General features: G+C 46.3%; 2 protein-coding genes across 2 annotated transcripts; both read left to right on the top strand.

Moving 5' to 3' along the window:
- The first annotated feature begins 52,527 nt into the window (after window positions 1-52,527).
- Window positions 52,528-53,505, top strand: LOC101912885 (olfactory receptor 14A16-like). Its single transcript, XM_005243522.3, has one exon. It carries the CDS (start codon window positions 52,540-52,542, stop codon window positions 53,503-53,505), a length of 966 nt encoding a protein of 321 aa, XP_005243579.1. The 5' UTR covers window positions 52,528-52,539.
- A 9,903-nt stretch (window positions 53,506-63,408) lies between these two features.
- Window positions 63,409-64,690, top strand: LOC101916353 (olfactory receptor 14A16-like). Its single transcript, XM_005234450.3, has one exon. It carries the CDS (start codon window positions 63,409-63,411, stop codon window positions 64,393-64,395), a length of 987 nt encoding a protein of 328 aa, XP_005234507.1. The 3' UTR covers window positions 64,396-64,690.
- The last annotated feature ends 6,833 nt before the right edge of the window (window positions 64,691-71,523 follow it).

The raw sequence follows: 71,523 nt of genomic DNA, 5'->3' as shown, positions 1-71,523 counted from the left end.
TACAGCCACCTCCTGCAGAGCTGGGATAACTGGTAGCAACCGGCACCCAAGCCAAGCGTTTGGGTTAGGCATGAGCAAATCCTCTGTTTGCAAATGCTCCTTCTTATCTTGCACTAGAAGTCTAGATGTTTACCTGAGCTGGCACTTCATAGAAGAAACCAAGCATTTCTTGGCAACTCGAAGTACAGTGGCAAGCCATGATCTTAATTTGCTAATACTGTTCTGGTTTAGGGAGTTGCCCTAATGAAACTGTCATCTGAAGAGAAGAAGCAGGAGTCAGCCCCCAATGTCCTGTAATTTCTGTGTTTATGGGCTCTGATTGCATTTTGTCCTCAATTCCCCAACACGACTGCTGTACAGCACAGTCAAACCAGCTGTTTTTTGGAGAGCCAGGCAAATACTAATGCCCAATTTAACATGCAGCTCACGTGCCTTTAAATAGCTGTGAGAGCTGAGCCAAGCCATCCACTGCAGCAATTTCTGGACATATGTGCAGAGCCCCCCGCCTCCCCTGAGCCCTCCCAGCCCAGAGCTGCAAGTGCACATGAGCTGTGCAGAGGAGCCGGGGATTGGTGCGGCTGCCTGTCATTTCACAGTCACCCCACTGACGTCTCCTCCACACTGTTGACTTGATCCTGTTTGTAGCCAATATAATTATAACATGGAGAATCAACAACTGTTAACAATTTAGGTTAAATGTAATTTAATGCCCCAAGATTACCACACTTAGATGAGATTTCACTTCATGTGGACCATGCAAAGAACGTGAAGAGCCTGCATACTTCTGTTAAATTAATTCTGGACAAAGGAAAGATTGACACTGGCTTCCTCAGACTCTATTAAATGCTTCAATGACTTTGGCACGAGTTTCTAATCTGTCACTGCTCTTGGAATTCCACATGTGAGAACAGAATCTGTCTATGAGCCGAGGTTCAAAATCCATTCTTCTTTGGGGGAGGGTGTCCATATATCTTAAAGAAAGAGAGCTCAAAATCCCTGATCATCTCTAATGGTTTGCTTAGCCCCTTGAAAAGACTATGCCTAATATTTCACTTGAAGTGCCATTGTAACCATAAACTGTGGAAGACAGCATGAAATATTGCTGTTATAAGCTCTAAGAAGTAGTCACACAAGCCCAGAAACTCAAAGAGTCCATCATAGAGCGCTCTTGTTGCTTCTGGGACAGCTGCTGAGCAAGGCATGCAGATTGCTGTTGCTGAGCTTTTGAATGATGAGAAAATAACCGAGACTGCTCAACACAGCAGACACTCCCTGGAGCACCCAGAGAGGTCCCCTAGCCAGTTTCTAGGTGGACTGTGGTAGATCCTTGTTCCAGAAGTCAGAGCCAGATCCCAAACACGCATTTTAATAGAGGTTTCCAGCTCCATACATCCATCCAAAAGAAGGTTTCCTAAAAAGGGATTACGGCTTTTAGAGCTCATTTGCCTTCTCCCCAGATGTAAAATAGCTATCGCTTTTCCAGGCTTCCACACTTCCACTGCCTGACTAGGAATGCAAATATTTCTAAATTATATCGCCAGCTATTCTCTAATTCCTAAGGAACTCAGCAAAAAATAGCCTCAAGTCCAGCAGCTTTTGTGATTTGGTGACAATGAGCCCTATATTAATCTTTAGTACTGAGAGAAAAAGGTTATCTGACACACGATGTATTTTGATGCAGCTATTTATGAGCTTGACTTTGATAGGATTGATAAACCCACACCTCTCTGCTCCTGAGAAGCTGCTTCGATGACAGCATTTGGATTTACTGGCAGCAGCTTGTTGACCTGCTGGATCACAGCACATAACAAATGGAGGAGCTTCCACATTCTGGGTGTTAGTGTTGAAAAGTCAATGCTTACTATGGTCTTACTGACTTCTGCAGCTATCCAAGGGGTTAGGAGTAGGTGCATACTGTTTGTAAAGCACTTTGCTCAGGTGGCATGGGGTAACTTTTCCAGGAGCCTGTTGCAAGTACACTGCTCTCCACCATGCTCTCCAAGAGGCTTTCAAGTCAACTTTGATTTGCAGTAGCTGGAATCAGTATGGTGATTTTCTTGATGGTGTCCTGACAAGAATCTCAGTCCTTGCATGGAGGATTTTCAGTGAAGGACAGATGCCAGCCTAAGAACCAGCATCTGCAGCTGACAAATAATGACAGAAAAGGTTCTGTCTATAAGTAAAAAAGTCATGAACTAATGACACAAAGAAGAAAGCCATCATTCTCCTGTGACGTGAGGCAAAGATCAGTTATGCAGAGTGCTTTCTAGCCTACCCAAGCTTTTTCAGTTGTTTGGAAGTATCCACAGAAACAGTTGTTCTCCAGCATTATCAACAGTTTTCATAGCTCATACAGTTTAATACCTATTAAAACTGCTGAGATAGTTTGTAGTGTTTTGATGTTAGTAAAACCAGAGGTGAACATTCCACACTTCGTGATTTACAAATGTCCATCACATTAACATCACTTGTTTTATTCAAAAATATATAAAACTGCATAAACTATGTTGCCTGAGCAGAGTCTCTGTTCATATTTTACATGTAAAACAGGTCACTACTTCTAATGGTAGTTCACAGAAGCAAGGAAAAAAATAATGATATTTGACCAAAGGTCTTCCATGTGGCTCTCTGGAAGAACAAGAATAGCAGTATTTTATATATTTCAAGTATTTCACATTTAGAGCAAGATTAACCGCCTCACTATTAACAGCAGGATTTGTAGTATAGTGACGGATTTAATGATACAGTCACATAGGCTATTGAAATGATTGCTTTTCTGAGTGACTCACCCAGAGTCAATCATTCAGTCATGTAATAGGAAGCATCATGGGATGGTTGCCAACTTCTTCCCCTTCAGATGAGTCTTCTACCTGGAAGGACTTGGAATCCATTTCCAACACGTAGACTAGACGTGGAGACCCATCAAAAGGACAGTCGCTGATACAGCTGAGAATGTATCAGGACTTTCCAGAGGAAGGAAGGAGCAGTGAATCACTGCAAGCACATACAAACACACAAAAAAAAACCAACCCCAAAGGGAAAGACATATTATGTCAATGTGGATAATGGACTGCTTCCATTGTGCACTAAATAGACCCCCAACTGAAACAAGGCTAAACCTGATAATGTAAGATAAAAGATCTGGATGTATACACGGATTACCTAAGGGGAACGTAAAGCTTCAAACAGTAAACTACAGAGATATGAAGACTGTTTGCAGGGAAAGTAAGTGCACATCCACTCAAAGCATGTGATATGAAGAACAAAACTACAGCACGGAACAGGGTCTAAAATGCATCTCAAAGGAAGGAGGAAATGCACCATGACAGAATTGCCTAAGAAAAATTTAAGTGATTGAGACAACTGGAGATATGTAATGCTCCTGTCCAAAAAGGGGCTTTGTACAATTATTTTGAAGAGAAGCCACAGTACCACTACCTAGAGCTAGCTGGTTTCCTTCCTAGTTCTTCATTCAGTGACAATACCTTCACACTACATAATATTAATGAACAGAGAAATTAATGGCATCTAGTACTCTTACACTTCAGTGATTGTAGAAGAGCATTTGCCAACGATGCTGTTATAGCAAGATACTGAAAATACACAGATTTCTTTGGAAAACCATTTCTATTTCCCAAAATCTTTCTCAGTACACCAGTAATTAATTGATTGCTTTGACATCAGTGCCGGCATAGGCAAAGGTACATCATCTCCGTGCAATGTCTCATACTGCTGTCTAACAAATATCTGGCATGGAGTCCCAGGAGTGTTTGGCAGTCTCGGTTTGCAGGGGATATCTATTCATCAGCAGATGAGATACAACAAAAGACAAACAGCTTAGTCAGAACAGCAAAACAATAAGGTCTTATAATCAACAGGTCAAAAAAGCAAAGGCAATGAAAATAAATATGACCTTACGTGGCACTGCTGTTCTAGAAGGAGTAACTGCAAGCATTGTTGTCACATTTATTTACCCAGGCAGTATATCTCACAGCCCCCATGACTATCTGTGGTGCAGGGCTCAGATGGACAGGGGAAGGACTGCTGGTGAGAATACAGTCTAACATAAATAATGTCTTCACTAAACTGTGGATCGTGGAGAAGCGACAGGTGTATCAAGCACCATATAAACAACTTGCGGTTGGAGATCTGTATCAGATATTCATCATAAAATTATGAGATGAAGAACAAGGACAGTTTGAGGTGTATACCATTACCAATAGCTAGCCAAAAGTAGAGATAAAGAAGATAGAATATGTTAGCTATATTCTGAACAATAATACTGAACAACAGACTTAATGACCTGAGGGCCAGAGGATAAGATGTTGACTTGAGGAATGACTTTGCAGGATGTGAAGGACTGAATAAGTGACCTTGCAGGTTAGCAGATGTATCAAATAAAAGGTATTGCTCAATGACAGAATTAGTTAGGGGCAAATGACTTCTGCCTTACGTCCCAGCACATGTGAGGGGTGGATTGCTTTAAAGCATCCTTGTATGGTGAAGTTTTGTCTAGAAACCAGGCATCCAGTCTCCCACATTGTCAAGACAATAGCTATATTCACGCTGTCTACTGTAGGCAGCCTGGAGTTTGCTCTCATGACCAGTTTTCCCTAGTACACACATGACAGGCCCGTACACCTGCCGGTGGTTGCTTTGGGCATCTCACTGCCAGCGTGACCAGGTGTGGTGGGTTGACCCTGGCTGGATGGCAGGTGCCCCCCCAGCCGCTCTGTGCCGTGCCCCCCAGGCGGGCAGGGGAGCCACCCCCAGCCAGGCCCGCGGGGGTCCGGGCAGGGAGATCGCTCTGGGGGCCGGGGCCGGGGCTGCGGCCGGTCCCTCCCCCGCCGCCTCCGCCGCCCCGGCCCCCTCCGGGGGAGGCTCCTCACACGCCGCCCGGCTCCAGCCCGGGCCCTCCCGCGGGAGACGCTCCTCCAGGCCCTTCTCCAGCGGGAGCCCTTCCCGCGGGGGGGCTGCAGCTCTGCCCGGGCCGCTCCTGCATGGGCTCCCCGCTCCCGGGCTGCGGGGGCGGATCTGCTCGCCCGCGGCCCCCCCAGGCTGAGGGCACAGCCCGCCCCGCCGGGGCTGCACCGGGGGCTGCCGGGGAGCCTCTGCCCCGGCGCCTGGAGCCCCCCCGGCCTCCTACTGCCCAGCCCGGGAGGCTGCAGGGCCGCTGCTCCTGCACAGCCGCGCTGCTCTCTCCCGCCCCGGCAGCCCCCCCGCTACCAAAACCTCGCCACGCAAACCCGATACACCACACACTCGCTATAAAAGATTTTCAGGTACAACCTATTCAGCCAGTTGTTTTTGCTTTCCATTGAACGCACTAAGAAATTCACCACACATCACCAACTGAGACGGTACCTTTTGTGATCTCCCCTCACAGAAACAGGATTTCAAATACTTGTCTATTGCCGGCTATGCACTGATTTGGACTGCATTTAAAAGAAGGGGGAGACTTACATATGGTTACCCGAACCATCTTTATAGATGAGGTTTAGCAGCATAAAAAATTTATTCCTCAAACATATCAGGGAACTGAGGTCTCTTAGTACTGTAATGCAACAGAATCAATTTCCAGCAAACGAGATCTTTTTCTTAACTCATCAAGTATTTGCATTGAACTACGTTAAAAGAATGTTTATCATACAAGGATACAGTCATAGGGCAGTAATAATTACACCAAGAAGTGTTGCAGGTTCCAACATAGCTGTTTACATGTCTATTTTCGAAAATAAGTACCTGCTAAAGGTGTGTGCATGCTAAGGTATTTGTCCCTTCACCTCCTAAAGCTGTATGTATGGTTTTCCACAGCTACATTGAAGATCATAGGCAATTATTGGAGAACACATCAGTCAAACCTCTTTCACAACTCAATAAATACATATGTAAAGATAAGACAAAAGGAAGGAAAGGAAGAAATGGTGGCAGGAAGATAGAAGAGAGGAATTTTCTCTTGTTTTATCTTGAATCCAAAAGTACATCCTTTGCTGAAGGTTTTCAACAACAGTGGAGAAAAAAGTGTATCTCAGGCAAAGAACAAAGACAACTTAATTGCCTTAGTACAGAGGTTTGGACTAGCTGTTTTTTTTTAAATCCCTCCCATAAAACTTAGATTGTTTTGGGACAGTTTTCTCTTCCTGACCACTTTTGACCCTGAGGAGCTAAAATCCCTCATAGGAGAGACAGTGAGAGCAGGCTGCACCCACCTCACGCTGGTGGCTCACCCCAAAGGCAGTCCTGCAGGGGTTTGGGGACGATCCTTTCTGGGGGACAGCAGGCTTGTTTAAGCCAGATGAGTTCCCAGAGCCAGTTTATTGCCCGGACACACGAACGTGTGTGTTGGCAGAAGGGAAGGATCAGAGAGGTGGCACGTGTCCAAGAGCCAGGGGGAGCAAGACTTGATCTGCACCAGGATTTGAGCTGGCTTAATGTGACCGTGGAACAGGAGTATAAGTTGTTGTTAAGGCATTGGAGCCATTGTAATTAAAGGTTTCTATTTTCGTTATAGATCTGGTTTCTCACTGAACTTCAGCACATAGAAGCCATTATTTAGATGTCCGATTCCATTCAGCTTCAAAGTTAAATGATGGGTCTGGACTGGGTCAACGTGCCAAATTTTGTCAGCCTGAGTTCAGTGTGTACTTGCACTTCACCTTTCAGGTATCTGTTTCTTTCATTAACATCATAGCTAGTCCATGCAATACTGTGGCCTTCCCAAGAGGAAACATCAACATTTATACCCCTGCTGCAGCTTCTTGGGTCTCTTCTTTGCACTTTGAGACATGAAACAGCCAAACTTTATCACGGCAGGACTTGCCCAGAAGGGACATGCTGGGCAGGAGGCTCTCTGATGGATGTGACCCATTAGGTTACTACCTCCCTTTCCTCTTCACCATGCACTGGCATGGGGTGGCTTGTGACAGAGTACCTATTCTGTTCCTTCAGCTCCAGCTGGTCCCTTTTTCATACTTGGGCAGGAACTCAGCAATAGCTTTGTACACTTGTTTTTGGACTGTAGCCTCATCTTCATTTACTTTTAGAGACTTCTGCATTGCAATTTACATGTATAATGCACAGTTCATTACAGTTTAAATTAAACACACAATAATCAAGATATGATGATCTGTTTTATCAAATCAGGCTGTGTAAGATTAACAGCTATTATAAAATAGATGGAATATGTAGATAACTCTTACTGTTTCAGTGGCTCATTTACAGCATCATTAATTCTCTGGGATGCAGTGAACATACCAATGGAGACCACATTGCTCATACTAAAAATTCAGTCCTGTCCTTTGTCTTCTTTTCCATTAGACTGCTGCCCAAGCACACCAGAAGCTGAAATTTCCTACGGTTCTATGACAATCTGATATTTTATACTTAAACTTTATATCTTTTCTCTTGCTTACCTAAGTACAAGCTTTTAGTAACAGTCTTTGCTAGGAAAAAAGAGAGCACACAAAAATTTGAATTTTATTAACAATGCATATCTTGCTATAGTGTCTGGGTCTGTCTTTTCTATTCCTTGAGCAGAAGAACAGCAAAATTAGTAGAGGATGTTCCAATATCCTATTCCGAGCAGGACTTCAGAAGAACTTTGTGGTCAGCCCTTTTCCATGAATGCTCCTCAGGCTGCTGCTCAGAGCACTCTCTGGGGAAGCAGCATTCAGGTCGCACATGCAGAAATGGGGATTACATGTGAGCCTTCTACTGCGTGGATATCACTGACCACAGTGTGTTGCATAAATTGTGGAAAACTTCTCTCTGATAGGCTTCAGGATCCAGCATCTAGCCAAAACTACTGGGTGCATTTTTCCCCAGATATACAAATAGTCTGGGAATAACTGAAAAAAACATTTGGGGAGAAATTTGCTATTTGCCGTAAAAATTAAAACTAGCAATTTACCCAGCTGCAGTTGTGTCTTACGTTTTGCATGCCATGCTTAGAGATGTATCTGTGGGGAAGCAAGAATGTTTCCTAGGAACAAAGTTAATTATTCAGTAGCAGTTCTTAAAGTACTCAAAAAGAAGGGTGTAAGCTACCTTTTTTTTTTTTTTGATACAAAAGAGCTGTTCTTTGAGGTACTGATCAAACTAAACAGAAAATCACATGAATTAAGGATCGGCTTCAATACTATGCACAGGCTTCCGCTGAGACAGAAATGGATTATTTTCCTAAACAGCAGCAGTGCCCACCAAGATAAATTATTTCTTTAAAAACAACCTCCATGTTTCTTGATTTGGTATGTATTTTTAACTTTGGACTAAGTAGTGAACATTCTCTAGGAAGATAAAAACCAAACTGTGTTTGAGTAGTTCTTTTATTTAAATGAAATAAGCATAGTTATAACAGTGAGGATAAAGGAAACAAAGAAAAGAAAGACAAAAGAAAGGCTCTTCTTAGCATTAACATTATTTATTTGCTTTGTCTGTCCCTAGCAGCAGAAGTCATGAAGAAATACCCCATTATATTAGGCACTGTGAAATCACAAAAGGAAAGGACAGACTGTGCTCCAAGTAGTTCACCATTTAAATATAGCACTGCAAACAACAGGCAAGTATTGACTAATGGAAGAGTACAAGGACAAGCAGACCTGCACACCTAATGCCTGATGTGGCTGTTACCAAAGGATGGCTTCCAGAGGGACACATGGAGGTGGCTTTGGGGAGTCCCCCTCAGCAGTGCCAGCCATGGGCTGATACTCAAAAGTGTTTGCCAGAAGATGTGACAACAGGATGGTGGTGGATGGTGGATGGTGCGTGGTGGATGGTGGAATGTGGATAGTGGACATCTTCCAGGCCAGATGGGAGAGGATAAGAAGCACTGGTCTTGAGGAAGGGCTTGTGAATGAAGACATGCTTTATGAAACAGAAAAGAAGGGGGCAATGGAGAGGTGCTAGAAACACAGCTCAGAGAGCTGGAAAATTATTTCTTTGCTCCTGGGTGGTGATCAGAGGGCTCTCCCAGTTCAGACAGGACATGGAGCCCTTTCCTCAGATGAATGAACCCCCCACTTTCTTGGGGAGAATCAAACAACAAGCCTGACACAAAGCTGAGAGCTGAGTCAATGGGACTCCTGCTTCAAATCTTTGCGGTATCTAGTAGAAAATTGAAATTGTCCAGCCCCCTGAGCAGGGCAGGAAGGAGCACTCCAACCAACCCAGATCACCTGGAGGAAGAACTTACAGCTAAGGGTCAAACCAAGGAGAGGAGATAAGGATTTACAGGAAGCAGAGATGAGTCAAAGCACTGGTCCCCAGCATAGCTTAGCTAGGCCTTTATTTTCTGACAATTCCAGCTCAGCAAAAAGGCAGGATTTGCCCACAGCTTTACAAAGTTTTTATTTTCCTCAGATAACATGAATTTTTTAACAGGACAAAACCTGCAAAGGTTAAACATCAGCCCCAACTAAAAATTCTCAAAAGGTTCCTGGAGCATGTTACATCCCTGTGTAGTGCTGAAGAAACTTGGTTGCTGCAAACATTTTCCCACCATCCCAGGGCAATATTACTTACTGCAATTACCACTCTCCTTAAAAATTTGCTGTCCCCTTCCTTTAGCTCAGCAGGTTTGTTGGTTCCTGCTCCAGACAGTGCCTTCAGCAGCACCTAGGTGCCTCCTGCCTCCTGACCAGCTGGCTGAGGCCCCCAGCCAGAAGCCAAATCTCCTCTGAGTTCTGCTGTTGGCAACGGGAGCAGGGAACTCATTGAGTTTTAATTCTAATGGCCAATAATATTTCTGTTACAGCCTTTCTTCTTCTACCATAAATCTTTATACAGTGAACCATGTTTATGTGTTTAGTCCTCTTAAATACATAGAAGATTTTGAAATTAGATTTCTCACTAGTAATTTGTCCATAAAATATAACAGCAGTTATGTGATCAGGTCTTTTGAGGAGTTATTAGATCCTCCTTTTCCCCATGTCAAAATATGTGAATTCAGTGGTTTTTCTTATTCAGTTTATTGTATTTTTTTTGCCACTTGGAAATAGCATTGCACTAATGCTATTCTATGCGATAAAGTATGGCAGTGTGCAGTATCAGATCAATCCAGTGATTTTTTTCCTAATGGATAGCTCATTATTTTCAGATGTGCATTAATTGCTTATGTGCTACATTTGTGTCACCAGAACTCCAGTGTTAGTATTTCTCTGTAATTTCAAATCATACGCTTTATTTCTGTATTTCTTAGTGGTTATCCAAAAGCTTCATCAGCCTTCCTCAGATCTTATGATGTTACATTATGAATTAATTTTTTTGTCGTGTTTTTTAGTACTGTTAGGTTGGGTGGGATACTAATATGAGGAAGAAAATATAAAAAATGCTGGCTCAAAGGAATTGTCATATAAGCAGGTGTAATGTACCATACATTAGCTATCCTACTGGCTGTTGCATCTCTTCTTTTTTCATATCAGACACTAAGCAATTTGAACTAACATTCTTGGCTGCCTTGAGACTTAGTCAGATACCCACTTTGATCTAGTTTAGGATAATCATATGCATTTCCACTTTTGATCGAATCAGAAATGGTAGAATAAGAATGCTTTTATGAGCTGTCTTGAGCAAAGGTGAACTAACATGCCAGCTATGCAAATTGCTTCTTTCTTTTCAAATAATAAAACGAATGTTAAGGAACTAGACTGTTCCACAGGATTTTCAAAAACTGTCATTGATTTGTTTTTCTTCAAATAAAGTTTTCAATAGCTATTTTTGAATTCTATTAAATATGACTTTTAATAATATCAAGTGTTTGCTTGTTTAACAATACAGCTTCCTGCACTAGATCACAGCTTCTGTACGCTGTCAACCACTACCCATCTTCACCGCTTCTTAGAGGCTGCTTCACCTGTGTGTTAAAGCTCATAAACCAAAGTGATGCAGCAGTGGTTTCCATGGTCAGGCTGGTAAGCATGACGCTGCAGATCATTGAGTGGGACTTTTCTGACAAGGGGTCACCTCATTTTAAAAGCATACTGCTTGATTCAACATGAAGTTATAGGAAGACTTGCTGTTATCTTTGGCAGAAGTAGTATAAATAGTCTTATCTGATGAGCTCAGTTCAGGCCAGCCCATGGTGTTCATGGAGAACCTCAGGAACTGTACTGGTTCTGTGGACAGGAGCAAACCTTTCAGATACAGAGCCCATTGCTGTCCAGAGACTGAAGTGGCAGTAAAAGAGCTCCAGGAAAACTTTATGCTAAAGTATTTTATAAAAACTTAATTGATGTGCAGATTATTTTTTTTAGGTGAACTGCTATTTTAACTGTCATTTTTCATGCTTTAGAAGTTTGGCCCCCATGGCACTACTTTTCCCTAATTCTCCTCACAATTCTCTTGCCGTTCCTCCGGCCTGCCCTTGGAAGAGCTTCCTGGCCTGTTTCAGCTTTGAGGTCAGTATCTGCTCAGCCTTGCTCACTTCTTTTACCCTGACCTCTCAGTGATCTCGCCCATGAACTCGACAGCCCTCCTTGTGCTGTCTCACAGGTCTACCCTTTCCTTCAGAGCTTTTGTTGCCTGTGAAGATTGAAATAATTTTCAGTCTCACTTATGGATGAATAGCTACAAATGCAAACTCAGGGTGGATAAAAGGGACACTTGGGACTTGTTCAGCACAGATTTGTGAAGCTGAAATCATGTTTAGCCAACCTGATAGCTTTCCATGATATGGAGATTGGCTGCATGGATGAGAAGAAACACTGGATGTTTATGTAGACTTCAGTAAGGCTTTCTCTCATAAAATCCTCATAGATAAACTGATAAAGTATGAGCTAAATGTGTTGTCACTGAGGTGGACTGAAAACTGGCTGAACAGCTAGACTGGAAGGGTTATGATCAGCAGCACAAAGCCCAGCTGCAGAGCAGTCACTGGTGGCATACCTCAGGGGTCGATACATGCATGATGCTTTGCATGCTCTTACATGCACTTATAAAGCTGTATCACTGCTTTCCTGCTGCGCTGGGCTGACATCAGCCAGCAACTAAGCACCCACCAGCTGCTCACTTGCTTCTTACCCGCAGCAGGATGGGGGAGAGAATCAGGAGGGCAAAGAGAGAAAAACTCACGGATTGAGGTAAAGACCGTTTAATTAGGGAAGGGAAAAAAATGGCGGGGGGGGGGAGGGGGAGCGGGAAGGAAAAACAAGTGATACAAAGGCAATCACTGACCACCTCCCATCAGCAGGCAGATGCCCAGCCAGTCTTTGAGCAGCAGCTACCTTGGAAAGTACCTCCAGTTTTATTGCTGATCATGACATTCTATGGTATGAAACATCCCTTTGGTCAGTTTGGATCAACTGTCCAGCTGTGTCCTCTCCCAAGCTCTTGCTCACTTCCAGCCTACCTGCTAGGAGGGCAGCACGAGGAATAGAGATGGCCTTGATGGAACTAAAACATTGGTGTGTTATCTACACTACTTTGGTCACAAATCTGATACACAGCACCGTATGGGCTACTATGAAGAAAACAAACTCTATCCCAGCTGGATCAGTACACCTACAAACCCCTCCAGCAGCTCTGCTTTGCTGTGATTTTTCATGTGACGGTGTGTGCGGGCACCTGGCATCCATCTGGGGTCAACCCACCACACCGCAGTTGTAGATCAAGAACCCACAGAAGTAAAATTACTGCGTTTGTTAGCTTTGAAAAAAATCCCATTCTATAATTTCTTTTTCTCACCTAGAGCTCTCCCTGAAATCCTCCGGCCTTGTAGAAAATACACCTATTTCCAGATGGCAGCAGATGATAAAAGATACAGAATGATTCAGTCTTGTTTCTTGCTTTTTTTCCTCCCAGAGCTGCAGGTTTGTGGGTTTGTAGTTTTTGCCCAGTATAAGAAGATAATAAAGCAATAAAAATGCTTAATCTTATTGCCATGTTTCAGCTGTGTGCTCTTAACACATAACTTATGGGGGCATTCGTTTAATAGAAAAGCACTTCCCAAAGTGGAAGATGGCTTCATGTTTTTCTCTGTTTTCTAAAAACATTTTCCCTAATGCTCAAGACATGCTCCCGATGTCTGCCATTTGTTCTTCCTGCCTTTCAGCCTCCTTTCTCCCCATTATTAGCACATTAGGGACTAAGGAGTGGTAATCTTTAATGGCAACAAGAACTGCAGCAGGCTGTGACTGCTGAATGTGAAGAATATAAATTTCTAATAATATAAAATGGTGGATGCTGGTTGCAGGCTTTGCATGCTCTGCAAATTATCCTTTTCTTGTTTTCCCTTTGATTCCTTCCATCTGAGTTTACTCCATGTAGTTAGTGTGTTGCTGCAGTCCCGGTAAACACATTACAGTCCTCAGGGGTGACAGGACTGTGACCTTAGGGGAACAACTGAGGAGGAGATTATTCCTATAATGTCTAAATAATTGATGGAAGGACATGGGTTTCTGAAAAGGGTAAGTCAGAGCACCTAAATTATGTCCCGATTTATTTATTTATTGTGTTTCTGCTATAGAGGGAACCTAATGAGACTGATATCCTCGTGACAGTATCTTAAGGGTCATCAAGCTCTGTAAGTTCAGGGGAGAGATGAGCTATACCTGTAAGGAGAAGGAAGGGTTAGTTATGAACCACCAGTGCAGCCTTTGGCTTCTCCTGGGAGTGACCCAAGTCCCTGGCATGGTATGGAAAGCCCTGGGACTCTGTCAGAGGTAGAGCAGCCCCTGAGCAAGACGTGCTCGTGAGATGTGGAGCTGCTTTGTACAGTGACCACCTTTGTGGTAAGACTTTTTCCATGTGAAAAAAAAATATGCAGTCTAACACAGGCATGACTTCCAGGGTGGATTTTACCTCTGAGCATACTGTGACCAAGTACAGCTGTGCTTACCTGGGCAAGAGGAGTTAAACCCTAATGCATCAGAGTTTAAGCTAGCCTTGATTTGTGAGAGACTAGGAATAAATTTGACGTAATAAAAAGCATTGTGCAGCTAAATTTTCGTACCTTTGGAAGCATCCTCTGCTGGTTTCATGACTGGGCTGGATGTGTTTCTGCTGTTGTCTGCTATAATATCCTTCTAGTGCAAGGATCCCTGGATGGAATTGGCACTTATGTTCCTCTTCTGGACTTTGAAAGCCTTATAATAACTGGCTGTTGCAGTGGAGGAAGGATTATCTTTTGAATCTTCAGAAGAAGAAGTTACTGAATTAAGTTTCACAGGGGTGTGTTGGGGTCCTATTTGGAAAGCTAGAAAAGAGCTTTATTAAATTTGCAGGCAGCAATAGGCTGCGGGGACTTCCAGCACTGCAGAGAATTCAAGTTGACCTTGAGAAAATGCAGAAATGCTCTGGAAACATTAGTTCCACTTTAACAGAGATAAGAGCAAAGCTCTGTGCTCAGGAAAGACAGTTCTGAGCTGCACAGATGCAGAATGGGGAATGACTAACAAGGTAGAAATTCTGCTGAAGAAAGGCCGGGATGCGAACGGATCGTTCACTGAATGCAGGCCAAGCTATTGCATCTGACATTTATCAAGCCATTGCAAAAGAAGCAAATGTGCTGTGCTGTGTAAACAGGAGTGTTGTCTGATGGAGTGCCTTCTCCATCCAGTGTTGCTGCAGTCTCAGCTGGAGTAGCTGCTCCTGCGTGGGCACAGTACTCCACCCACAAGGGGCTCCAAATGGAAGTGGCAGCTGAAATCATCAGGGACCTCACAGGTGAGATGTATGAGGAAGGGGTTGAAGGAAGCAGTGGTTTAAGATACAGAAGAGACAGCAGAGGTTAATGTGATAACAGTTTATCGCAGAGGTTATTATGATAGTAGTAAAAGTAGTAAAGAGATTTAAATATCAGCAAGAAGCAGTAAGTGTAGGTATTAAGAAAAAGAGTCAAAGGATCTTGAACACTCAAGTTTCTGAAAATAGCTTGTAGGCTAACACAAAGGAAGCCTAAGGAATGAAATCCAACTATTGTAGCTGGGCAACTGAAAGGCTGCGAAGCCTGATAGTGGAGCTTTTAAACAGTTCGGTATAAATGAGCTATAAATGCCTGTACCACACTGGGAGACCAGCAAAGGCCAATATAAGACAGTGTGGGAGTTAATGGAGAAGCTGTTGTAAATCTCGCCTGGGGCATGGACACGATTTCTCAGTGTCTTGACACTCTTATATAAAGTCCAGAAACCTGTCATTGGCTCTGCTCCCATAAGGCCATAGCAAGTGCTTGAATAAACAGTAGCATAGCAGAATAGAATTTAGGATTATTTAGATGCAAAACTTGTTTTGTGTTTATATTCCTACTGGCAATTAACATGTAGTTTTTGTCTTATATTTTAGGTAGTTTGTTGCGTTTGGTGTCCTGTTTTATTTTCTTCATTTGCCTTCAATTTTAAGTCTTTTATGAAATCCATGTGGCTGATTCCTTCCAAGATGACTACAAGGACTGCTTTGTAGTTCTACCTTATAATATATTTTATGTAGTTTTATGCACTAGTGTCTGCCATAATCTCCCAGCTGATATATGAATAGATTAATAAATGTAGAAGTGTATCTTCTAGGCCAACACTTCTATTATCGTCATTGAGAATGCAATAAAACTGATTCACTGTTCATGAAAGCATGCAAGAAAAGGGAAACCCACTGAATTTATTACAAGGCTATTCAATATATTTTATTACTAGAAGAAATTCATATACAGTTACATTTTCAGATGGTTTAAAATGTTCAGGGAGGTAGATAACAGGAAGTTAATTTTGCAGTCTGATAGGAGGTACTTGGTACTGTGGTATCCATACTGAGTCACCTATCTGGAAATTTTAATTCAGTTTTGTCAATAATTGTTTAACTTCAAAATATTTTTATATTAAATATGAACAAAAAAGAGTGATAAATGTAAAATGGAACATCTTAAAACAACTTTGGCTGTCAATCAAAGTATTGTATTTTTGTTTGTTTGTTTGTTTGTTTGTTTCAGTATTGTTATTAGCTCTAAATAAAGCAAATTAGGAAGATGAGACATTTAGACTATAGATTAGTTCCCAGAAAGGTGGTTTTGATGCAGGCTACTGGATGAAACATAGAAGCAACCAGAGCTTGAGTTTAAGTGTAAGTATTGGTGTAAACATACTATCTTTTTCCTACACAAGCAGTCCTGAAGTGTGAGGCAGATGCATGTGTAAGTGGTGCAGAAGTGTTGACTCCTTTCTTTTTTTCTTACCTTTTAAATACATGTGACCACTTGCAGAGGAAGCGCAAGTTGGTGCTTGCTTTCAGACCTCAGCATCCCATTCCCTATGCTGTGGTAGCACGTGTCTGTCTGGCACTAGCAGGGTGTTCATGTCTTGAAACCAGCTGAGACCTTAGGCAGTGCTACGCAGGCAAGAGAGGATTTTAATATGTCTGGAGTAAAGAATAAGAAATTGTATCCCTAATAAAGAGGAATAAAATGATATAAAAAAGAGCCTCTCGATGTGATTCACAACAGCCGCCTACCAGGGAGACTCTATGAGTATCCTTGGGGATTCTTCTGGCTCACATTGATGGAAAGGGAGGACTGGGCTAAGGGATACTTTAGGTAAGTGGATAGACATTTCTTTATACATTTTTTAGAGATGAATGCTTATTAAAATGCTGGATCAAGGGGCTGGGATAGTAATATAAGCACATGTGGAAATAATGTACTGAAAAAGCTCTGTGGTTTCATATGGAGAAAAAAGATAGCAGCCAGCTCTAGCTTAGTGGGCAACTAATTAAGCCAGCGATCTCTCTGTACATTGTATTCTAAATTCAGTACAAAGGCATGTATCAGCAAGGTGCCATATGACTTTTCCTTTATAGTTTGCAGTCGATTTCAGGAATGAACTATGCACCATCACCATAGCGATCATTTAAAGATGAATGGGTTGCCTGGATGTTAGATGAGACTCAGTATGATTAATGTGTCTTGTTCCTGTGCGTGATCATTTTCCTTGGTCATTTGTTCACACACAGGTAAAGCTTGTTGTTTCTCCCTCCCTGATTTTAATTGGATCTTAGAATGATAAAAATATGAACATTTTTAATGTTTAACATTAAATTATATCGAGACAGTTGTAAGGAGTGAGTTTGCCATTGCTACATATTCTGCTCACTCTATTTAAAACGGGGTGCTGTGTTTCATGATTCCTTCCCCAACTCCATCCACTATTTCTCCAATACACAGAGACCAACCACAGTCTAGAAGACTTTTATTACAGGATACAGGAGAAGCAACCCGCCCCCCCCCAAAAAAAAGGTGTGAATTCTTCATGCGGAAGCACAGCGTGTGGTCTCAAAATGGCACCTCTCACCAAAGGAGTATGAGACATTTAACAGTGCATTATGTGGAAAACAAAACCTAAGTGTGACCTGCCTCAGCTGCTTCTCTAGTTTCATTCTTTTTCCACTTATTCATAATGACCTTATTCTTCTACATTTGCAACAAGTAGGACTGGGATAATGCTGCACAAAGTCAAATACAAGAACATCCTCAAACAAAAACCTAAACCCTGAGTCTCCCTAGATTAGCACATTTCATCTGGCAACTGGTGGGGCACATCTGGCTTGCAGGAGGTTCATATCTAGCCCTTTTCCCTGGAGGTGATTGAAAAGCAGTTATGTGAACCACAAGCAAAGCCAAGTGCCACCTTGTGCTCCCCAAGCCTGGGTGGCTGCAGGCACAGGGAGGCAATGAGAGGGGCAGTGAGCAAGGGGGGCTGCATGCAGCGTGAGCAGCCTGGCAGGCAGTGCTTGCTGTTCACACTGTCTTGCCCCAAGGCCCCGGTGTGAGCAGCTATCTCCCACCTAGAGCAGCGGCCAGCCTCTGTCCCTGCTCACTGGCCAAAAAATACTTTTGATGATGGGATGTGAGTCTGTCTGGGAGACACAGGGAAAGCTGGCTGCGTGGAAGAAGGAAAGCAAGGGAGAGAGAAGGAACAAAACTTTAATCAGGCTGATGTTGGACTATCGGTGCTAGATCAATGTATACATCAGTATTTATTCTGTGCTAGCAGCAGCAGAACTGACTCTTCAGGCTGACATTGCATGACTTGTTTTACAGGTCACAAAGCACATTCCTACATGTGTTCAAGATGCATTTTATTGGCCTGAACATGAATCTCTTGCTCTACAACACATGCAGTGTACCTATAATGTAGATCACTCCACAAAGGATTTCAAGGAACATGCTAGCATGTTATTGGCCTGAACATGAATCTCTTGCTCTACAACACATGCAGTGTACCTATAATGTAGATCACTCCACAAAGGATTTCAAGGAACATGCTAGCATGTTCATGCTAGCATGAACAAGCCCAGCAACAATGTCAAGCTGCAGTGGAAAAAGGCAAACAACAGGCTCCAGTGTATAAACAAGAGCACACTTGGGAGACACGTGATGCCCTTCCACTCCTCAGCTACTGAGATCACCACGGCTGTGTTTTGTTGAGGTCTGCAACAGGAAACCAGTGGTCTGACTGTGGAGCTCCCAGGGGCAGACAACAAGGGTTGTCTAGAAAGCACAGCCACCACGGGAAGGTTAAATGAATTAGGGTTGCTTGAAGCCCCTGGAGGTAAGGGGTGGGACAATATTTTTCTCTGTCAGCTATGCCTAGCTATATCAAAAACTCTTGAAGCTGAGGAGAATAATTTGTTTGCTGTAACCATAAAAGGTAAGACTAGAAGCAGGTCATTAAATTGCAGAAAGTGTCAGTTTAAACATCAGGGAGAACCTTCCTAAGAGGACAAACAAACTGTGGGACAGGCTGTTGTGGGAGGCAGCCTGCTTCTTCAGCAAGAAGAACAGGTTAGACAAACATCTGCTAATAATGACCTGGGTCTATATGAGTCTGTCTAGGTGGTGGAGATGGGTTAAGTACTCTTTTGATGTCCTTTCCTGTGTTGTTTTATTATGAGCTGATGTCTGCAAGCTCTGCTGCAGCGGTACAGCATTGGACCGCTTTTATAAGAGACCTACTGAGACATGCAAGGTGTAACTTTCTGCTGATGCTAAGGTATGTGCTGAAAAACTGCTTTGAATTCACTGGAGTTACAGTGGGGTTACATGGTATAAATGAAAATTTAGCCCATAATTCTCTCCATAAGTCAATGGTGATTCTTAAAAGCACAGTTGGGCTGCCAGCACATTGGACTTCTGATTTATAACAGGGTTCACAGTATTTTCAGAATGAAACATTCTTGAAAATGCCTCATTGGAAAATATAGGATCAGGCATCCTATAAGAAGAAGTATCAGATACGGTGATTTGAATTTCTGAGTCTTTCAGGGGAGTCTATGGCTAATAAACATGAGCAGGCAACCTAACTACAGATCTGAGTTGCATAAATGTACACCATGTAACTTTCTCCCAGGGTGTTCCTAAGGTGAAGCCGAATCATATCATAGGTTTTTGTAGCTTACAAAGCCCAGCTCCTGGTTATTATAAGGAGATTTAAATGATGTCTTTGTGACTGCTGGTTAAAGCTGTGTTGTTAGATTACAGCGTGCAGATTCAGCTCTACAGAATATAAGCAAGCTACCTGGGGAGTGTTTTCATTAGTAGCTACGATTCCATGCCAATCATATCATATTTCTCCTGAACTTTCCTACTTTTTCAGCATTTTCTTTCCCAAGGATAAAATCAAAATGTTAGAGGTTACAAAACCAGAAAAATGATTCTGACTGTACCTTGGGCACATAATAACACTCATAGAAAGCAAGATTGTGATAACCGAGATAACAAGAACACTTCTGATTTTTAGTTACGCTTTTCCATGAAACCAGAGCTCACGTTTGTCTATCCAAACAGATGTTAAACAAAGGAACTATTTAACACCAAATTAAGTGTGCTGAAGCCAGGTTGTTAGGCAGAAGCACAGCTCTACACCCACTACTTTAAAATATATGTATGGATGGGGCTGGCATGGTCCCAATGCTTCCTAGGATTGTATTTCTTGCTGTACTTACAGTTGTGCCACATTTTAAGTGCTGTGGCTGGGTGTGCAAGGGTCTTAGGAGTCCAGGACTACACAAGACCCCAAGAGTCAGAGCCCTTCTAGAGTAACATAGGTTTAGGAGTCCTCATGAACTTAGTCAAGTAAGTCGTGCTGTTGCTGTTCCCTGGCACTGAGGTGGTGGGGCAAAACGTCCCCTTATTTAAGTGACTAATTATCTATCACATGCAATACATTCACTGAGATGCTGGAAAGTGCAGTGTAACTGGTGGTTTCGTGTTTTATCACACACTGCTTCTCCAGGAAAGGCTGTGCTGAGATTGAACCTTGAAGGGGTCAGCCGTGCAGCAGAGTACTGTAGGGCATTACTCTAGGTAGGAGGCACTGCCTGCCAGACACGGCTGTGGGCAACGACAGCTGACAGCCACTGGCCTGATTATACAAAACAGAAACAACCCCTGTTTCCTTGGGAAGCTGATGCGATTGCAGGATGGAGGTTGAGGACACGGCTAATAAAACTGGGAATTTATCTTTTCCTGGTGAGAAAGAGCACTACGTCTGGAGAGAGAACAAGGAAGGATATAGAGATGTCCCGACATCTTTAAAGTTTTAGCTCTTGAAAAATTCTTTAGCACTGCTCTGCATCTTTTCAAATATCCCATTAACATTTACAGAAGGAAGTCTATCGTGGTTGTTCAGCCACACTGCTTGCTAGAGCTGCTAGTCACCATTTCAAGTGACCAAATGACAGAGAATGTAGCTGGTGTACTGCACACCCTTGTCAAAAAGAAATCAACCAAATCCAGCCTGCAGGATTACGTGGGAGCAGTGATAACTGTAGGGATTTTTGACCTCTGCAAGTTACTAGTTTTGCATATCCACATGTGTATGGCTTGAATAGAAGCACAGCAGTTTGTTATTTTCTGTTCTACAGCTTGCAGCTGTAGAACACTTTAAATCTGAATTTGTCCCAAATCTGTGAAATCCCCAGTGATGTAGGTCTTACATCCTGGCAGAAGTTCAACTCAGCATCCCCAAATGAGTGTTGATGAGGTATGCGCTCTCATCAGATACTTTCTATATTTCCATCCTTGTGGAGTGCAGCTGCCCATGAAAGAAGCCACAATACTGGGACAGAGCAAATACCAGAATTGCTGCCCTTGAGTAGCTGTAGTTTCACCATCTGAGAAACAACTGATTGCATCCATTTTAAATATTAACTGCTGTGTTATTAACTTTTTTTTAGTTATTATTTCTTGGTGAGAGCAGTAATCCAAACATTAGCACAAACTGGTGCACGCCTTGCAGCACTTAGAGCATAGGGAGAGGCATGGAATTTTCTTTGGAGGCCACCAATGAGTCTCAGCTGAGGCACCTTCTCAAAGTGGGGATGTAATGCTTAGCCACCAGCTGCACGTATTTTGATTTTTTTTAGGCCATCTTCAAGTACTTATGTTGAATATTCCAGAATCAGAAATGGAGGTGAATTTCAGTTCTTGGTTTCTGAAAATCCCAGAGTCCCAGCAAGCTGTAAGTGAACTGCTCCTTTGAAAATGAGCTCACTGCTGTCCAGTGACCTAACTACAATTCTAAAAGCTTACTGGTAGGTTCACACTGGAAAAACATTGCCAATAGTCAAAATTAAAAAATTTGCATGCACAGTATTGGCATAACTTGGGTATTGTCTAGTGAGAAAGCCTGGAAGGGTCTGAGAACCAGGTAACAAAAGTTTTTTTTCCTTTTTCTCCTAATGCCAACAGCCCAATGTAACTCTAGTTTTACTCCTCAGCGTGCTGTATTGGATTTTATCTGGTTTTATTAGAGTAGCCAGTTTTTGTGCAAGTCTTTCCATACATGAAGTTAAGCAGAGAAAATAAAAGAGGTAGAAAGATCAAATGACCATGTTGTTAGGGTTTTTTTCCTTTTATTACTTGCAGCAGAGCATACAAATCTTATGTACCATCATATTCTATGAAGGAGGCTGATGCACAAGCAGGAGAGGTTCACATGTAATTTGTCATTGAAAATTTCAGGTTTTTAGGTTACTTGGGAAGTGCCACTGGTTTAGAGAAAATGCACATTCAGCCACTCTCCGTTTTCACTGGACCCTATGCATAAACCATCCTATTACAGAGTCCTAAAGCCACAGGAACTTACCAACTTTCCTTTCAAGCTTCCAGATGATCTACAAGTATTTCAGTAAGTCTTGTGTAGACTCCTGATACAAAATTAGATCCCTTAATTACAGAAAGAATTTACAGTTTGAAGATTTTTTAAACGGGATTTTCTTTTAAACATAGTTATGGAGAGATAGCTGGCTTTATAAAAGCATATCAGATAAGTATTTCAGATACATTCACTAAAAGATTTTGCAAACAAAGCAATTTTTTAAAAGCTCTAGAGGCAGTGTAGACCCCAGCTGCCATGCGCAGCAAATTCCCATTTTGAAAAAGCTCCTGAGACTGATTGTAAATGATGCACTAATTTCCTAAAGAAAGGGATTTGCTGAAACCAGGTTCTACTTCAGGTCAACCTTCTAGACAGCCTTTCAGGTGCTAAACTAATGGAATATGGTGTCGAGGCTCAGCTGAGTTTAACTTAACTAAAAAACTTGTCAATCAAAAATATCGATTGACAAATTATCTGACAAGTCAGATTATGAAACAGCTGATTCATGTTCTTTTTCCTAGGGTGCGTGAAACTTCAGGCATGCACACATAGTATCCAATTTTAAAACAGGTCAGGACTTAGTGCACATGCACAGACACTGACTGTATCATTACTGTTAACTGGGACAACTAAGGAATCCTTCTTAGTGACCCCAACCCACCTATGTCAGACATCGTACAATCATAGAGCAAAAATATGGTCCCTACTCCAGCTGACTCACTGTCAACACATGAAACAGGGAGGACACAGAAGGATGCAAACAGATGAAGGGACATGAAGAAATAGCAAGAGAACTACAAAGCAGCAGGTAGATTGTGTAGTGAATGTCTGGTAGAGCTCAGGCATAGACAAAATTCCAGACAAGGTCCTTGCATTTTCTCTTTGAATCTCATTAAAGCATCAACAACTATAAACTTACTTTAACTGTGTAATTAACTGGGGCTTGTGCTGCTTTGCATAACTAGTACTTTAAAGGCATGTAAAGATAATTAATATTAGTTTGTTTAGAAGCCTTAGTGGTGTCATGATCAGTTTTAAGGGTCAGAGGAAGAACTGTGATGGGACTTGATTTCAGCTATAAACTTTTGAAGTGATTGCATGTTTGGGGGTGACGGATTGCTTCTTGTTTTAAATGTTAAAAAAATTTGCCTTTCATTGTTTTTATTAATCCCCCATGTAGCTAAATAGTTATTCTGGAAATACCATTAAAAAGGATTAAAAATAAATGTTTCCCATAAGAGACTTTTCATCATTGCATTCAGTCTTCTCCATGGAAAGCAGTAATTTTAAAATGCAGTTGAATGTCAAAGCTCTGCAGGTGTGATTTTTGTGATTTTTAAAAGAAAAAGTTAATTAAGTAGAAGTGACACCCACCTGATTAAATTTTCTCTCTTTTGGATGACTGCTGCTCCATCTCTGTGTGCAAAACTAGTGAGTGGAAAAATCACTCAAGAAACTGAGAAATGAAAGAAATTAAAAGAACCCTAAAAATGTTGTCTGTGTCCTGTTCAGCAAATACTATCTTCATAAAAAGAAAGGATGACCATGGTATTCTGGAACTGCCTTGCCATGCAGAAGGTGATTCAGAAATGGAGGAGGTCTAGAAGGACGGTGGGGGTGGTGAGGAGAAAGAGAGAATTCCAGATTTAATAACATTGGAAAATGTGAATCAAACCTGAACTCCATTAAAGTTTCCCGATTTCTGTCCTGAAATTTGGAAATATCAGAACTGTACAATTTCTCCAGTGGCTTAATACTTGACTTTTTGCAGCTTGGGAAGAGATGATAAAGCAACTCAATTCAGAGTTAGCTCCAGAGAGCTCCTGCATCTTAGACACAAATGCTGCTGAGTACTGTAATAAAGCCAACAGTTTTATGCCTCCAAGAGATTGACCTCATTGCAAGGGCTTAGGAAGGAAAGTATTTTAGGACTGGGAAAATCTTTATCAGCCAACTATACTGGGAAATGTTTGGGTCCAAGAGAAGGGTAACATTATTGTGTAGGTAAAAAAGACATATGCTCATCTGGCTGTACTTCAGAATGCTGTATATACTGCTCTTTATGTGGTATGTGATGTATATGAACATCTGGAACAAACAGTATTTTCGATAAACAGTTGGTGCTACAAGAATTTTGTACTCTATCACATACCCAGAGGTCTATTAGAAGGTTTACAAAAGCTGAGCACTTTATTGCAAGGGTTGAAATTTGAAACAACAGGAAAATAATCAAGAAGTGGATGAAGATCTCCAGACATACATGCTTTACCTGTCAAACTGAGCCACAAGCACAAGGGCCTCCTGAGTGTCCCATTTTGAGAGTTCAAGATGGCTCAGAGGGATGTTTTGGCCTGAGGTTTATTATTGCCTTGTGCACTGGGATAAAAGAAAGAATATTGGTCATGTTGATGTAATTCCAGGAGAAACCTGCAGAAATTTCTCTTTGCTTTTCTCTTTCTTTTTGATGCTGAATGTGAATTTTCCAAACCATAATATTGAGAGATTTCTATTTTGAGGGTGTTTCACAATGAGTACATTACATATCTTTGCAATGTCATCATTCACCATTTTATGTCAATGATTTCATTCTGTAAAAGTTGTAATTCACCATAAAGTTAGGGAAAAAGACTATAAAACTTTGCTGGAATTGTAGAAAAATTGTGAGGTTTAACTCACCTAACAGAAGCTTGGAAATTTTAGTAAGCTGATGTTCAGATTTGATTCAAACATTCCAGATTCACTGAGTTGTGATAGTTTTCCCAAAATGATCTTCCTTAAGGTCGAGATTAGGGTTAAATATTAGGGTTAGGTCTTTAGGTTAGGACTTTGGGTTAAGTCTCAAGGTTAAGTCTAGGGTTAAGTCTTAGGGTTAAGTCTAGTTTAATCTTAGGGTTAAGTCTTAAAGTTCAGTCTTAGGGTTAAGTCGTAGGGTTAAGTCTAAAGGTTGAGTCTCTGGGTTAAGTCTTACATTTAAGTCTTAATGTGTAAGTTTTAAAGTTGAGTATTAGGGTTAATTCTTAGGGTCGATTCTTTTGGTTGAGTCTTAGGGTCGAGTCTTTAGGTTGACTTTTAGGGTCACGTCTTTCTGTTGAGTCTTAGGGTCGAGTTTTTGGGTTAAGTCTTAGGGTTAAGCCTTAGGGTTGAGTGTTAAGATTGAGTCTTAGGGTTAAGTCATAGCGTTAAGTCTTAGGGTTAAGTCTTAGGGTCGAGTCTTTCAGTTGAGTCTCAGGGTCGAATCTTTGGGTCGAGTCTTAAGGTCAAGTCTTAGGGTTAAGTCTTAAAGGTTAAGTCTTAGGTTGAAATCTAAAGGTTAACTCTTAAGCTTGAGTCTTAGGGTTATGTCTTTGGGTTAAGTCTTAAGGTTGAGCCGTAGGGTAGAATCTTAGGGTAAAGTCTTAGGGTTGAGTCTTAGGGTCGAGTCTTAGGGTTAAGTCTTAGGGTTAAGTCTTAAGGTTGAGTCTTACGGTTAAGTCTTAGGGTAGAGACTTAGGGTTAAATATTAGGCTTAGGTCTTTAGGTTAAGACTCCGACTTAAGTCTCAAGGTTAAGTTTAGGGTAAAGTCTTCAGTTTATTCTTAGGGTTAAGTATTAGGGTTAAGTCTTTCAGTTGAGTCTTAGGGTCAAGTCTTTCGGTTAAGTCTTACGGTTAACAACCTTAAGGTTGAGTCTTTGGGTTAAGTCTTAGGGTTAAGTCTTAGTGTTAAGTCTTAGGGTTGGAACTTAGGGTTAAGTCTTAAGGTTGAGTCTTGAGGTTGAATCTTTGGGTTAAGTCTTACAGTTCAGTCTTAGGGTTAAGTCTTAAAGTCGAGTCTTTGGGTCGAGTCTTTGGTTGAGTCTCAGGGTTGAGTTATGGGTCGAGTCTTAGGGTTAAGTAGTGGGGTGGAGTTTTTAGGGTTAAGTCTTATGGTCGAGTCTTAGGGCCACATCTTAGGGTTATGTCTTAAAGGTTAAGTCTTAGGGTCGAGCCTTTGGGTTAAAGCTTACGGTCGAGTCTTTGGGTTAAGTCTTAAGGTTGAGTCTTTGGGTTTAGTCTTAAGGTCTAGTCATTGAGTTAAGTCTTAGGGTCGAGTCTTAGGGTTAAGTCTTAGGTTTGAGTCTTAAGGTTGAGTCTTAGGGTTGCGTCTTAGGGTTAAGTCTTAGGGTTAAATCTTTCTTTCGGTTAAGTCTTAAAGTTGAGTTTTAGGGTTGATTCTTAGGGTTAAGTCTTAGGGTTAAGTCTTTGGGTTAAGTCTTAGGATCGAGTCTTAGGGTTAAGTTTTAGGGTTAAGTCTTAGGGTTAAGTCTTTGGGTTAAGTCTTAAAGTTGAGTCTTAGTGTTGAATCTTAGGGTCCAGTTTTAAAGTTAAGTCTTAGTGTTGAGTCTTAGTGTTAAGCCTTAGAGTTAAGTCTTAAAAGTTAAGTCGAGACTTAGGGTTAAATATTAGGGTTAGGTCTTTAGGTTAAGACTGCGGGTTAAGTCTCAAGGTTAATTTAGGGTTAAGTCTTCAGTGTAATCTTAGGGTTAAATCTTAGGGTTAAGTCTTAAGATTGAGTCTTAGGGTTGAGACTTAGGGTTGAGTCTTAGGGTCAAGTCTGTCGGTTAAGTCTTAAGGTTAACTCTTAAGGTTGAGTCTTAGCATTAAGTCTTAGTGTTAAGTCTTTCGGTTTAGTCTTAAGGTTGAGTCTTAAGGTCAAGTCTTTGGGTTAAGTCTTACAGTTAAGTCTTAAAATGTTAAGTTTTAAGGTTGAGTATTAGGGTTAAATTTTAGGGTTAAATCTTAGGGTCGAGTCTTTTGCTTGAGTCTTTGGGTTTAGTCTTTCGGTTGAGTCTTAGGGTCGAGTCTTTCGGTTGAGTCTTAGGGTCGAGTCTTTGGGTCCAGTCTTAGGATCGAGTCTTAATGTTAAGTCTTAGGGTTAAGTTTTAATGTTAAGTCTTAAAGTTCAGTCTTAAAGGTTTTGTCTTAGGGTCGAGACTTAGGGTTAAGTCTTAGGGTCAAGTCTTCCGGTTAAGTATTAAGGTTAAGTCTTTCGGTTGAGTCCTACGGTCAAGTCTTTCGATTGAGTCTTAGGGTTGAGTCTTAAGGTTGAGTCTTAGGGTTGAGTCTTAGGGTTGAGTCTTAGGGTTAAGTCTTAAAGGTTAAGTCTTTAGGTCAAGTCTTTCGGTTAACTCTTAAGGTTAACGCTCTGAGACTGAGTCTTAAGGTTGAGTCTTTGGGTTAAGTCTTACAGTTAGGTCTTAATGTTAAGCTTTAAGGTTGAGTATTAGGTTTAAGTCTTAGGGTTAAATATTAGGGTTAGGTCTTTAGGTTAAGACTTCGATTTAAGTTTCAAGGTTAATTTAGGGTTACGACTGAGGGTTAAGTCTTAAAGTTCAGTCATAGGGTTAAGTCTTAAAGTTCTGTCTTAGGGTTGAATCTGAGGGTTGAGTCTGAGGGTTTTGTCTGAGGGTTGAGTCTCAGGGTTAAGTCTCAGGGTTATTTCATAAATTTCATAATACGCATACATATCCGAAAACCTCTCCCCTAGGCGTCAAGCGGATTCTTCGCATGTGCTGCCCTTAGTTTGGATGGGGCGCTGCTTCCGTCTAGCGAAAAAAATTGGTTACTGCAGCCAATCTATCTCACATAGGCTGCAAAGTTTATTACAGGAATGGAATCAATAAGGAAATTCTTCCCAAGGCCCATATAAGAAGTTGTCTGGCTTCACATCTCAGTGGATGAAGTTCTTAGAGTTAATGTATTCAATTCAACTCGTCTAGATAAAGAGGAAAAAAATCACTCAAGAGAGACTAGGCATACGCTTTTTTCCTCATAAAAACACTAACAACATTGTCTTAAAAATAAAAGAGGTAATGAAACTTTTTATTGTAAAATGTAAGGGCATTAAAGAGAAAATAATTCGATAGACAATACATAAACCTCTCCAGCTCTTTCCCCATGTCTATTTTACATCTGTTTCCAAAAGCTTTCTCGGGTGAATTTCTTTTGTCTTTGAGCAGTGCAACAGATGGTTTGCAAACAGTGCAAGTCTGGTTTTTAAAAATCAATTAAGACTTTGTAATCCCTTTAGATGGGGCACTTTGTATTTAAGAGAAACAAAACCAATCTTGAGTCTTTTCTTTAATGATATGGGCCTATTCACCTCTAAATTACAGAAACAACATATTTGGTTCTGATCTCTCAAGGAATTTTAATATTCGAACATACTGCACTGTCAAGATCAACAAAGCAGTTTCCTACCATTTGGTCAGCGAGTAATAGGACTGTCTCAAGACTAAATTTCCTTGAACAAATACTGAAGAGATCTTCAAGACTCGGTCCAAACAGCTCCATCACCATTAAATTGTAGTCCCCTTCAGCTCCACACCACTTAATTGTGGGAACGCCCACTAGAAAAAAAGAAACAGTTTATTCAGTATAACAATTTGATTTATATACAAATCTTCAAGGCTCCTAAGATGAATTCTAAGAGGGTCACGACTGTGAATGTCTGTACTCACAGTGAAGCTCAATATTTTATGCAACCTTCAGCCAAGGAAAAGGTGAAAAACTCACCATCACTGAACATTTCATCATCTGTAAGTTGCCCATCCTTAGCATAAAGGACTCCAAATTTAAAATTCACAGGTCCCTGAGAAATAAAACCAAATATTATAGGATAAACAGAAAACAAAAGACCTAAAATAATGTCTCCTCTAAGGACTTTTATATACATATTTTGTATATGTCCTACACATGGGATTATACACTTCATAACAGCTCCATTATATGCTCAAGTAGCAGATACCGAATAATTTACTTTTGATCATAGGTTATTAATTTTATGATATAAGCTGTTTGGCTCCGACAAAGTGCAAAAGTCAGTGATTCCCCATCTCACCCCAGAAAGCAGGTATCGCAACTTTTGTGGTGCGCTTCAAATGGCTACCGGGGCAATGTGAGAACTACCAACAGAAACCCTTCCTGGCACGTTCTCCAGTGGAGCTGTGCGTGGAGTGTGCCGTGGAGCATTTTGGCTCCGGCTGAGCTCAAAAGTCAGCAGTTCCCCATCTCACCCCAGAAAGCAGGTAGCACAACTTTTGTGGTGTGCTTCACATGGCTATCGGGGCAATGTGAGAACTACCAACAGAAACCCTTACTGGCACCTTCTCTGGTGGAGCTGTGCATGGGGTGTGCCGTGGAGCGTTTTGGCTCTGGCCGAGCTCAAAAGTCAGTGGTTCCCCACCTCATAAATAGGTTTGGCAATGATAGAAAAGTCCGGGATGTGTTTTCTCCAGAACACCAATAACCCTAAGACATGTTGCAGATCCTTTTTCGACTCAGGTATTTTGATCTGTTCTAAGGAAGCAAGGGTATCTGGTGGGATGCATGTCATTCCCCCTTTCCACCAGGTTCCTAGGAATTTCACTTCTTGCGAGGGCTTTTGGACCTTTTCTGGAGGGATCTGCAAACCCAAATTTTCCAAATGTGAAATTATGTTCTGTTGGGTTGTTCCCACATCCTCTATTTCATCTCCCCCTGTTAGAGATATACGCCACATGTACTCTGTTTCGGACTCTTTAGGAAGACGTCCATACTCCCTTTTCAGTTTGGCTAGCTCAGTGGCAGTATATGGTATCTCTTTGGTTGTAATGTGAGGATCATCATCATCCTCATTCAGAGAAGTATATTCTGATTTAATTAAGGGTCTCACTTAAGGGTTTTCTACAAAATGTTTTCTCACCTCCTCCAACTCCTTCTGAAGGTATATTGGGTTAATACTCTTTTCCTCTACTTCCAGCTCATTTCACTCAGAACTTTAGTGTCTTTAGAGCATGCTGCCTTCAGGGTGTTTTTTAACAAGTGGTTTTCTTCCCTTTCTTTCTCTTATTGTTGTTCTAAGTCATAATTAATTTTTTGCAGAACTTTCACAAATTTTCAAGGGATTCTATAATTTTGTTTTCATTGCTACGTTTTCTAAGGTGATCTTCGATTGCTGCGACCAGGCTGGCTCCTAAAATGGCACAGACTATAGATTTGCCCTTACCTGATCTAACTTTAGCTTCAGTCTGCAAAGATGTTGCTCGGTCCACTGCATTCTGCAAGTTTGCCCAATTATCTGAAGCCAAATCTTCTCCAGGTACAGAGGGTCGAGCCTCATACTTTTCCAGAAATGTGTAAAACATGTTCCAATCTTTCATTAACAAAGGATTTTGTTTATCAGCCTTTTCAGCCATTCTCACTACGAAGGGACCAAACCCACTTCAGGGAGGCTAGACTTAGTTTCAAACACACAGCCACTGCTCGTCGCCCTTCTCTTCCCCGAATGGTTGAAGGGACCAAAAATCTGCTTCAGGAAGGCAGCTTATAGTTACTATAAGGTTGTCCCTTCACTTTCCCGAGCAGAGCAGACAAATTCTGATTAACATGAGGGCAGCCCCCCTTTTTAGCACTTTCCCCCTTTTGCACTTCGAGTTCTTTTAGTTGTATCCCAACAGACAGAGCCCTCAATTGGAGTTTGGCATGCTAAGTCCTAGGCATGTGTGGTATGCAGGAAATTCGAGTCGCCCCCCTTGCTTTCTGGACACCTCTCACCCAGCTGGGTGTAGGGCCAAGTGTGGCTAGAACAAAACGTCCTTCCCCTGTTACAAACCACACACAACCTGCACCCCTCTGTCTCTCAGGATCCTGTCTGTGACGCCAGTTTAATGTCACGGTCCACTCAGTGGACTTGTGATGGTTTGTTAACTATGATCTCGAAGCACAAAAATCAAAGTGACCACGCCAAGGGGTTTTGTTCAATTAAACAGCACAATTTTATTGCTTGCCCGTAAAGTGGCGTGCGATAGGTAGAAAGACAGAAAGTGAATAAAAGGTAAAGTAAAAAGAAAAGGAAAGAGGTTTATAGCTACCACCATGGGTCCAAGGCGTCCCTATAGTCCCAGGTCCAGGCAGCGTCCCGCCGGTCCTTCCGATCGTCGTGATCCTTGGTGGGGAAGATCTCCAATGTTTGGTTGCTAAGAAGGCATCTTTTTATACCAAGCAACACACCTTTCTCCTCCTCTGGTCCATGGATTGTTGCCAGTCTCCGCCTTCTCGAGCCAGGTTATCATGCGTGTCCAAAGAGGAGTGCTTGAGGCGTGGTTTGCCTCAGAGGCGGGTAGCTTCAGACCAGGAGGTGTGTTTTTGTATTATAATGATATTATAATGAAGTATGTGGCCTTATTGTAGTTGTTCCTTTCAATCCCAGGTGGCAGGGAACGGCATAGTACTCCTCATACCGTGCAGTTCTCCTTCCCAGGGTGCAGTTGTTCCTTTCAGTCCCAGGTTGCAGGGAGCAGCATAGTACTCCTCATACCGTGCAGTTCTCTTTCCCAGGGTCTTTGTGTCTTGGTGTCCATAAGGACCACATTCCATCTCCAGGTCTCGGTTGGCAATGTTGAGACAATATTGTTCTCTTTAGACCAGCTCTTACACTCACCCAAAAGTGGCGATGCAGGAGCCGGTGGGCCAGGTGAGGATGACGGAGGGCCTACCCTCATGGCTGCCTTCCTCCTCCTCCTCCTGTTCATCCTGCTCGCAGACTCCTTCCTGCTGCTCAGCACCCACAGCTGGTCCAGCGCCAGGCGGAGCTGTGGGCGCAGGCTGGTGCCATGCCTGCAGAGAGCAGAGGCGGGCACTGAGCTGGAAGGGGCTCCTTGGGCTGGGTCCCCATGCGCAGAGCCCTGTCCCCCACCTGCCCTTGGGATGGACATTGGTGCCTCCAGCACCGAAGGGCCGGGGCCTGGGGCTGGTGCCAGGGTGTCCCTGCCCCGGTCCATGGGCCGGGGCTGGGGGGAAGGATCTGGGCTCTGAGGGTCTTACCGCAACTTGGCGACCACCAGTTTCTTGTGGAGGAGCAGAAGGCGCCTCTCGCTCCTCTTGCAGCCCTGGGTCAGCCGCACGTCTGTGCTCAGCACCAGCTCAGCGTCGCTGAGAGCCTCCCTGCAGGGCAGAGAGGGTCAGGCATGAGCAACGTCAGTGCTGCGTGGCCCAATTGTGCCCGCAGGTCCCCGAGCCTCAGGGGGAGCCCACCTGGAGCCGCAGCAGCAGCTGGCCTGGCCCATCCTGCCCGGGAGAGGAGGGCCCTGGCCGTGCACCGGGAGGGGGCCCAGCCGGCGACGGGGAGGCTGGGAAGCAGGGTGCTGGTGCTGTGGCAGTGCTGCTGGGCCAGAGGCTGCCTCCTGCCAGCACCGCTGCATGCCAGCACAGCTCTGCCCTGCTGCCTGTGGTGGCCGTGGGCTCCCGTGACCAACGTTCTGAGCCCAACAGAAAGTGGGCGGAGCCTAGGGGGGCGGGGCTGGGGCCCTTTCCAGTATGGCCACCCCTGCCTTGCCTGGGGGAGCCCCGAGCAGGACAGGGCAGGGGGCAAGGACCACCTCCCTGCACCTGCCGGCAGTGCCCCTTGCCCTGGGCTTCACCGCTGGGTCCTGCCCTCAGTTTCCCCTCACCGCATTTACATTTATACATTTCTTGGACTTTTTATCTGGAAATCAAATCACCCTCAACCTCCGTCTTCCTACTGGCAGCTCAGTACAATGTTTGTTTGGATTTTCTCCTAGGATAATGCAACACACTCGTGCCCCCTCAGCAAGATAAAAAAAAGATTAAAATTTTTTCTTAAATTCAGTTTAATACGAATTTAGCCAGGGAAAAAAAGTATAAAGAAAATACATGTCTTCCACTCAGATTTCATTTGTCTTCGTCTCTGAATTTTCTCCAGTGAATTTGATTTTCTCCATACTTACCACTTCCAGCTGCTTTTGTTTACTTTCTGCATGCACTGTGCATTGTTTAACTGTAGAACATTTAGGTCTCTTCAAATGCAGGGAGACTTAGCCACTATTTAGTGTGACTATTATTTTTCCAATGCCAGTCCCATTTGTGGAAAATACCACATCAGGTTACAATGAAAATATAAGAGAAATAATTTATAAAAAATGAAGTGTAGAAGAATGGCTGCAGAAGCATGGCTTTAGAATCTCTGAAGATATGCACAGTCCAGGCCTGGTATTAGAATAGGCCTGTAACCAGAATTGTACTGAAGTTGCTGTGCTGAAGTTAACAAGAAAGGTAGCCCTGAGCTATTCTTGAATCCTGAGACCAAGTAATTATTTGTGCCAACAGGCCGTGGCTGTAACAAGCTACAGCTGCTGGGAAAGCAGGTGCAGGGCCAAGAAAGATAGGGACCGGTATGGGAAAATAGGGAGTAACAAACTACAAGGCTGAAGCACAGCGACACAATTAGCTACATGGATAGAATGCTTATTTTAGTCATGATAATTAGGGGCGTGAGAACCATGCGCGTTTAGAGACTACTAACCAATTATATTTCTGCTTTATGAATATGCATGTGTATCGGTTCTATATAAGTAGTGTTAGAAACTGATAAAGTTGAGCAAGATGCATAACTCATATTGAGCGTCTTCTTGACTCCGGCGAACCCTTCTTCCAACAATGAAGGGAATTTGTTCAGTTCCATAATCTCACAAATCAGGCACAACCTTCAGATAAAAATTCTCCTATTTGCCTGCTAGGAGTCAATACACCCCATATAAGTGTGCTTTTTGACTCATCTTCATTTTCATCAATATTCAGAACATTCACTGGTCAACACCTTTTACTTGTCAAGAAAATGCAAATGATTTCAAATGTCGAAGCCCTGCTAAAACCATTTTGGCTGGAATATTGTTGGAGACTGCTGGACGGTCTTTGAGTGGAAAGCTCTGGCACCTGCCAGATCTTTCAAACGTGTTACACTTTCCATGTGCCAGCACTGCGAAAATTTGGGTGGCAATAACAGAACAGATCTCCACTGCACTGGGCTTTGGACAAGCTTTGCAATTACAGACTGGTATTTAGAAATATATGTGCTCTGTTCTGCCTGCAAAGACGAACTGCTGGTGTTGAGAGAAATCAGAGGTTCTGTCCAACAAACAGCCGTGGATGCCTCTAACTGATCCAATAAAAGCTATTAAAGTTATATTTTAATGAAATTAAACCACTTTTCAGATCAAGTAAGCCTATATCAAAACACATTGCTATCAAATCCAAATTCTTCCTTAGTAAGGAATGTAGGACCAGGCACCTGAGAAAGCCACAGGTGTATCTAGATTTTGGAACACCTTTGCAGCAGGGCGTGTTTATTGATATTCTGAGAAGGAATATCAATGTACTGCACTGCTTGTGGAGACGGGGCTTTTCCAGAGAGAATTGCTGACTAGCAAATCTCAAATATTCCCGCCTCACGTTAAGTGCCTGCTTTTGACAGTGGCACTTCAAGGAACGAGTCACAAGGCAGAAGCTTAGATCACCCAAACAATGTAATTACTGATGAAGGACACGGCAGGCAGAGAGCATTTGGACATCACCTTGTTTTATTTCTGGAGCTGATGAAAGCTGCAATTTGTTACTGAGTTAAACCTTGCAGATTATTGACCCAACAAACCAGATGCTGTACACTGCATCAAAGTCACAACCACCTTATTCAGATTCCTTACCTATTAAATCAAATCTATACCTGAGCAAACCACATCACTAGTAAAAAGCATTCCATCAACCACGCTGAGATGTCTTTAATCAGCATTTCCACCTCAGCCCTGGATTTCACTGCCCTGAATTCATGCAGGATGGCCATGACAACGCAATGTCTTACAGGTGGATGAGCTGCTTCGGTGCAAATATGTTCTCTCTACAAACGTGCTGCATAAATATGCCCCATTTGGTATAAAGACGCACCATTCCTAGGCTAATCTCTGGAAATATCTCTGAAATAATCTCTGAAACTCCCATCAGTGGCTGCTCAGAACATGAGAATATGGATGACAAACCCCAGGAAATCCTCATTTTGAAACCCAACTTCAGAATTAAATCATGACAAGGTGTCAGAGAAAGCTGTAAAATGCATTTCTACCAATCAATCTCTTCTGTGTAGCACACGTGTGGCTGAGTTTGATGCAGAAAGATTTTAAACCAGCTGGGTGGGGTAGAGATGAGTCTATGTACCTTTTACACATACAGGCAATGATCCTCATGGGAATGATGGGATCTCCCCCCCCAAGCTAGTTCAGGGAGTTCTTCGTGGATCAGGTGAATCTGAGCCTTGTCAGCACCCAGAACATTAATACCTGGAATAAAAGGAACAGTGGGAGCACAAAGATGGCAGAAAGAAGTCAGAAATAATGGAATTTCTGGCCAGTTAATGTACAAGAACAAGCAAAGCATTAGCTAATGTCTTCATGAGACCTTGCAGGGCTGTTACCTGCACTGCACCTGCCACTGGTGCCTATACTCAGAGGTGGAAGGGAATTGCAGTGCAAGAGAAATAGGAAAAGAATGGAACTCCCCAGCTGGACTGTCTGGAGGAACATGGGTAGATGCAAGTATTTTGCAGATGTTGGAGCAAAGAAACAGTACAGCCAGGTTTGTGATGCAAGAATAGGGTCTTGACCAAAGTTTTTCCCAAAGACTGAAATGCTTGAAAAGCATTCATGCTCTGGGTAACCTCACTATGTGTCTTTTGAGAATATAGCATGAAATTCTTTGCCTGGAGTTCCACTAAGCATTGTGTTTCTTCTGTGTAGACACTAATTCAGAATCCAGGCAGGAGGAGCAGTATCCCAAAAGCACCGAGCGTTTCTGTGAGTCAGTGATTCTACTTGTCACTGAGGCTAATTGACCAGAAATTAGTCCCCCTTCATTCCTCTTCCCTATATCTTGGGGAAATAGCCTACAATGAAACTCATTTCCAGAACACACAAACTCTCTTTATATATAAACAAATGGTGCTTTTCTGCCTACAAGCTCTGGACAGCTTTTGGATAGCAGGGCTGGGGCTGTGCACAACTTCTATGTTGCGGTGGCAGGGCAGTACAGACCCGGACCCGGACCCAGAACCGGACCCGGACCCTGACCCTGACCCTGACCCTTATCCTGACCCTGACCCTGACCTGAGTACGCAGTCAGCTTGTGTGGCCAGTGCCGGTGCAGTTCTGGCACAGAGGATCAAGCGCTTCATGCTTCAGAGCTGTCAGGCTGACACTCTTTAGCACTCAATGAAGCTCTAAATTACAGCTAAAGGAAGACAGAAATTTTGCTTCAGAGCTTGATAATGTCATTCTGATCCATCCTTTTGCTTGTTCAGTGGCTACAGAAGGGAACCACTGCCTTGGTAGGAGCATCCATTGAGTTCTTCATGCATGAGAACATTACAGTAGGTGTTTTGAAGATGTTCACGTGTGGTACATAAAACCTTTGCCAGTAAAATAGTAAATCCACGCAGTGGGGTCTAAAGCACACAGATCCAATGCAATCCTCCAAAGAGCTTTGAAAGTGTCTCCCCGAGGGTACAGACCTGGCTGTTGGTGATTCTGTTGAACTGCCTTTTATTGCAGGTTGCTTGGAGAAGTTGCTATGTCAGAAGTCGTCTTCTGGGGCCGAATGCTGCAAATGGTAGGATGTTTAAGGAAGAAAATTAATAACCTTCAGACTTGGTTTTACTCTTTTAACAGGTTGTACACAAATGGGAGGCCTGAGCAGGCTGCTTTTAGCGGGGGAACATGACTTGACTACATAGGAGGCAAGGAACTCTCTTCTCTCGCTGACCATGAGCCCTCAGTTTCAAGGCAGATCTGAAGAGGAATATTTGACCCGTGGGAAATGCAACTTCAGATACGTAACTCAGGTGGGACTGCCGTGTGAGCCCTGTGATAGGAGCCGTGTATCCCAACCGTGAATATAGAGGTTGGGCCCAGTTTATCTTGGTTCAATATGAACTCTGCTGACTGATTCTGTGATCAAGAGCAGGCAAGTCTGCCCCCTGAGAGGATGTTGTCATGGGTGGAAGAGTTGAAGTGCAGTGACTGTGTCAACAAACAGGTGGTTTGAAAAGTCTTTCGGGCAAGGATCCGGTGTGCTGGTGTAATGCCTTTTCCTTTTACAAAGGTGTCCAGTAAACACAAGTGTTCCTGCATGTGTCCAGTAGTGCAGAGACCTCTGTACTTTCTTTGGACTGATTGTTATGTAAGGTCCGGTTTTTTTGAGACAGCTCTGAAAATTGTTCAAAAGGTGTCTTGTATGTTGGGTGAAATGGGTCATCATTTCCAAAAACCTCTAGCCTGTAAAGAAGAGCCATGGAAGTAAGAAGAGTTTTATTTTTTTCTCTTTTTATTGTTACTGGGAGGAAAAGCAGTGATTAACTATTGACCTGTGTAACCCCCAGATGCAGACTGTGCAGTGCATTTGAGGTGGATCACTCCTGTACTGCCAAGACTGAGCCCAGACTCCTCAATGCTTTGCACACTGGCACTGGAAGTCCTTGTGCAGCTGTGGGTACTGGCTTTCTGTGCTGCAGTGTGAAAAATATAAAACACTGGGGTTAAGGTTTGCAGAGAAGTGGGAAAAAGTTGATTATTTTGTGCTAGGAAGAGAATGTCCTGTAGTTTTTGAATGTCTCCACTTGGAATTTAAAAGTGCTTTTAACTCTGCTGCTGTGTTTCAGTGGGAGGGAAGGTGTGTGGTAGTTACAGATGATCCGTTCCCTTAAGAAGGATCTTTGCCTTCTGAGTTGAGCTTTCTTGGCTTTACATAAAAGTGCCTTAAGCTGTACGATTTCAGATGGCAGTGAAGGAGTTACATCTAAGTGGGGATTTAGAGACAAGTCCACAAGTATGTTGCCTTATTGTTTCAGTATATGAACTTTTTCAAACAGGATTTGCTGGGTTTTGAGCAAGAGACCCACTTCCCATGTGCCTACATAAACCCCATTTTCTCAGACACATGCATTATGGTTTGTGATGCAATATTTACTTGATTCGTAAGCTGTACTGTGCTGTGCTCTTCTGGGCTTGTTGTAGTCCTTTGAAACGCAGCCCTGCACATCAAAGGGGCAAGCTGTGTCATCTGCTTTCCCCCACAACATAGAGCAATGTAACTGTCATAAGTGCAGGCTGAACAAAACTAGTTGAGGGATTTGTGGGCTGCTGTTCGAATCATGGTGGATCAGGAATCAGCCCATGCTTGTTAATAAGTTTAATTGTCCTACGCCACCTGAGGGGCAGGACAGTGTCAGGGCATTTTCCCAGGGGATAAACCTGGACATACCTGATTCTCTCCGAGGGTCCCCTATGTAAAAAAACATCCTTCAGCACAATCTGGATGCTTGGTGTTCTCAAAAGGACCCAAAGGGATGAAGTTCACTCCTCCGGCCTGTGTGACAACAGGAATTATGTCTGCAGCTGTGCTTCTGCACACTTAGAAACTGCCTCCGTTTCTTTGCTTGGCCAACCAGAAAAAAAACCCAAAAAACATGAGCTCAGTTGGCAACAGTGTCTTGCTGTCCTCTCTGAAGGAAGTAATTTACCATCATCTTGCAGCTTGTCAAACGTGCACTAAGTGTGAAGAAGAACATGACGTGCACTGTCCTAAGCTCTCAGCAGGCCAGGTTTTGCTGTCCTCTGGAAACTGTCTAGTTCTTCAGTTTTTCTCCATGAAGGACACACTGTTTGGAGTAGTGACGAGGTGGCCCCCCAAATGCCCCAGCTTTATTTCTAAGTGCTATTGAAGTATTTTGCCTCCTGAAGAGACTGTGTTCCTCATGAGGAACGGTTACTTCGAAATAAAGTGACCCCCTTTCCATCTAAAGGGATGGAGCTTGAGACTGTGGAGGTGCTTGGTGAGGGAGGCAGTCAGGCAGTGCCAGTCTGGGGGTGCCCAGCTGCGCAGGGCAGTGACGGCACCCGTGTGCCTGGCGAATGCTTCTCTCGCAGTGTCGCAGGGAGAAGGTGTGAGGGTGCTGGGAGAGAGCCGGTGCCCCTGGGAATGACAGCAGCTAAAGGTGAGGGCTGGCTGCGTGGGCAGCAAAGGGTGAGCCAGCCATTCCCTTTGCAAATGCAGTGGAGAGGGAGGGAGCCCCACCATCAGCACAGCAACGTCTGCTGGGGCAGGGCCAGAGGCACCGGTGCCCAGGGCAGGGCTGGCAGGGGGTCTGAGAGAGCCACTCCGCCACCGCCTTGCTTGCTGACCCTGTGGGGAAATTACTTTGGGGACAGCGACTAAAAAGTGCATGCAAAGTTTTTAGGTCCAATTGGAACACTGAGAAGGGGTTCGGGGCCTTTCTCAGAGCACCGCACGTTGCATAGTCATGTGTCATACACAGGTTTGGTTACTGGTTTCTCGCTTCTAATGCAAATGCGTATGCATCTGCAATAGCACTGCTGAAATGTTTTACAAACTACTTATGCTCCCCAAGCGGGATTTTGGCCTCTTTGGGGCAGAACTATTTCAGTTAGAGGTCGCCATCTCCCACTACCACAATTTTCTTTGTTCTATTTTAAACTCATTTTCTGTTGATGTCAGTGGATCCCAAGACCTGATCAGCTTGTGTTCTCTTGCAGCCAGAACTTTCCTCATTGGAAGTCTTCTTCCTGTGCAACTTAGATAATGGTGCTCTTTTCACTACCTGCTCTTTGTTTCTCACCCCTGCCAAGGCTGCCTCCCTTGATGAGAAGTCTCTTCATTTGTAAATACTTTATTTAGAGAGTGGGTCAGCTCGGTGGACCTCGACAGACGGGAGGGTGGAGGGTCAGATCTCTGCATGCAGCAGGGGCTGCATTAACTCCCATCTCCCGCTATATGAATGACTGCAGGCAGAGTCACTGTGCAAGGAACATCAAACTTTTAATGAATTAAGAAAGACAGATCTGGTAGAGGGCTGGGGCTGCAGTGGGCAGGTGCAGGTCACATGTCAGAGGGATCTGTGCTCCACACCTTCTCTATCAATATATCAATGGCGACTGGGGTGGCGTGGAACACTTTGTCTCCTGGTGTTCCTCAGGGTTCTGGCTCGCTTGGTGGGGATGTAGTCACTATTGGATGCCCTCTGCTTGCTGCTGCCCCCCTGCTCCCCACTACAGCCCACCGCCGTGGCATCCCTGTGTGGCTTCCCCTCCCAGAGGGTTTTGGAGCTTTTTGCCACCGGGCACACCACCATCTTCTTCTTCTTCTTCGGTGACATGCTGCCCCGTGGGGGACATCTCTGGCATCCTGAGGGTGTCAGCAAATGTGGGGTGCTTGGCCTGTTTGCCAGCAGCCTTGCCTGATCTGGGTGCCACCCGGCAGGAGGAGATGCCTGGTGGTGGTGGCAAGCAGGTCAAAATGACCTGGGGCTGCCTCTGCAGCACCTTCTCCACCAGTTGGGCCATGCGGGGTAGATGATGCTGGGGTGCAGTCAGGGGGCTGGCCAGGGGACTCTTCAGCAGGATCTGCTGAGGACTCTCTGGGAGACCCTTGTGGGCACCCTCTGAGCATCCCTTCAAGGGGCTCTCCTCTGAAGTGTCCGTAGGACCCTCCTGAGAGGGCTCCATGGGACTCTCTGGCAGCCGGGTGGGGAGGACCGCTACCAGCCCACCCTGCTTGCCTTTGGCATCCAGCAAGGGGGATGTTGCCACCCTCTGCCAGGAGGGGTTGGTGTCCTCCTGCATTGCGGCTGCCACTTGGTCCTTGGGACAGTCACCGTCCATCATGCACTCCAAGAGCATCAGCGACGCAGATGCCCACGTGACCAGAGACTTTTATCCAATCACCTGTGTGTAAAGTCGTGTGAGTGGTCGGTTTAAGTTATAAATATGACCTGTTTGTTTAATAAAGTGAGCACGGCATGTAGCCATATTGGTGGGATTGTCATGACTTGGCCGACTCTCCACCGGGGACCCTCTTCGCAGCCCCACTGGCTGGCGGGGCACAAGCGTCCCCATCACCACTTGCTGTCCCCAGCCATAGGCAGGGGGACAAGGAGCAGGCAGAGGGGGCAGCTGCACACCGCTGGGGAGCTGCAGCACGTGTGGGAGCTGCACGACCTGCCCCGAGTCCCCCAGGGGCCCCTGCATGTCCTGCCAGGTTGCCTGGGCGGGCTGGTGGGTAACACTGGGGAGCTGGGAAGGCTGAATGGTGATCAGCAGCCCCGGGACAGAGGGCAGCACACCAGCAGTGACTGGTGGCAGCATGGTCAGGGTGGTGAAGCTCATGCCGGGCACCTCTGATGCCATCAGCAGCTGGAGGGGGAACCTCTCTGTTGGCAGAAGCGAAGGGGGGTGATGGGGTGAGATGCTGGCCGGCAGAGCTGGTTGGGGGTTACCCGAAGGGCAGGAGCACCACGAGGAGTGTGCTGCTCTATGCCGCGGCAGTTGGCCAGTTTGGCATTTGTTGGGGCAAACAGTGTTCTGGAGTTCCATCCCCACGGCAATCATTCCGCCAGCACCTGGGTCAGCCGGCATTGTGACAGTTTGATTTTAATTCTGGAACAACTTCCCATCTCAATGGTTTCCCATACTGCTGATGCTTTCCTGTGCTCAGCACTGATTTCTCATCCCCACCATATTTTCCCACTGGAACTGTGTTTTGTTTTGGGAGTTGAATTTCATGTGAAAGGGGAAGGGACGGGGCCAGCACTGCTGACCCTGTGATGCTGACATCTGTGTGCTGGCCAGCCATTCTTGAGGGTGGAGGTGGGAAGGGGCCTTGGGGCACTTTTAGGTTGTTTTTGTCCTCCCCCCTCTCTGGTCTGGACCAGAGATCAGTCTTGGTCTTGCTGTTGGGGAAGCAAAGCTGTTTGCCGTTCACATGCCCCTTCCTGGGGAACACTGGTGGGGCCATGCCGGGGGTCTGTCCTGGGTGTGGGGAAGCATGACGGGATAGTGAGCGGGCACCCTTCCCTGTGGGGTCTGCCAGTGCAAGGGGTCTTCTGGCGGTTAACGAGAGCTGCAGGGAGCCCACCCCTGCGCTACAGCTTAGCTGGGCTCTGGGAGTGTTCATCACAGATGCTCAGGGCCCAGCAGGAGGCTGGGGAAGAGACGCTGGAGGCATCTGGAGCCCTGCATGGCTTGGGGAGGAGCTTGAGAGGAGCTCCTGGGGTGCAGGGCATGCCACCGCACCCAGCAGACCCTCAGCCTTGAGCTTGAGCACAGTGATGAGGAGATGCGCAAGGGACAGATCTCTGACCCTGCAGAGCTGCAGAGGGAGAAGAAGGAAACATCAGGAGGCAATGGGAGTGAAGAAAATAATGGGTGAAAACATCTCACCTGCCATGGGAAGCCCACCTGGCCCGTGCCCACCACAGACATGAGCTGGTGTGGATGTGGCAGCAGTACTTGGTTCCAGCCCAGAAGTGCTTGGTGCCAGCCCAGACAACTATATGATCCGGAGCAGGTGATACAAACTCTGTGAGGCATCTTCTGTGCGTATAACCCTCCATGGGCTGACATGCAGCAAGTGTTTGAGACTGTGTTTACTGCTGCTGTAAGAATGAAAATCTGAGAATGAAATGAAGGATCAGCCATGGAAGCACAGGGCAGAACCTTGTCATAGGCAGAGAGTGACCCAAATCAGTACCCCAAGCTGACCGGTCGATAGAAATATGCTGCAGAGTAAATTGGGCCAGGGTGCAAGGCTGTCAGCAAGGAAAGGCTCAACGTCCTTGTCCATGTTACACCCGACCGGCTAAACAAGTGAGCATGTTTGCAGAAGTCGGCCCTGAAAACAGGGAAAACCGAACTCTAATGGTGTCTGCCAGTGACCAGGGATAAGGAGGGGGGCTGCAGTGCAGGACAGCAGCCTGTGCCACCCCCACAAACGGCCGCTGAGAGGTGACTGCCGAGGCGGGGGTTAGTGCCAGGGGCCAGGGAACAGGCAGAGATGGGGTGAGAATCAGGATGTGTTGCCGGGGTGGGCTTCCTGCGGCAAGGGGTTGCTACTGCCAGTTGCTTTCTCTTCTCCCGCTGCAGGCCTGTAAAGCCAATGATGGGGAAAGGAGAAGGGGGACCCCTGGAAGAGGCCCAGCTGTGCTGCCCTCTCTCCATGCAGCTGGGACATCCCCAGGGAGGCTTCCTCAGGCCATCTGGCAAGGTCCTTGGCTCACATACTGTGGGGCTGGTGGGCAACTGGCATCTTTTTCCTCCCACAGGAGCCTTTGAACGAAGGTGGAGCTGGGGACAGGCGTTTTGAAGCCAGCTGCCAGCTCAGCCACTCAAGGGCCTGCAAAGCGGCGCAGCCAGGCTGCAGGGATTGCAGGTAAGGTCGGCACTGCTGCTTGCTGTCAAGTGCTCGAGGGTGAGCTCGGAGAGCTGCTCTGTGCCCGAGCTCCGCCCAGATGTCACTGGTGGCAGGAGACGAGCAGGCCGCCTTGCTCTTCGCCCCAGGGAGGCAGTGCGTGGGGTTCGGTGCCGCCTCCCAAACAGAGAGACAAAACCCATGTGGCTGGGCGTCCTCGAGAAGAGACCCCAAGAGAGAGGCCCAACTTTTCTCTGGTTTCTTTTCCTAGGAACAGTCTTCAGCCTTCCTGCCAGACGGCAGCTGCCCTTATCTCATTGTGGAGACATCTGCTGAGCCAGTGCATCTTCGCCATATACATACCACATCTTTCTGCTGCGGACAGGGGGAGAAAGGGGGTGTCTGAGGGCCAGTGCAAGCCAAGGGGAGAGCAGGGGCTGTTCCCCAGCCGGCTGCCCAGTGCTCTCACCCAGGCGCAGAAGCACGAGTGCTGCTTATGCTGTGGTCATTCTCAGGGAGGACCAAGAGCCAAACCCCTCACAGTTTCAATCCCATGCATTTGCCGGAGCCCCAAACTTTGGCCATGATAGGACAAACTGCTGCATAGCCAGACCCTCGGGTGCACAGCCAAGGCTGCGTCAGGGAAGGGGTTTCTCCCCAGCTCTGGCAAGAGACCACGCAGCTCTGGGAGGGCTCTGGGAGGAAAGCCAGACAAGGCTCCTGCATTTGCCAGCTGTGCGGAGAAGCACCCCTAAGAGAGATCTGTGTGACCACAAGTGAAAGCAAGGCTGCTTCCTCAGCCAAAGTGAGAACAAGGTTCACATCAGAAAGACTGCTGAAAAGCACTCTTCATCGGACCCACCTCTTCAGAGATGATTTCAGCTTCCTGGGATGATTTTCATTCCCTTGTGGAAGGTGCTCCTGGAGCTCTTCCTCTGGGGAAGAGCTGCCGGCAGTGTTGAATGGTGTGGACAGAAATCCTGTTGCTCCTGAGCGCTGCTCTGTCAGCTCTCCCTCAGCAGCAGACTTCCAAAATGGTGCATTTTGACCTGAAGAGGGAAGTCCACCTGTGGTGAAGGGTGTTGCTCAAGACTTGGCTCATTGACAGCCACAGGACTCCCTCTTTTTCAGGCAAAACATGGCCCTGCAGAGGAGGAGGTTCTTGAAAGTCATCTTTGTGTTGCTCCAAGTGGCTTATGGCGAATTTCCATGAGCAATCATCTGAGAGCGACATCCTGGCTGTGTTGGGTGCCAGCTTTCCTTGCTGGCCCATACATGTGGAAACTCCTGTGGCCCAAGTTATTCCTGAGTATGTCCATCCATGTCCTTGACTGGGACTTGCTTTTGGACTACCAGTAAGACTACTGGTCTCACAGCCTGTTGCATTAAAGGGGATGGAGTAATGTAGCAGGACATAACACACCTGCACCCCCACACCCCCACACCCCAGCGCGTGCGCACACACCCCCACCCCCCACCCACCCACCCCCTGTCCTTCCAGCTCTCCTCATTGAGGTGGGAGATTAGGTGCAGCTAGGTTTAAATTCTAAGTGATGTCCAATTTATCCTTATAAGTCCAGTCACATTTAATAAGTATATTAGACTACCACGGGCCTGGATACACTGATAGCAGTCTGCACTGCCAGTACAGTTGTGCTCATGAACTAGCACAGCCACACTCTAGGGTATGGTCATGTTCAATGAGAAACTGTGACAACCAGCTACTTAACAGTACAGTTTTATCAGCAACAGATCCACAGGTTCTTTGATTGCTGGTGATAGTGAGTGTTTGCAAAAAGGCACATGCAAGTAAAATGTTATAAAGTATAAAAAGCGTGGAAAAATTACAACAATTCAGCCTGGCTACAAATATTAAAGAGTAATTCTCTAGAGACATTTCTAAATCTCCTGAAGAAGCACTTAGTTTAAGTCTCATCCAAGGCATCCCAAGGGGGGGAGAAGCAAGGCTCAGCCTGTCAGCCGATCCCAGGAGTCAGTCTTGGTGGTGTCTTCCATTCACTTCCTCTCCGTGGTGTCTTCCCCATTCATCCCCTCATTTATTCACTTGTTATACTTCTCTTTATTCTCAGGTGTAGCTTGAGTGACCCTAGTCATACATTCTTCTATTGTGATTGGTGACTACGCATGCTTCCCGAGCGGGGGTTTCGCTCTTTTCAGTGGTGGGTGGGTGGGTGGGCATTTGAGTAGGAGGTGTCTAATTCCTCCCCCCCCCCCCCCCCCCCAGGTGATTTTTCCATTCCACAGATATGTTCTCTCTCTAGAATAGGTCCTGTCTTCTCTCCGCAGGTCCGCGACTGTGAGCACACCTCTGTCCTTGGATGTGCCATTACATCAATATCAACCCAGAGATCAGGTGTATCTGAGAATGTGGTTGGATGAATTGTTGAAAAAGAAGTGTAAAGGACCTTTCCAGATTTTGCTCACCACCTACACTGCTGCCAAGCCTGAAGGAGTCACTCCATGGACATATCATCACAGGGTTAAACCTGCCACAATGACAGAATATACTGTCAACCAAGAAGAACCTTTATGCTTGAAACTACCTCCAGAATCCTAAAGTTCTATTTTAGGTATCTTGCATTAATTACAGACAGCATAGAGATGAATGACTGAAATAAGACCCTAGATAAGATTGAGTTGTATACAGGGAAGTTGGAGTCTGTTAAATGTCTCTGTAGAAGTTTGTTGAAACATGTTTTACAGATGTGTAGAATTTGGCCTGTGATGTGGTGTGCTAAATCCTCAGCTTGGGTGGGATCAGGAGGACTCATGGACACGGAATACTCATTTTAAAATGGTGAGAGGATTGATGAATGTTGTTAATAAGAGGGGTTGTTGTGTATGTACCCATTTCCCTGAATATACTCATGCAGGAATTCCTCTAGCTGGTATCCCCATCCCATTTGGGACTAACGGGACTAACTTGTAGCTAAGACCAGGATACACTCATTGGAATGAGACTGACCTCCAGACTTGGACAACATTGAATCCACACTTGTCCACTGTGAGGTGTGTTACTACAAATGAAGCCAAGACACACCAAAATGGAACTCAGTTCTTTGTTGGGTGCTACCCACATTGTGATTCATCAACGCAATTAATGAACCTGTCAGAATTCACTGCGAGTAAGTACTGGAATGTTCCCCTGGGGACTGGGTGGTGTTGGGTAAGTGGCAGTGTAGCACAGATGGTCGGGTACTTGTACACGGGGAGTGATTTTTCCTGATATGACTATAACTGAGACATTGGATAATAATCTGTGGTTTAGAACTTCCCGCGGAGATAGAGATAGAGTCAAAATCCCTTATAGAAAGACCCACTGGGTTTCATTCTTTTGCTGTGTGGTTTATTCCTTGGTTAGGGGTTGCTGAATTGGAGAAGGCAGTGATTAAGTTCTCCACAGTAATGGAAGAGACACCCAGCAACATTTCAGGTGCAGTAAAGCCTTTGCAAGAAGTTTCCGAACTATCTCCTATAGCTGTGCAAAATAGAATGGCATTAGATATGAAGCTGGCATCTCAAGGTGGAGCCTGTAGAAGTGTTAATACCAGTTGTTGCATATATGTAGATCAAAGTTGGAGATTTTCTGCAGACTTGTTCACAAAATATTGGGAAACATCCTAATATTTGTTATGAGATCCAGAAATCTGACACCTCCTGTGGATTTCAAAAAGTTTTGAATAGGCTAACATCCTGGTTTTCTGATTTATATCTATGGATTAAGAAGTTAACCTCCAGATACCTTCTTGCTCTTACCCTTGGATCATTGCAATCTCTAATTTTTCTAGTTTCTGCTTTGAACTTCAGGAAGGTAAAGTTGGACTGTCTTGCCGTAGTCTCCCTAATGCTCACTATAGACAACTCTTCAGTTGTGGCGATGTACCTCATGGGGATCTGCTTGAATCAAACCATAACAGAGCTGAGAAGTGTATTTCATTACTCATTATATTGAATAGGGGGTTCATTTTTTTTTCTCCCGCAGTTAAAAAAAACCTATTCTATGCTTGTTTGCACCTAGTGCTCTAAAGGAAGCAGGTAGCAATTGCCGCAAAGAACTTGCAATATTCAGCCGTGGACTTCGCTGGAGAGGTCTGACGTCAAGTGGGGTAAGTGCTATGGGGCTGAGGAGAGAAATAGCAGGGCTGGAGAGGTGAGGAGCAAGGCTGTCCACACAAGTGTTCAGCTCCAGGGACTGATTTTCCCACCTGGCCACACCTACTAAGAAGAATCTGCATCAACAGTAATTGGTGAATCCTACTATCACTTCTTCAAAGTCCTCACTCCCTGCCTTGCTCTCTCCCTGTACTGCCAAAACTTATCTCATTAAGTGTGCAAGCTTTGAGGAGCAGACCTCCCTGATGGGAGAGACATGGCTTGTTAGGGCTTTCTGCCTCATAATGAGCCCAAGGTGTCTGTGGTGCTGTGCACTTCAGGTGGTGGGAGGAGACTGAAGAAACCTCTCAAGAACACCAAGTCAGGAGCAAACCCCATGGTCCCTGGAAGCGTTAATAGGCCCCGCTGAGGGCCATGGCTGAGAAAGCCTCCCCATGGCCTTGTTAGAGCCCATCCTTGGAGGCTGTGATTGCAGGTGGGCAAAGGTGCTGTGCAGGCAGCTCTGCTGCTGAGCAAAGCCTTGGCTTGCTTGATGAAGCAGAAAGGCCAAGCCATGACCTCCAGCCTGTGGGAAGGTCGATCTCCCAAGCATGTCAGTCTCCTGGACTGAAACCCCAACACATCAGCATTTCAGGTTGGTGGGCAAGTGCCTCAAACGAGATCAGAACATGGGCAATGAAGGAAAATACAGGCAATGAAAGAGAATGGTATGCTTCATGGAGTTGCTACCCAAGATGGAAAATTCCCACAGTAAGCACCTCTGAAATAATAAAAGAAGATATACAACAAGTAAAGTATAGCCAATGGGGAAAGAACTGACAGGCTAGGCTGTTCTTTTTGCAAGATATTAGGAGAGTACCACAGAAGAGCTTGTATCGGGGAAAGGGTGGCCTCAGGGCTGCTTGTGGGTACCTGTGAAGCAGCCCTGCACCTGGTGTGAGTTCCTTCAGTGCTCAGGGAGCATGCAAGTGCTTTCCCTAATTGCAAAACAGGAATGGGAAGGAAGGACGGCTGGCATGGGACTGTGCAGGGACCTGTGCAGGATTCTCGACCAACCTCCTGCACAGAGCAGGCTCAGACTAGATTACTCAGGGCTTCACCCAAACACGCTTTGGTCCCTTTCTGGGACAGAGCCAGCACAGAGTCTCTGGGAAACGGCTTCCAGCACTTGGCTATCGTCATACTGGAAAAGCTTCTCACTTTATGACCTCTGACCCTCTCTGGTTTCAGCCTATTGCCTCTTGTCCTTGTGCCTTATAGCATGCACATGAGCCTGACTGCGTCCTCCTGGGAACAGCACCATGCTGCTGCATGTAACCCCAAGACCTTCCTTTCGCAGGGCTGGACAAGCCCAGCTGTCTCAACTTCTCATGCTGCAAGTGTTCTACCTGTGACCACCACGGTGGGCCTCCACTGAAATGAGTCCAGTTTACAGATGTCTCTGGTATTCTGGATTCCATATATTCTGGATTTGTTATCTAAGACACCAAATGTGGGGCAGAATCACTACCACTGCCTCTGTCCCTTCTCACAGGGCTCAGGATGCTGTTGGCCACCTTTGCTGGTGGCTCATGCTTTGCCTGATGACACCTGAGGACCATCAGAGCCTTTCCCACAGAGCTGCTACCCAGCCACGCAGCCCCCTCTGTCATTGCAGGGCCTTAGTCCACTCTGGACACAGGACTTGGGATTTTTCTTTATTGGATACCATGAGGTTACTTTTGGCACATACTTGTGTTTGGTCTGTGTCCTTTAAGGGGGCAACGCTGCCTTCCAGTGCAGTGTCTGCTCTCTTGAGCGTGGTGACATCTACAAATGATATGAAAAAATCACTCTCTCCTTTCTTCCAGGTCATAAAAAAGAAGGCAGATGTCAGAACAGACCCCAGAAGAACACTGCTAGCTGGATGCCTCCAGGCAGAGAACCAGGCACTGATCGTGAATTTCAGAGGCTGACTGTCCAGCTGATTTTGTACCCATCTGCTTCTCTACCCATGTAGGCCATAATATCCATATGTAGGCACTAGAATATTGGGGCAATGGTTTTGAAAGCTCTGCTGCCTTCCAGTGAAAGACCACGACTGCTCTGTCTAAGTCCAGCAATCCTGTCCTTTCCTCACAGAAAGCAGAGAGGATGTCCAGGCACAATCTGCCCTGGGTGAATCCACTCACCTTCTCTTTCATACACCCAGAAATAGTATCTCAGTGGACGTGCTCTGGGGCTTTTACTTCCACTGCTCATCCTTTGGCCATCTCTTAAAAGTGCGTGCCATGGGTGGGTGCTGCCACCCCTGTGAGAGCTCTCCCAGTCTCCATAGCCTTTCCCAGACGGTGGAGAGTGGCCTCCCTGTGACAGCAGCCTGCTCTCTCAGCTCCCTGGGATACTGCCCCTCTGCTCCCACGGACTGCTCAAGATTGCCTGAGTTCAAGGCACTTGATCCCCTCCCACTGCTGCTTCTTCTCCTCCAGAGTCCTGCCTGCAGCCACAGAGGCCTGGGAGAACTGGCCAGGGAAGGCAGAGGAGAAGAGTATGCAGAGCATCTCAGAAGTATCTACACTTGCCCTTGCTCAATTCAGCAGCAGCCACACAGTATCTCTGTGTCTTCCGTAACTGTTCCTGAAGGAGGGAACACTCCTTAGGGTTCCCTGGAATTGTCCCACAGGTCTAAACTCCATTTTGGATCTCTGGGCTGTTGGAGGCTTCTGTCCTTGCAGAGCAGCTGTGCTGAGCTCTGCCACCTGCCTTGGCACTTGGTTCCCCCAGTGTCACAGCTCTGTCTGCAACAGGACAGGCTCCAGTTGCCTCTGCGTGGGCCCCTGGCTGAGGGCACTGCTGTACATCTGGGCTGAAGCCCCCCAGCTGTGGCACCAGCCCAGCTCTGCCTGGCCATAAGGCAACCTGGTACCAAGTGTCCCAGAGCCTGTGGGTGCAAAGGCTTTGCTTCAGAATGGTGATGTGGCATGGGAAAAGAGAGCTGATCTTTGTAGCCCTAGGACTACAAACCCAGAATTAAATGCTTACATTTAATTAAGTAACTGAAGACATTCCCCACCCCACCCCCTCCCCAGCTTGGAGAACTAAGATGCTTTGCTATAGACTTCCTTGTGTCCTGTCTAATATGGGTTAAGGAAAGCTGATTCTCATGCCCAAATCTTCTGATTGGAGAAATACCACTGCTAGAAAGAAAAGTCTCTGCAGAGGTGAGGTGATTGCATGAGCCTGTTCCCCAGCAGGTTCCCCCGGAGCCCCAGGGACCCCTGGAGGGAGCCCAGAGGGGCAGAGCAAGGGCTGCCTTGGGCTGCTCCCTGCTGCTGAGCTGGGCCGGGCTCCTGCCATGAAGGGAGCTCATGGCAAATGGGCAGCGCTGCAGAGAGACAGCTCTTCCTAGGAACAGGGCTGAGGCACTGCCTGCAGGCACCCAGGGGAGAGAAGCATGTCAGAGGGATGTTAAAGACAGTCTGGAGAGGGAGGGTGCCAAGATCTCACTGGGTCAGAAATCTTCACAGCCTTTTACACAGTAAGTCTCTGGCTGCAGGGCAATGCACGTGAGTATTCTGGCAGGGTCCCCTCAACCTGGCATATCCCTTGGTTGGTAGAATGGAGAGGGACACGCTCTGCAGCAGGGACTCTGTGCTGCACAGTCAGAGGCAGAAGGCATGCCATCTCCATTGCCTTAGGGATGGCTGCAGGGCTGTGAAGGTGGTTGTGCAGCCAGAGGTGCTCAGGGCTGTCCTTCTGAGCAAGGTCCCTGCTCCCAAGGGGTCTGTGTGCTGGTACTGTTACACTGCTGCCTGCCAGGGTCATCTTTTAGCCTGCTGAGGGAGCTCCCCACGGTTCTGTGAGGACAAGCTGTGGGTGGAAGGAGCAACCGCTGGCAGGGCGGGGTCCTGCTCTTGAGAGGGTGGGTGCTGCATGGCTCAGGGCTGCTCAGAGCCCCAGATCCCCCTGTCTTTGGAAGAAGGACATCGAGGCAGAATTGACCTGAAAGAGAAGGAGCCTGTTCTTTCAGTTTTCTTCTCTGGGGTGTCTGGGTGGGCAGTGGCAGATGGAAAGCTCTTTCTGCACTCTGCAGAACGCACGGAGACCTCTGTTCTCATCAGCACTTGTTTGAGCTGCTCCTTAGCCCCTGCAGGCACACAGAGCTGCCCTGGGCTGTGCCTGGCTGCCAGCAGGGGTCTGCAGGGCAGAGCTGAGCATGTAGTGGGTGGGATGGGCTGTGTGAGCACTGACAGGGTGGACAAGTGGTGACAGTGAACCAGGTCCAAATAGGCACAGCTCCAGGCATCAGGGACATGGGCAAAGGGTGGGGGGGAAACTGCAGATAAGCACTGCGGGAAGCTGTCTTCAGAAAGCTCTCATTTGGTCCTTCCCTGGAGGGATCTGCTAGTAATTGTCTGCTGAGCAATGATCTGATTCTACCTTTAAGACATGGCACCTTCAGGATCCCCGAGTGTCTGCTTTGCCTGTCCCCCTGGCCTTGCCACAGGCCCTCCAGAAAAGCACAGCTCTCCTGCAGCATCCAAGGGAATGCTGAGTTTTCCCTGGGCAGCCAGTGCTCCCCTCCAAGTCCTTTGCTTCTCTCTGTGAGCAATGATGTCCTTCTCCACCACAACTCTACCTTGGGGCTGGGAATGTTTTCAGATCTGCCCTTTGAAACAGCACTGCCCGCTGTCATCAGAGTGCAGTTGTTGATAAAGATATTTAGAAAGAGTAATTTGTGTGTGCAGTCCCCCTTGAGGCAGCACAAGTCTAAGCGCAGAGTGGCTGAGAACAAGACTGATGGACTCGGCAGCTCTCCTGACTATGCACTAAACCACACGTAGGTGAGCCCATTTACTTGTCCCCTCCTTAGCCTGTCCACACTTTCAGGCACAAAAATTAGAATTTCTGTCCCTGAAAATAGCACTTGCCAGGTGTGGCAGTAGGAAAACAAAACCAGACCTCAGAGAAGATCATTATAAAATCATGCTAAGCCTCTCTTCTGCTGCCCACACTCTTTAGAGTTGTCAGGGCAGATGGGAAACTTTTCTTACAACTGACATCCCTTGTGAATACTGGAGCTCTCATAAAGCAGCTTCCATGTCCCCACTACAGCAGGGCAGAGCTGACTGCTTCAGAGCCCACAGTCCTGCTTCTCTCTCACATTCTGCCAGCACAGACCAGAGGAAGGAAATGCATTTGCACAGGGAGATAAAAATATTGGGGAAAATTGACTGGCTTTACTGTAGAAAGTCTATTCTAAATTGTCACTGCCTTTCCTCCGTGACAGGTCTCCATGCCCAGAGGCAGCAGATGTCCAACGGCAGCTCCATCACCCAGTTCCTCCTCCTGGCATTTGCAGATTCTCAGGAGCTGCAGCTCTTGCATTTCTGGCTCTTCCTGGGCACCTACCTGGCTGCCCTCATGGCCAACAGTCTCATCATCACTGCTGTAGTATGTGACCACCACCTTCACAGCCCCATGTACTTCTTCCTCCTGAATCTCTCTCTCCTCGACCTGGGCTCCATCTCCACCACTCTCCCCAAAGCCATGGCAAACTCCCTCTGGGGCACCAGAGGCATCCTCTATGCAGGATGTGCTGCACAGCTATTTTTCTTCCTCTTTTTGATCACAGCAGAATATTGTCTCCTCACCATCATGGCCTATGACCGCTATGTGGCCATCTGCAAACCCCTGCACTACGGGACCCTGTTGAGCAGCAGAAATTGTGTCTACATGGCAGCAGCTGCCTGGGCCAGTGGGTTTCTCACTGCTGTGCTGCACACCTCTGATTTATTCTCACTTCCATTCTGCCATGGTAATCTTGTGGACCAGTTCTTCTGTGAAGTCCCTCAGATCCTCAAGCTCTCCTGCTCAGAAATAGACTATGTCAGGGAAGTTGGGCTTCTCATGGTTAGTGCCTGTTTATTCTTTGGGTGTTTTGTTTTCATTGTGCTGTCCTACGTGCAGATCTTCAGGGCCGTGCTGAGGATCCCCTCTGAGCAGGGACGGCACAAAGCCTTTTCCACGTGCCTCCCTCACCTGGCCGTGGTCTCCCTCTTTGTCAGCACTGGCATGTTTGCCTACCTGAAGACCCCCTCCATCTCCTCCCCATCGCTGGACCTGGTGGTGACAGTTCTGTACTCGGTGGTACCTCCAGTGGTGAACCCCCTCATCTACAGCATGAGGAACCAGGAGCTCAAGGGTGCAGTGTCGAAACTGACAAGTGAATGTTACTCTGAAGCAAGAAACTGCCCTTCTTCTGCACAGCACTTATAATGGAACACATTACAGGCCTAGCCTGTGCGCTGTTGTTTTGATTGGTTATGGTCTTGTTCTACTAGTAGAACATTCTACTAGTAATGATGTTGTCATCTCCTCTCTATTCCAATGTCACCAGAGGTACAGAATCCTCCATGCAGGCAGTTACTAGTGGTATCCCTCAGTGACCAGCACTTGGACCAACACTGTTGAACATCTTTATGATCCCCCTGTATGCTGTGACTGTGTGCACTTTCAGCTGCCTTGTGGATGAGGCAAAACTGGGTAGAGGCCTTGAGCCATCTCCTCTAGTTCACCTTGCCTTGAGCAGGAGAGCCAGACAAGACGTTGTTTAGGGCTTTCTCCAGACCTGAGTTACTCCATAATTCAATGAATCTTTGCATTGAAGTGTTTCTGATGACAGAATATGCTGAAGAAAAAGGAAATAATAATAAAAAAGGTTCAACAAGGATATAGATGAAATAGAGGTCTTCATGTGAAGAATGTTCCTCCACTCAAATGGTTTGTGGGAAACATATTTGATATATTTGATGAAACAAGCATGCTTTTCTCTGGAGTAGTCAAGCACCATAAGAAGGGTGATGGAGGGCTATGGTATTAGAAGGTCAATTGGGCCTCAGAAACTCCTCATGCAGGAAGAAGTGCATGGCTGTGAGGGGCCTGTGAGGTCAGTTCTGTCTCTGGAGGTGACGGGCCAGCCACAGGAATGTGGCTGGGACAGTCCCACTGCCAAAAAGCCCCTAGGACCCACCCAGGAAAAGGGCTGAGATATGGGTTGTCATGTCCATTTTGAATGGGGACATGATGGGACAGCATCGAGGCACATGGCTTGGCCATGTCTCTGGCAGAAGCTGAAAGGCCAGAAGCAGTCACGTGGTTTAGGAGAACATGTGGGTATTCCTTCTCTTTGGTGAGGGAACAGACCATAAGTAAAGGCTAATTGGATGCACTCCCTGCTTTAAGGGTATTTTCTGAGATGGTAGATCTTTCCTGCATAGTGGGAAAAAGCAGGAGAGAGGAAAAAATGTCACAAAGTGCAACTTGGGAGGTGGAGAGTAGCTATCAGGGGGAAAACCTGTCACTCCAAGGGTCCCACCATGGTGCAAGAGGTCAGGCAGAGGGAGTCTGGATCAGCCCATGACTTTGTGTTTCAAGTAACAGTCAGTGAGAGTGAAGGTACCTCAGTGAAGGCATGAAAATGTCAGGGTGAGAGAAAGGCAGGGCAGCAAGATGGCCGCCTATAGACTGCAGGGAAAAAGGGGCAGGTGTCCAACCATGCAGAACAGCCCGCGGTGGAGATGGCAAAGGGTGCTGGCAAGGCTGGAAAGCACCAACAGAACCCAGGACTGTGTCCCCTCGGCTACGGCAGCTGTCTCTGCCACTGAGGCCTATGAGAAGATATGTTGTCCTCATGGCACTGGGGCATCGTTGCCTCCTTGCAAGCCCATGGGGAAGCTGGAAGTTGTTGTGCCATTGCTGTCCTTCACTCACCATTGGATGCCCCACATTCCATGGTCCTCAGAAAGAGCCCTGAGGCCTGTGTGAGGGACAGCACCGACCTTCCCACAGGCTGGAGGTCATGGCTTGGCCTTTCTGCTTCACCAAGCAAGCCAAGGCTTTGCTCAGCAGCAGAGCTGCTTGCACAGCACCTTTGCCCACCTGCAATCACAGCCTCCAAGGATGGGCTCTAACAAGGCCATGGGGAGGCTTTCTCAGCCATGGCCCTCAGCGGGGCCTATTAACGCTTCCAGGGACCATGGGGTTTGCTCCTGACTTGGTGTTCTTGAGAGGTTTCTTCAGTCTCCTCCCACCACCTGAAGTGCACAGCACCACAGACACCTTGGGCTCATTATGAGGCAGAAAGCCCTAACAAGCCATGTCTCTCCCATCAGGGAGGTCTGCTCCTCAAAGCTTGCACACTTAATGAGATAAGTTTTGGCAGTACAGGGAGAGAGCAAGGCAGGGAATGAGGACTTTGAAGAAGTGATAGTAGGATTCACCAATTACTGTTGATGCAGATTCTTCTTAGTAGGTGTGGCCAGGTGGGAAAATCAGTCCCTGGAGGTGAACACTTGTGTGGACAGCCTTGCTCCTCACCTCTCCAGCCCTGCTATTTCTCTCCTCAGCCCCACGGCACTTTCATCACTTGACATTAGACTTCTCCAGCCACCTTTGCAGCTGAATATTGCAGATTCTTTGCAGCAATTGCTACTTTCTTCCCTCAGTGACCTGGGTGCAAATAGGCATAGGAAAGGGTTTCTTTTCAGTAAGGAAAAAAAACCCCAACAAACAACTAGAAGCAAACCCAATCCAAGTTAATAAATATTAAAATACACTTCTCAGCTCTGTTATGGTTAGTTCCAGCAGATCCCCATGAGGTCCATCACCATTACTGAAGACTTCCCTATAGGAAGTATCAGGGAGACTACTGAAAGGCAGTCAGAATTTACCTCCCTGAAGCTCAAAGCAGAAACTAGGTGGGTGAGAGGGACAGGTATGATCCAAGAGTAAGAGGAGGAAGGCATATGGAGAGTAACTTCTAAATCCATAGGTGTAAGTCAGAAAATCAGAATGTCAGCCTATTCCAAACTTCTTGAAATCCATAGGAGGTGTCGACTTTCTGGATCTCATGCAAAATTTTAGTGTGTTTCCAAATCTCTAGTGAGTTGGTAAAATTATTCCACTTTGATCTACATATATGCAACAATTGGTAGTAACAATAGTACAGACTCCACCTTGAGATGCCAGCTTCATATCTAATACCTTTCTATTTTGCACAGTCATAGGGGCTATTTCTGCAAAGCTTTTTTGGCACCTGAAGCATTCTTGGGCATCTCTTCCATTACTATGGATACTTCTACCACTGCCTTCTCCAATTCAGCAACCCCTAACCAAGGAATAATCCACACAGCAAAAGAATGAAACCCAGTGGGTCTTTCTATAAGGGGGTTTTGACTCCGCCTATGTCTCTGCAGGTAAGTTCTTAACCACAGGTTATTATACAATATCTCAGTTACAGTCATATCAGGAAAAATCCCTCCCCGAGTACAATTACCCGACCATCTTGGTGGTAAAGCTTTTTGTGCTACACTGCCACTTACCCAACATCACCCAGTCCCCAGGGGAACATTCCAGTACTTACTCGCAGTGAATTCTGACAGGTTCATTAATTGCGTTGATGAATCACAATGTGGGTAGCACCCAACAAAGAACTGAGTTCCATTTTGGTGTGTCTTGGCTTCATTTGTAGTAACACACCTCACAGTGGACAAATGTGGATTCAATGTTGTCCAAGTCTGGAGGTCAGTCTCATTCCAATGAGTGTATCCTGGTCTTAGCTACAAGTTAGTCCCGTTAGTCCCAAATGGGATGGGGATACCAGCTAGAGGAATTCCTGCATGAGTATATTCAGGGAAATGGGTACATACACAACAACCCCTCTTATTAACAACATTCATCAATCTTCTCACCATTTTAAAATGAGTATTCCGTGTCCATGAGTCCTCCTGATCCCACCCAAGCTGAGGATTTAGCACACCACATCACAGGCCAAATTCTACACATCTGTAAAACATGTTTCAACAAACATCTACAGAGACATTTAACAGACTCCAACTTCCCTGTATACAACTCAGTCTTATCTAGGGTCTTATTTCAGTCATTCATCTCTATGCTGTCTGTAATTAATGCAAGATACCTAAAATAGAACTTTAGGATTCTGGAGGTAGTTTCAAGCATAAAGGTTCTTCTTGGTTGACAGTATATTCTGTCATTGTGGCAGGTTTAACCCTGTGATGATATGTCCATGGAGTGACTCCTTCAGGCTTGGCAGCAGTGTAGGTGGTGAGCAAAATCTGGAAAGGTCCTTTACACTTCTTTTTCCAATGGTTTGTTCAACCATGTTCTGAGATACACCCAATCTCTGGATTGGTATTGACATACAGGCATGTCCAGGGATAGAGGTGTGCTCACGGTGACGGACCTGTGAAGACAGGACAGGACCTTTTCTAGAAAGAGAACATAATCTTCAAGGGAATGTGTCCCTATTATTTCAACATTCTCGCCTGTTTCTGTCACCTGGCTAGGTTTACCGTATATCATTTCCAAAGGAATAACTCTCTCCTTAGTTTCAGGATGGATCCTGTACCTGTAGCAGTGTTAAGGGTAAAGCATCTGGCCTCTTGATCTCAGCCTCTTGGGAAAGTTTACTCATCTGTTTCTTTACGCGTTGATTCATTCTACTTGCCAGGTTGCTTGAGGTCTCTATGGGGTATGGAGATCCTATTTTATCCCTCATACTTTAGCTAAAAGGTGAAGGGCTTCTTCTACTGAGTGTGGACCCCTACCCGAAGAAAGTCCTATGGGTACCCTGAATCTCAGTATTATCTCTTAACTAACACATGATACTTCTTACTGGTGCAGCAAGGGAAGGCTTCCGGCCAGCCTGAAAAAGCATCTGTCATTACTAAGAGATACTGATACACATTTTGCTGCAGTAATTTGGAAAAAGTCTATTTGCCAGTAATCTCCTGGGCTGTTTCCTCTCTTTGTCAGCCCTGGGAAAGGTCTTTGGGGTATGTGAGTGTTATTCTTCAAGCATAATTCACATTTCTCCACTCTGCTTTTGGCTATTCCAGACATCGTACACTTAGGACTTGCCCTTTCAAGGCTTCTACCATCGTCTCAACTCACCAGGGAGTTTTCTGGTGCTTCCCTTTAAGCAATTCACACATGATTTCCTGTGTAACTGTTAGTTGATGTGAAGGAGTCAGTCACCCATCACCCTTGATTTTGGGTTGCATTTAATAAATCAGGATTTTGGGTTGCCTTTAGTATGTTAGTCAATTGATTGTTAATTGGTGTATACCGTGGGCTCTTAGGTCCTAATTTCTGGTGTTTCTCTGGCAGGAACAGCAATACTTGGCTTTCAGCTGCTTCTTTCACTGCTTCATCTGCCATTTCATTTCCTATACGCACTAAGCTATCTCCAAGTTGCTGCGCTTTACAGTGCATAATTGCCATGACTCTGGGTCAACTGGTCACCTGAAATAATTGTTGGGTTGCTGGCCCATATTTGACTGAGGATTGTTGAGAGGTTCAGAGCCCTCTTTCTTTCCAAATGACCCCATGAGCATGGACTATTCAAAGGTAAATTTCAAATCTGTCCATACGTTAACAGCCTTATCTCTTGATAATGCCAGTGATCTTTGTAAGGCTGTGAGTTCTGCCTCTTTGTCTGACATGTCAGATGATAGGGCTTTGGCTTCTTTGCTCTCTTTGATACTTACCACCACATATCCTACTCTTTGGGTCCCATGTCGCACATAGCTACTACCACCTACAAGTAAGTCCCTGTCTGTATTTTCTGTTGGTGTGTCTTTCAAGCCCACATGGCTAGAATATATCTGTCCCACCATCTGTAAACAATCATGAATTAGCTCTTCTTTTCCACTGAGATAATTTCATTTTTGCCCAAGTGTCAGTTTCTGGGCCTCTTGAATCAGTAATACTGAGCTACCACTGTGCCGGGACAGGTTGGCCGTCCTTTACTGACACTGTCTAGCTGTTTTGAAAAGTACGCCAGGGGTCTGCTCCATGGTTCCAGTCTCTGGGCCAACACTCCTAAGGCAATGTGTAATCTTTCATGCACAAATAGTTCAAGTGTTTTTTCTAGATTTGGGAGGCCTCAAGCTGGAGCACTCATTCCAGTCCATTTCAATTTAGTAAATGCATCTCTGCACTCCTCAGTCCAGGCAAGGAGGTTTTGGTTTCCTCCTACAGCTTCACATAAAAGTTTGGCAATGTGTCCCAGATTCATTTTCCATAAGCCACACCATACAGCCATTCCCAGGAATGCTCTGAGAACTTGTTTTCATTTGGGTTCTGGGGTTAAACAAATGGCCTTTTTCTCAAAGGCACAACTGTGGATTTGTCTTTTTTAGATACCATGAGTTTCCTACTGTACCATACCTCCAGCCTGTCTGCGCCCTTTGGGATGGCAGCCCTGCCTTCCAGTGTAGTGTCTCCTCTCCTCCTTGGAGTGTCGCCTGCAAATGCAATGAAGAAGCACTCTCATCTTGTCCAGGTCATTAAAAACACCTTAAAAAGGTGGGTGGTAGGACAGACACTTTCAGGCCCCTATTAGATAGATGCCTGCAGGCAGACTAGCACAGATTGACCACAGCCCTCTAAGCCTGATTATCCACCTGGTGTTTTACCCATCTGCTTATCCACACATACAGTCCATAACATCCTAATGTGGGAACAAGCATGCTGGGTGGGCACACGCGTGCATAATTGTGATGTTGAAAACTTGCTGACTTCCAGGTTTAAAGATAACAAATGCTCCCCTCATGCCTATCAGTGCTGTCCTGTCATAGGAGAAAGCAGAGAGTCTGGGCAGGGACAAACTTGCAGTGTAAGTCGAGTCACCTTCGTGATCTCCTCCAGAGTCCTGCCTGCAGCCACAGAGGCCTGGGAGAACTTGCCGTGGAAGGCAGAGGAGAAGAGGACAGAGACAATGTCAGCTGTACCCACACCTGCCCTTGCTCAATTCAGCAGCAGCCACACAGTATCTCTGTGTCTTCCGTAACTGTTCCTGAAGGAGGGAACACTCCTTAGGGTTCCCTGGAATTGTCCCACAGGTCTAAACTCCATTTTGGATCTCTGGGCTGTTGGAGGCTTCTGTCCTTGCAGAGCAGCTGTGCTGAGCTCTGCCACCTGCCTTGGCACTTGGTTCCCCCAGTGTCACAGCTCTGTCTGCAACAGGACGGGCTCCAGTTGCCTCTGCATGGGCCCCTGGCTGAGGGCACTGCTGCACATCTGGGCTGAAGCCCCCCAGCTGTGGCACCAGCCCAGCTCTGCCTGGCCATAAGGCAACCTAGTACCAAGTGTCCCAGAGCCTGTGGGTGCAAAGGCTTTGCTTCAGAATGGTGATGTGGCATGGGCAAAATAGACCTGAGTCCTTGTAGCCCTGAGACTACAAACCCAGAATTATGTGCTTACATTTAGTTAGCTGAAGACAACCCTCCACCCAGCTTTGACAAAACCTAGATGCTTTGCTATAAATTTCCTTGTGTCCTGTCTAATGATGGGTTAACAAATGGTGATTCTTATGTTCAAATATTTTTCTAATAGGAGAAATGCCACTACTGGAAAAAAGCGTCTGTGCAGATGTAGCAGATAGAATATCAGTGATTGCATGAGCCGGTTCCCCAGCAGGTTCCCCCGGAGCCCCAGGGGACCAAGGGCTGCCTTGGGCTGCTCCCTGCTGCTGAGCTGGGCTGGGCTCCTGCCATGGAGGGAGCTCATGGCAAATGGGCAGCGCTGCAGAGACACAGCTCTGCCCACCAGCAGCTCCTCTGCAAAGCGCAGCAGGGCTGAGGCACTGCCTGCAGGCACCCAGGGCAGAGGAGTGAGGCACCGAGAGCTTCAAGGCAGGCTGGGCTGGGACGATGCTGAGAGCTCATGAGGGGAGAAATCATCACAGCCCTTGACCCAGTAAGTCTGTGGCTGCAGAGCAATGCCTCTGCAGTTCCTACACAGGCCTGCAGCAGCTCAGACACCCCCAGCCTGTGGGACCGTGTGGGAGCATTTTGCTGTGGAGGAGGCAAGTGTGCTGCAGAGCAGGGCTTCCCTGCTGCAGCGTGGGAGGGCCAGGGCATGTGGGCTGCCTTGTGCCAGGGCCGGCTGCAGGGCTGTGAAGGTGGCTGTGCAGCCCGGGGTGCCCAGGGCTGTCTTTGCCAGCAGGGTCCCTGCAGCCCAGGGGGCTGTGTGCTGGGGCAGGGGCTCTGCCGCCTGCCAGGGGCAGCTCTCAGCCTGCCGGGGGGCTCCCCAAGGAGCTGCGGGGAGAAGCTGTGGGTGGAAGGAGTGACCCCCAAAAAGGCAGGGTCCTTCTGCTCTTAAGAAGGTGCTGTGTGGGTCAGGGCTGCTAACGGCTTCAGCTCACTGCCAGAATATTTCCAATTGGAGGATTCAAAGAGAAGGGCAAAGCAAGATTAGTATAAATGTAAGGTACTTTTCTGAGTCTCTGTTATCACTTTCCTACTGTTGGGGAGTGGGAGGGAATAAATGTTAAAAGAGTTCTGAATTTTGACAAGACCCTGAGACTCCTGAACTGTAACTTAGAGGGATCAATGGGTCTTCCCAGAGTCTTCTAATGTGATTCCAGGCACTCCTCTTCCATGGACAGAAGCAGTTTTGCCTTTGCTGGACCCATCAGGCTCAGTCCCACCTGACTATTTCTCTAAGTGCAAACAAGGTACATGCACCCAGCCAGTGCCCTGCAGACAGGCATGTTTGTATAGGGCCAGGGCACAGAGGTTGGGATGGGGTCTGTGAGCACTGGCAGGGAAAGACCTGGCACAGGGAAACACCTCCCAGGAGGGAAGTGTTGTGGCAGCTGGTATATGACCAGGAGTTAGAGGAAACTTCACATAGAAATGTTGTGGGAGGGAGAATTCAGAAAGCTCTGTATGACCCCCTGCAGTGCAGACCACTTCCTCTGAGGCATCCCCCCGGCCTGCTCTCCCCCCCCAGCAAAGCCTCTGCCCTCAGGGCTGGGGGTCCCAAGGCATAAGCCACCCCCTCTGCAGCCAGAGCTCCAGCAGAGCCGCGGTGCAGCTCTCCAGCCACATGCCCCGGTCCCTCTGCAGAGCACAGGGGCTGAAAGCAGCTGCCCAGCAATGTTGGTGTGTGGGAGGTGGCGAGCAGAGCTGGGCAAGGGCAACGCTGCCCTCAGTGCCCAGCATGCTCACCCTGGCCTCTCTCAGCCGCACCCTCACTCTGTTTTGCCTCGTTTCTCCATTGTCTCTGCTATTCGTTACTGTTCTCTTGCTATTGCTGTCAGGCTCTCTGGGGATGGGTGTTTCAGCTGAAGAGTCACACACTGATCTTGTGGGTCCATTCCTGAAGTGTGTCCATGGGAACAAGTGTCCCAGCTTTCCTGCCACCTGTGGGGTTGAGGGCAATGCCCTCTGTGGGGCTGGGCAATGACCTGGCTCTCCCTTATTGAGGCACCATCACGAGGACACTTGGTATCCCTTGGGCTGTCCTTCTATGCTGTGAGCCACCCTCCAAGATGCAAACATGTCCCCAGCAACTTGTCTTCATCTGAAGTGCAGAGAAGCACAATGCTTATGACAGCTAAAATGCTCTTGGGTTCGTGAAATGAGCCATATGCATCTTTGGCTAGAAGTGGGTTGCGGAGACCTTGAGGAAACACGAGTCATTCAGGCATCTGAGGTGGATCCCTCTGCTCTCAGCAGTGCCTGCTGGCTTTTCATGGGAACATGGGAGCGCAATTGCTATCCACTTCAGAAAGGTGCAAACCAAGGAGCACTGGGAACAAGACACATGGACACATCAGCTCCCCTCACTCTGCACTAAGCCACAGGCCACCCTCTTGCCTCTCAGGACTCATTCAGTTCTCCCTCACTGCATCAAAACTGTTGAGGTTTACTGAAATTCAGGAATACACCTCAGGTAAGATGAGGGGAGATGTCAAAACCCTCAAATCTTTTAAATTGCATTCTGCCATCCCAGTTCCTTAGTACTGACAATGCAGATGCAGACAAGCCCTTCAGCTTTAGGAGCAGTTTCATTTGACAAACCCCAGAATGGCCCCTGCCCTCACAACTCCCATCAACCCGCTGCTGCAGAGCAGGGCTGACTCCTCAGTATCCAGCAGGCAGAGGCCCTGCTCCTCACAGCACACTCAGACAGCACCAGCAGGAGCTCCAGCCTCAGATTTAAAGGAAGGTCGCCTGGAAAATGAAAATTGTGTTAGTGAAACACAGGAGGGTCTATGAGAAATAGATTTCATTTTGCTCAATGAAGAGTCCCCTAAATACTTCTCTCTGTTTTCCCTCTTGAACAGTGATGTGTGCCCAGAGGGACCAAATGTCCAACAGCAGCTCCATCACCCAGTTCCTCCTCCTGGCATTCGCAGACACACGGGAGCTGCAGCTCTTGCACTTCTGGCTCTCCTTGGGCATCTACCTGGCTGCCCTCATGGCCAACGGCCTTGTCAGCATTGCTGTAGTGTGCGACCATCGCCTCCACACCCCCATGTACTTCTTCCTCCTCAACCTGTCCCTCCTCGACTTGTGTACCATCTCCACCACTCTCCCCAAAGCCATGGCCAACTCCCTCTGGGACACCAGGGACATCTCCTACTCAGGATGTGCTGCACAGATCTTTTTCTTTTCCTTCTTCATTGTAACAGAGTATTTTCTCCTTGCTGTCATGGCCTATGACCGCTACATGGCCATCTGCCAGCCCCTGCACTACGGGACCCTGCTGGGCAGCAGAGCTTGTGTCCACATGGCAGCAGCTGCCTGGGGCACTGGGTTTCTCAACAGTGTCCTGCACACAGCCAATGCACTTTCACTACCACTCTGCCAAGGCAATGCCCTGGGACAGTTCTTCTGCGAAATCCCCCAGATCCTCAAGCTCTCCTGCTCACACGCCTACCTCAGGGAACTTGGGCTGCTTCTTTTTAGTGCTTGTCTATGCTTTGGTGGTTTTGTTTTCATTGTTCTGTCTTATGTGCCGATCTTCAGGGCTGTGCTGACGATCCCCTCTGAGCAGGGACGGCACAAAGCCTTTTCCACGTGTCTCCCTCACCTGGCCGTGGTCTCCCTCTTTGTCAGCACCTCATTTTTTGCCTACCTGAAGCCCCCCTCCATCTCCTCCCCGTCTCTGGATCTGGTGGTGACAGTTCTGTACTCGGTGATGCCTCCAGCAGTGAACCCCCTCATCTACAGCATGAGAAACCAAGAGCTCAAGGATGCACTGAAGAAGCTGATGCTTTCAGGTGTCTCTCAGCAACAAGAAGCTCCCCGCGTCTCTATTCATCATATTTCACCTGTCTCTTCATCCTGGTAGGGTGGTCTATAAAAGACTCCCACCAGGATATCTTCCTTGTTGGCCCTCCACATGACTCTTACCTGTAAGCACTCAACCCTAGTGCCACCATCCTCCAGCTCGTGGCAGTCAAAATACTCTCTGACATACAGAGCTACCCCACACCTCTCCCTCCTTGCCTAGTCCTTCTGAAGAGTTTGTAGCCATTCATTGCAGCACTCCAGTCATGTGAGTTATCCCACCATGTTTCTGTGATGGCCTTTATGTCATAGTCTTCCTGCTCCTCGACGGCTTCCAGCTCCTCCTGTTTGTTGCCCATGCATTGGGCATTGGCATAGATGTAATCCATGCAGTCTAGAAGGTTAAATTGAGAAAATTTGTGCCTTAAGATAAAAGCGGTTTAAATAAAATTAAGTAAAATGTATTAAAATTAATTAAAATTAGCATAATAATAAAAATTGCAATGTAAAGGAAAGTAACAGATAGAGAGAAATACAGGTGAGGCAAATGGAAAAAGTTGCTTAACACCAACTGACTGATGCCCAGCCAGTCCCCTGAGCAGTGGCCTCAGGCTTTGAAATCTAAAAAATGTGGCTTTTGACCCACATAATCAAATCCCTGGAGTTCCAGGGATGTGTGTACACATGTAACCCTGGGGCAGGAGGGAAAAACATTTCACACCCACACACAGCCAAATGCCCCCACCACTGGCTGCTTTACAAGAGGACTGGGGATCCCAGCAGCAGCGGGGGGCAGTAGAGGCAATGGGGCAGGGGGACAGATGATACAGAGGCAGGAGTGCAGCATGGTACAGAGACCAGCTCTGCAGGAGCCTTGCTTAAATTATTCACAGTTGCTCCAACTAAAATTTTTCCTGAAGGCTTTTGTCCTCATTTTTGCCCATTCTCTTGATGGTGGTCATATGCTCAATTATCCCATACCTAACAATAATACATTTGCTGAGGGGTTTGATCTTCCAAAATTTTCCAGAGCATAGCCAATTTCTTGCATTTTAATGAACCTTTTCAGGGCCATGCCCCCTGCTTCTCTAAGTGCTGCCACTCTTCCTTACACAATGCATTTGCTTATTTTTTTGGATTCACCAACAATGCCATCTACTGTCCTTGAATTTTCTTATACCACACCTAGGGGCATCCCCTTTTCTATGCCATGCTTGTTCCCCATACCTGTATGGCAAATCTGTGCACCTCACACTTATCAGGAAGCATGCTTCTCAGATGGGGCTCAAACCCACTTGGTCTGAGAAGACTTAGAATTTAGTACTGGAATTTTCAGGTGCACCAGTACTTAGAATGTAGTAACAGAATTTTAACATTCCCTGGTTGGTGCCTCCCATCTCCAAAGTTCCCAGGTGAACTCACCCAATGCTGGCAATTGGATCTTTGGAAATGAGAGTCTGACATCCACCAGTGGTTGCCTACAGTCCCATCTGGGTCGCCAAACTGTTACAGAAATGATGCACAGCAGCCACCGTAGCAGGGATGGACTCTGGCTTTCTGCACAAGCCAAAAGAGAGATTCCTTTATGAAAGTACATTTTATTAATAGCACTACAGCTTGAGCTGGGTGCTGGCAAATAGGGACTGCAAAGAAAGAATTCCCTAATTATACCTCTTATTTTTTATATCGGTGTATATATAATTGCTACTATTTTAGGCTAATTATATCCTTAAAAGCTAAGTTCACCACCCACAATGTGACAGTTTAGGCCAATAGTCATATTAAAGTCTTGGGCCTTCTAGCTTTTTACCGGTGTGAGTTTATTGCTGTTTTGTTACTAAGCAGTTGCTAAGCAGACATCTTCTTATGCAACATACATTGGTTCTATATCCTGATTCACATCCTCTGAGGCTGGCTTCATGGAATGTTTGTAGTTCATTTTTCAGCAATGCTGTCATAAATCGGATTGTCTCAGGCCAAGTTTCATGGTCTATAGGCTTTGTCTACACGAGCTAAACATGAATGGTGAAGCTGCTACTGCTGCGTTTCCGCTACCTTTTCCTACCACAATATAAAAGTCAGGGGGTGCCTTGGCTGCAGCAAGCCTGAGAAGGTGGAGTTCAGTATCCTGAGAGGAGAAACAAGGCAAACAGCAGGATCAGTGTACTGGTCATGAGGGGAGAAGACACTGGCTTGTTGAGGGACCTGCTTGGAAGGATCCAATGGCTTTTGGGCCTGAAGAGAAGAGGCTGATGTTCATGGATTTCATGCTCAAGCTCATCCTGGACCTATTTGAGTGTGTGTTTGTCTTTTTGAGAGGGACCTGGGCAGGTGGGGGGAACCAAGGTCAACTTCTGACCTGCTCTGGGAGGCTTTTACATCCCGTGTGTTTCATATGGAGATGTCTGTTCCACAGACATAGCCAGACATGCAAATACAGAGAAATGCTGGGGTGGGGAGGTGAGGAGCAGAGTTGTCCCTACAGTGATGGACATTAAGCAGTCTGCTTCTCCTACCTGTCCAGACATCCTGAAGAAGCAAACTGCATCCCTATCTGCAGGAGACAGTTCTCTAACATGAAAAAACAAGAGAAAAAAAACTGGTTTATTGAGTGCTCATTTAAATTGACATCAGTATCAATTGGAGAATTCTTCTATTGCTCTGTAAAAATGCTCTTTCATACCTTCCTCATTAACTACACTCCTGAAACTTCACTCATTAGGTATACATATCCAGAAGAATTGCTGTAAATGATGGGAGAGACATGACTTCTTAAGGTTCTGTGCATTGCAATGAGCCCACAGTGTGTTTGGTGCTAAGTCCGTGGAACTCAGGTCCCGAGAAGAGACTGAACGGCCCTTGCAACAGTCAGAGTCAGAAGGGGGATTTGTGTGCTGTGGTGGGATGCAGTTAGAGGGACAGAGATGCCTGATGCCAGTGCAGATGGCCTGGCACACTCTGACCAGGTTCCACCTGCACGTCCCAGTGAGCTTTTGTCTCCACTAGGTCTTCTCCGATACCTGCCAGTCCCAGGCAAATCCCTCAGACATACGGGGGCCTCTAGAGTTTTGCACTGGGTGCTTATGGTCAGACAATGGTGCCCTGACTGAAAAGATGAGAACTGTTCTCAATACTCAGAAAAAAACCCACCACCTACAATCCAAACAAAAATACATTTTTTTTATCAGCTGAAATGGTTCAGTACTTTCTATAAAGTGTCAGTGGCATTCCTATTCTGCCAAAAAATACATTTTCAGAATGTGCATGAATTGTGGGAGAAGAAATACCGACCATACTCTGTGCTTGCCTTCCCACGACTCTGTCTAGCATGCTGTGTCTTTCATCTTTCTAATCTTCCAGGCATATCTACCTGTACTGATGAAACTCTGTACACCTGAAATCCTCCCTTCAGAAGCTAATCAGGACATGTATTTTTCTGATTATTCTCCAGAAGCCTCCGTCCTCTTCCCCCTGGGCCATTCTGATTCCTCCCATGTACCTACTTTCTGCTTTGAGCTTCAGGGAGGTAAAGTTGGACTGCCTTTCAGTAGTCTCTACTTTAGTCCCTAAAGGAAAGTCTTCAGGAGCATGAGGATATGCTTGAAAAAACATAATACAGCTCAATAGAGTATGTTGATATTTATTAAGTTGTATTCGGTTTGTTTGGGTTTTTTTTCCTTACTGAAAAATAACCCTTTCTATGCCTATTTGCACCCAGGTCTCTAAGGGAAGCAGGTAGCAATTGCTGCAAAGAACCCACAATATTCATCTGCAGAGTTGGTTGGAGAGGTCTGATGTCAAGTGATGTAAGTGCCGTGGGGCTGAGGAGAGAAATAGTGGGGCTGGAGAGGTGAGGAGCAAGGCTGTCCACGCAGTATTTAGCTCCAGGGACTGATTTTCCCACCTGGCCACAGCTCCTCAGGAGACACTCTGCATCAAGAGCAATTGGAAAGTTCTTCTATAATTTCTTCAAAGTGCTCATTGCCTGCCTTCCTCTTCAACTGTACTGCTGAAATTTATCTCATTTAGTGTACAAGCCCTGAAGAGCAGATGTTCCTGATGGAAGAGGCATGGCTTGTTAGGGCTTTCTGCCTCGTAATGAGCCCAAGGTGTCTGTGGTGCTGTGCACTTCAGGTCATGACTGGGGTGAAAAAACCTCTCAAGAACACCAAGTCAGGAGCAAACCCCACGGTCCCTGGAAGCGTTAATGGGCCCCGCTGAGGGCCATGGCTGAGAAAGCCTCCCCATGGCCTTGTTAGAGCCCATCCTTGGAGGCTGTGATTGCAGGTGGGCAAAGGCGCTGTGCAGGCAGCTCTGCTGCTGAGCAAAGCCTTGGCTTGCTTGATGAAGCAGAAAGGCCAAGCCATGACCTCCAGCCTGTGGGAAGGTCGGTGCTGTCCCTCACACAGGCCTCAGGGCTCTTTCTGAGGACCATGGAATGTGGGGCATCCAATGGTGAGTGAAGGACAGCAATGGCACAACAACTTCCAGCTTCCCCATGGGCTTGCAAGGAGGCAACGATGCCCCAGTGCCATGAGGACAACATATCTTCTCATAGGCCTCAGTGGCAGAGGCAGCTGCCATAGCCAAGGGGACAAAGACCTGGGTTCTGTTGGAGCCTTCCAGCCTTGCCAACACCCTTTGCAATCTTGCCGCAGGCTGTTCTGAATGGTTGGACACGTGTCTTACTTTCCCTGCAGCCTGTAGGCACCCATCTCACTGCCCTGCCTTGCTCTCACCCCAACAGTTCCATAGCTTCACTGACATATGTCCCCTCTCACTGGCTGTTCCTTGAAACAGAAGGCCATGGGCTGATCCAGACTCCCTCTGGCTGAGCTCTTGCACCACAGCAGGACCCTTGGTGTGACAGTTCTTCCTCCTGATACCCAGTCTCCACCTCTCAAGTAGCACTTTGTGACATTATTTCCTGTCTCCTGCTTCTTCACACTACCCAGGAACGATCTACTGTCTCAGAAACTGCCCTTCAAGCAGGGAACCCAACATATTAGCCTTTTCTTATGGTCTTTCCCCTCACCAGAGAGAAGTCACCTCCACATGATCTTCTAAACGACACGACCGATGCTGGCCTTTCAGCTTCTATCAGAGACACGAGCAAGCCATGTGCCTGCTGCTGTCCCATCATGTCCCCAGGCACAATGGACGTGGCCACCCCTACCCCAGCCCTTCTCCTGGATGGGGCCTATGGGGTCCCTTGGCAGAGGGACTGTCCCAGCCACATTCCTGTTGCTGGCCGGTCACCTCCAGCGGCAGAACTGACCTCACAGGGCCCTTCACAGCCATGCACATCCTCCTGCATAAGGACTTTCTGAGATCCAGTTGCCCTTCTAGTACCATACTGCTCCATTACCCTCCTTATGGCCCAGGACCTGTCCATAGAAAAGCAGGCTTGTTTTTTTCAGATTTATCAAATACCTTTCCCACAAGCCGTTTGAGTGGAGAAGCATTCTTCACATGAACTCCTCTATTTGTGTTGACACATTCTATATATGCTCTTATACCTCTATGGTTGGTTTTTTTTCAGGTTGGACTGACCTTTAACTATGCAACTGAGGCGGTGTCAGCTAGAGCAGCTTGTTCAGCAGCTGGTCTAGGTAGGCTTGCAATATCATAGAAGCATAGAAACAGAGAATCATTGAGGTTGGAAAGGACCTTAAAGATCACCACATCCAACAGTTACCTGAGTATCACTAAATCGTGTCCCAAAGCACTGCATATGTTTCCATGTATGATTCCACCAGCTCCCTGGGCAGCCTGTTCCAATGCCTTACCACCCTTGCAATGAAGTCATTTTTCCTCATATCCAATCTGAACCTCTCCTGGTGTAACTTGAGGGTGTTTCCTCTTGTCCTGTCACTTGTTATCTGAGAGAAGAGACCTACCCCCACTCATCTACAACCTCCTTTCAGGTACTTCTAGAGAGCAGTAAGGTCTCCCCTGAAACCTCGTCTGCTCTAGACTAAACGACTCAAGTCCCCTCAGCAGCTCTACAACCGACCGGGGGTCCAGACCCTTCGCCAGCCTTGCTGCCCTTCTCTGGACACGCCCCAGCACCTCAACGTTTCTCTTGAAGTGAGGGGCCCAAAACAGAAACACAGCGTTTGAGGTGTGGCCTCAGCAGTGCCGAGTACAGGGGGTCGATCGCTGACCTGGTCCTACTGGCCACACTGGTTCTGATACAAGCCAGGATGCTATTAGCTGCCTTGGCCACCTGCACACACTACTGGCTCATGCTCAGCCGTCTGTCAGCCTGCACCCTCAGGGTACTTTCCCACCAGAGAGCCTTCCAGCCACTCTGCCCCAAGCCTGTAGCATTGCGTGCAGTTGTTGTGACCCATGTGCAGAACTGGCACTTCTCCTTGTTCAACCTCATACAACTGGACTCAGTTGAATAGTCCGAGCTGTCCAGATCCCTCTGCAGAGCCTTCCTGCCTTCAAGGAGATCAGCACTCCCATCCCACTTGATGTTGTATGCAAACTCACTGAGGGTGCCCTCAATCCCCTTAGCCATGTCACTGATAAAGTTGTAAAGCAGGACTGACCCCAACACTGAGCCCTGGGGAACACCACTCCTTATGGGCCATCACCTGGATGTCACTCCATTTATTACCCCTTTTGGGGCTTGGCTGTCCAGCCAGCTTTTAACTCAGTATGGAGGACACCCAGCTAAGTGTTGCATGCCAGTCTGAGACCGGCGTGTGGTTCTATTTGTATTCTCGGGAACAGAATTAAGACTCAAAATGGAGTCAAGAGCCAAGGAACTTTATTTGCCCAGCAAGAAATCTGCAAATGCAAAGGGAGAGAGAGAGCGAGAGATAAAGAGAGAAAGGAAGGAAAGAAAGAAAGAGTTCACAGCAATAGCTACCACCCCGGAGCTGTGGTGTCCTGACAGCCCGATTCATTTCCAAGTCTGGTGGGGGAATGTTCCATCCGATGTTAGTTGGTTCTGTTTTTTATGGAGTTGTTACAAGCTGTTCTGCTCAACCACACCTTCCACCCAGCAATGGTGTACATGCCCAACATCATCAGGTGGTCCTCAGAGGCCTCCAGGCATCTTGATCCCCCTGACCCCTGGTCTGAGCACGTGCACAGGGGATTGGTTAAATTTTGCAGGATCAGCTTTCCCCGTTGCTCCATGGCATCCGTCGGTTTCCTCCTTTGACAATGTATA

This window comes from Falco peregrinus, chromosome 6 (assembly GCF_023634155.1).
Source record: "Falco peregrinus isolate bFalPer1 chromosome 6, bFalPer1.pri, whole genome shotgun sequence".
NCBI classification, from domain to species: Eukaryota; Metazoa; Chordata; class Aves; order Falconiformes; family Falconidae; genus Falco; species Falco peregrinus.
This window is presented reverse-complemented; position numbering and strand designations above follow the sequence as displayed.

Bases quoted from the DNA above. Each gene is read 5' to 3' on its own strand.
- LOC101916353 (XM_005234450.3), top strand. From the start codon at position 63,409: ATGTCCAACAGCAGCTCCATCACCCAGTTCCTCCTCCTGGCATTCGCA.
- LOC101912885 (XM_005243522.3), top strand. From the start codon at position 52,540: ATGTCCAACGGCAGCTCCATCACCCAGTTCCTCCTCCTGGCATTTGCA.